Source organism: Achroia grisella, unplaced genomic scaffold, assembly GCF_030625045.1.
Source record: "Achroia grisella isolate CSIRO2021 unplaced genomic scaffold, CSIRO_AGI_Agris_v1 utg509, whole genome shotgun sequence".
In the NCBI taxonomy this organism is placed as follows: Eukaryota; Metazoa; Arthropoda; class Insecta; order Lepidoptera; family Pyralidae; genus Achroia; species Achroia grisella.
The window spans coordinates 490,231-562,319 of NW_026712902.1; the positions used below are offsets into that span (position 1 = coordinate 490,231).

Below are 72,089 nucleotides of genomic sequence, written 5' to 3' on the forward strand. Positions count from 1 at the left end.
AATAATAAATTCTTGTTCGTTCTTGCTAGTCTCTGAAATGATTGGACCGATTTTGACGAGATTTGCACTTGTAGATAGCAAATAGAATAGAATAGAATAGAAAATCATTATTCAAATAAACTTACATTGCAGCACTTTTGAATAGTCATCACATTTTTTTTTAATCTATTTTAAATATTATAAGGAGATAACTTACACTACTTTTTTTTTTTAGTTTTGTTTTTACTAATATTATTTATTCTTTAAATTATAAATATTTGCATAATGATGTCATAAGGAATTGTTTGTAAAAAACTTTATTCAAATTCTATGTGGGTATTTATAATAAAAAAAAAACCCAAAAATTCTAAAGGACAGACTCCACAGTTTTTGGGGGTTTTTCTTTATTGGGAATAGATTTTTTTAAGAAATATTTCCTCATTGTATGCTGTATAACTATTGATGATAATGATATGGTTGTGGTTTTTGTTAAATATAGTCTTAAAGAGTTCCTTTGTACTTTTTAATCCTTACCTAATATTATAAATGCAAATAGTAACTCTGTCTGTCTATCTCGCTTTTACGCAAAAACTACTGAACTGATTTAAATGAAATTTGGTACACAGATGGTCTACACTAGGGTAGGGGAACCAATGGCACGCGTGCCATTGACGGCTCGCAACACAATATTTTGGGCACGTCGTCGATCATACAACTGTTTGAAGAAGCTGGCTCATGCTATTTTAACAATATTTTCACCTACCTATGCCTGCGAGTCATTATTTTCAGAGATGAATAACATCAAAAACTCGGTTAGAAACCGTTTGACAGATGAATCCAGTTCAGCATGCACTTTGCTAAAAGTAACATCGTACAAGCCTGACATAAATTATTTGTCATCTAACCTGCAGCAACAGAAGTCACACTAATTTTACAGTAATTTAATTTATGTGTGTAATGAAACAATCCAAAATGTACCTCTTTTGTTTACTTTATTTCATAGAGAGTTTTGATAGTATTTATTATTATTATTTTCCAAATAATCAGAAAGTCAAAATTATTTGATGGCACGTCATTGACCCCATTAAACAATTTTTGGAAAAAATGGCACGTTGATGCAACTTTTGGAAAAATAGCACGTAATTTTTTGGAAAAAATGGCACGTTGATCCCTGGTCTAGACCCTGAGAAAGGAGATAGGCTACTTTTTAATGTGAAAAATGAGTTATAAGGGGTTGAAAAGGTAGATGAAAGGTTGTATGAAAGTGTCGTCATTTTTAAAGCTTTTAAAAATGAAGTAAACAAGTACATGTATTTGTTTACTTATTACTTTGATTTTTTTTCTTCTCTTTACATTGTCTTAAATTAAAGTTCTGTACAATCTCTTTTATACATTTAATTTTTTTTTAACTTGTATTCAAAAGTATTTAATTTTTTTTGTCATTCCTTTATATACACAACTGCAAATGTACTAAAAATGTTTACAGAATGTTGGAAGGAACTGGCTTTCATGGCACAGGTTCACCTATATCGAAAGCCAGGGCTAACTATATTTAATTGTACCGTACATTTATGAATAAAGTTTATTATTATTTAAAAAAAAAATGTATGATTTCATACTAGAATCTCTTTATAACACTTTTTCAGTATCTACACTCGATTCGGTTCACACTTTATTTTTTAATGTTATATAAATATTTATAAGCTTTTTATTTCTAAATTAAAATAGGCGACATCAGTAATAGCAGGTATTAAAAAAACGTTAAAAATAATTAAGTACAATCATTTCAACAATTAAGTGAAAAACCCCTAAATCACTCACTAATAGTTTGTCGATTAACTATTATAAATAAATTAAGATTAATAGTTAATTACTTTGTTTAAAATGTATACTTAAATTTATATCGGTAACGTCACGCGTCAACTGGTAGAGATAACGTCAGAATACGTACCGCGCCTTCGTTATATCTATGTATTATCTAACTCGCATATACAATATCTGTACCACAGATAACAATATTACTAATCTGTAGTAGGCAGTAGGACGCGGCGAGTAAACAAACAGTGTAGTCTCGTGCATAGTAGGTCTAATAAAGAGCTCCCAACGCTCGCCGCGCATTACCCCGCGAACTGTCGGCCGCTACGCACGCAGCCATGATAGATCACCCGCGTGGTTACGATCAAAACATGTGCAACCTCTACCTACCATCCACTACCCCGGAACACGTACGCCTCGACGAATTCGGAGTCTTCAAAAAGGGAATGCCCATTATCTACAGTAACTACTACACCAATGCCGCGATTCACGAGCCCTATCCCGACCCTGAGTATGATGCTATCGGCTCTGTGTACACTAACCTGACTGCGAGCACTCAAGATTACCATCGCGATGACTGGAAGCACAAAATCATCGGCAATTGGAACGAAGATGACTCCCTCGCCTGGTTCGTGGATACTATACAGCTGTTCGGCATTAATGAATACGATGTTCCGTCACACAACTTCAGGATCCCGGGGATAGAACTCAAAGGACTGAGAAGAGAGGATGTCGTAGCTAGAATGATGATGCCGAGCGTGGATTCCTCGTCTAGCAGAAGGATAGGAGACATGATATATGAGAAACTACAATACAGATTGAATGAGGAGTCTGCAGTGTTTAGATACGGTGATGGTGAATTATATCCCCATCCGGATTCAATGCAGACCATGCTCGACTTAGACACCCTGGACCACAAGAACAGATATCCGTCAGATTACAGACCAAACGATGGTAGTCTCCTACAACCGCACTGTGACAGCGACGACGCTGAAGAAGTGTTCCGCGGCTCAGATACAGGATCCCCCTTATACTACGGGAGCGATGGTAGCAAATCTAGTGATGAAGACGACAAACGCAAACAAAGATTTAAAAGACCACCAGGAAGACCGAAAGGCAGCGGCCGGAAGGTCTGCAAGCGTCCACGCAGCGTCTCCGTTCCGGAATTCCTGAGGAATCTCTTATTCGATCCTAAATATTGTCCGGCTATTATAAAATGGGAGGACCACTCACTCGGCAAGTTCAGGTGAGTGTTTATTTATTTTGTTGTACAATACATGTAGCCTTGACTCGGTGCAAAAAACGACATGTCGTGACTGAACCATTTGCCAACCATACATCTCATCATATAACTCTATAACTCATACATTATTTATCACGTCGCGGGCACGTGGCAGCACACGTTGATAATAAACTATTTTACAGCTCAACTATTAGATACTTCAATAGCAACAACTATTGTATGCAAGCGATTCATATGATCGCATTGGACATAAACCTGAAACGATTTACCTTCACCCGTTCAATTGTCTATATTTACAAAATGCGCTCGTTTATTTATTCTCTAATCATTGTTTTAATCAGATATTGTAGGGTCAGGTGTCATTATTATATACGCTAATTATTCGTCTCTAATTATACAGGCATCCTTGAATATAATCAAACAGGTCTCAGAGTATAGTAACGATGCATAATCAATATAATTGCAGTTAAGCCAATGCATGACAGACGGCCGCTAATTCTGTTGCAATAAAATGTGTATCGGAAATTGCGTGATTCATAGATATTGGTATCAATATAGGATAGTATAGACATAATCTTTACACAAATAAATTTAATATAAACACTTTTGAATAGTTATATTTTTATGACTCTACCACTCAATCGGAACGCAGACTCATAACAAAAAGAATGAGCAAGAAACTTGCGTGGCTCTTTTAAATAAATAAACATTAACAAGGACGAGGTATGCGACAGTTAAAATAGAAACTAATATAATCTTTAAATACTTTATTATTCCTATAATCTGTGATTCTTGTATATCAGACTGCAATAAAGTTTTTATTGTTTGAAACTCGACAGAAACACACGAGTATGTTATCGGTCGAATAAAATTATCGCTCGTGTCAAAATAAAAAAAAACTAGAGCAATTTCATATTATGATAAACACAGCTCGGTTTAATGTAAACTGAACAAATGAAGTTTTTAACCGACTCCAAAAAAAGGAAGGGAAGCTGTATTTTATACTTTTTATAATGCTTGTTACATCATAACCGTTATGAAATATAAAAAATTCTTCGTAAAACTATACTTTCAAATCGGTCCCACTTGTTTTTATCTGGAGTCGGTTTTCTTAGAATATTATAATAGAAAAAGTTTAAAAATTTGGTAAAAAATCTATACTACTGTAATAGATCGGTGGACTGTACGACTGTCCAAATGATGAAAACACGTAGCTTATAATAATATAATACATTAATATGCAGTTGCGAACTATCAAAAGGACAATGAGTGAATAATACAATAAAGTGAATTATATCAAATAACATGACATATAAAAAAGAACTCTTTAAAAATATAAATTTAAAAAGAATAAACATATCAAAGGAGTTTGTGGCGGTCGGTCGCCAACAACTACTTTACAATGGGTAATAACCCAAAATAGAGTTATGATGTGTCTCTATTTATTTTTGCTTATCTCTGAAACGTGTGGACCGATTATGACGAGACTTTCACTCGCAGATAGGTATTTTATAAATATCAACTTATACTATTTTTTTTGGAAAATTTATGTGTTTTAATACAAAAATTTTAATATACACCCAATCACGGGTATCAGCGAATAATTAAAAAAAACTTTCTTTATCATCAATTTATCGAGAAGTATAAAATAAGAGAAGCATGATGAAATTATAATACAATATTGAGTAAAGCAAACTGAATGACAGATAGCAAATAAACTGAAAATAATTTATCATTAATTATTTAGTAAATCCAATATTGCGTTCAAATTGTATGAATAGTCGACTGAAATCGACGAAGTTAACTTTCACTACTTCAAACTTTGTGCCTTGATACCGTGCCTTTCCGGGCCTCGGTGGTCTAGCGGTTAAGCACACTGTACTTCCGATAATCGCGGGTTCGATTCTTCGGTACAAACTTTTGTATTCACGAGTATGACTGTTCGTATCTGTACTATATATGTATATATTATGTGTGTATTTACAAAAAATATATATATATGTATGTGTTTATAACAGTTGTCCAGTACCCATAACACAAGCTTTAGCTAGAGATGGTGCTGTGTGAATTGTATGTATATATTTACAAAAAAATCTTATATCAGTTGTCTAGTACCTGCTATATTAATTTATTATATTAGCTATATTAATAAAACAAGCTCTGCTTAGCTTGGTTCTAGATGTCACTGTGTGTATTGTCCAGGGTTACTTGGTTGTTCTATAATGAATATAATAATATAATAATAATAACAATAATAATGTTTGCTTCTTTTTGACCAATATTTATTACATGTCCAATTATTTATAATATAAACAAATGCATCTCAGCGATGATACTCCATCTTGATGACTCAATCAGTTTATTCAACTATTTTTATTAAAATTACTTCTAATTACATTAATCTACAGTTTAAATTCAATTGCAGCCATTACAACTTTATTATAGCAATAAATTGTGATCTAATAAGTTCATTAATGATTAATATATATAATATAACTAGCAGACCCGGCCACACGTTGCTGTGGCTAACAGTTTCATTATATATTAAAAAAATGCAATAAAATAATATAGCGACTATAAATTGAGATGTAAGCTATCCTATCTTTCAAGTTGGATCAATTGCACACAATGTGTAAATCAAATTTGCAATCGGTTCAGTAGTTTAGGAGTCCATCGCGATCAAACAAAGTGACACGTAATTTTTATATGTACATGAAGATATTAAATATATATACATACTTGATAATTTATTATTTATATAAATACTTACTATCTGACCCAGCAAACGTTGTTTTGGCATATAAATAAATATTGCTATTAAAAAATAGGTAACTAGGGTAGAAAATGGCTGTAACTATTTTTAAACAACAAATAATAAAAAATAAATTGTCCAAAAAAAACCAATAAAATTTGGGTGTGACAACCCATATCAGTTAGGGATATGAAAAATTGTTTACCACCTATTCTCACTTCTAACGAAGTGATTAAAGAGAGAATAATAAAAAAATTGTCATAAAAAATTTAGGGTCATGAAAATCATTTAGGGATATAAAAATAGTTTATATCGTATTCGCAAAGGTACTGAATATACTCACAAAATTATATAACAATTGGTCGAGCCTTGTTACAAACACTGTGACACGAGAATTTTATATATTAACTTATTCTTGCAATGCAAGCTAGGAAAGTAGAAAAAAGTAGAGTATAGTATCCTTTTTTTTTAATTAAGTTGTTCTCACTCTCTTACCTTTTCTTTTCTTTAAGAAAATCTTCAAATAACAAGACCATAAAATCGCTCATTGGAAATTCCGGCTATAATATAAATGTGAAAGTTTGTCAAGTTGTTTTGAAGTTTATTACATAATAGCACTTTTAAAAAATGTTACATGGACGAATGAAATTTGGTACTATTGGAGAAAATGTTGAATTAACACATAAATAGTTTTAAGTTTCAATCCATATGGATAAAGAAATAAGATATGGTTTACAATTTTAAACTTAATTGTAAACTGGTATCATCACATAATCGAATTAATAAGAAATTTCATGAAATAATTTCACAATATGTTCAGAACCCAATTTCGTGACTCTAGAGTAAGTATTTATAGGTCTGGTACTAAACCGTCATTAACTAAGTTATTTTAACCACAACCTTTATCTGTATCAGAGTAGAAATCTTACAAAACTCAAATTATTTATACGTATATTTATAAATACATATTATAAACGCAAAAGTTTGTGAGCTTGGAAAGATGATACATGGACTTGTCTCTCATTCACGCAAAAACTACTGAACCGATTGTCATGAAACTTTACCTGCCACTTTGACAGCCTCGGTGGTCTAGAGGTTTAGCACACCGCTGTACTATCCGATGGTCGTGGGTTCGATTCCTCGCACGGTACAAACATTTGTATTCATGAGTATGATTGTTTATATCGGTCTGGGTGTTTTCTATGTATAATATGTATTTATTTACAAAAAAAATGTATCCATGTATTTATATCAGTTGTCTAGTACCCATAACACAAGCTCTGCTAGATGGCGCTGTGTTAATTGTCCTGAAATATTATTATTATTCTCTTTACCGTAATGTAGCTTATACATCAGAATAATAGACTAGGCTAAAATTTTAAAAGATATATAAAAGGGTACGTGTAATGCAGATAAGTTTAAGAGTTAGTTGAAAATATAGAACTGATTTAGACGTGGTTTGTATCCGGATAATAATCTTCGGTGCGGTCCGGATAATGATGCAAAGTAGCGGGTTTAGTTTATCTTATAATGACTTAGTGTCATGAGTGCTCTAATTATGAATGACACGCGAATCTTAAAATAATCACTCCAATTAATTACTAAGACAGAACAAGCACTCAAGAGAGAATTCTAAGAAAAATAGACAATTTAAAACTTTATTGAACATAAAAAATATAACAATTGTGGCAAAATCAGTTTGTTGTTGATATAAAAGAAAACTTAATTGATTGTGAAAAGTATATTTTCAGATTAGATAAATAATAGATATATGTACATAGATAAAAAAGTTCTGTCCGGGTTACGGTCATTATTTGCTTTTGACAAAAATACGATAGCATATGCTGGTGGTCACTCTTTCTCCATAATTTCATTTTAAAATTAATGTGTATTTTAGTAAAAATACAAGCTCATTTGAAAAGAATACGAGCTGAGTTTCTTGTCAGTTCTTCTCATCTCGAAATCATTCCGAACTGACAGTAGATTTGACATATCATAAGAGTCTATAATAGACTTGCATGAATAAAGATATTTTGAATTTTACTATCTAGCATATTCTTACATTATTTGTATGGGTTTAATTACAAGTCAAAGGGTTTAAACTGAATGTAAGAATTTACAATTCAAACTAGGTGTCTGCTCTAGTCAATTGCGTTGAAACCAAATGAAACTTGGTTCCTAGTGTAACTTCAAAGGTTCAGAATGTTAATTGTGATCCATCAACTATAATAACTTACTTTTTATCACCTTAACCTTGCTTAACTGTTTTGACTACGACCTTGCTTAATGTTTCACACTGTGATGCCACAATTTTATTATCTAATCTGTTGATAGTCTCTATGTCTCTTAATCTTAAGGTTCAAAGTGCTTTACACAGTTCTTGTTTAAGCTTGTTCGTGACAAGTTCTGTACCAGCGGTATCGTTTTGGTTGAAATTGACCTTTATTACTGGTCGCAATAAAGATATAACTTCGTTGTGTCGTAGTTTCATGACATCTCATGTTTGACTTTAGAATATTTTTTATTGTAATTTCAATGAATATTGTGCTCAGTAGATCGTGATGACAATTTAGATAGTTCAGCGTAATAAAATTATGATAAATTTCTAGTAAGGATACATGTAACTGAAAAGAATCTTATACTGCCTTGTGGTCCTCCTGTACCTTCAAACTAGATAAATAAACTATTATTAAAAAAAAACAGGTTAAATTATATGTTTATACTAGCTGAACCGCGGTACTTTGTCTGCATCACACTTATTTGACATATATATACACATATTTCGCCCAATTTACATAATATCTTTTTAAACTATAGCCTATATGTTATTCTGATGTATAAGACTCTAATCACTATGACTGATTTCCTCTTATTAATTGTTTAACCAGTTGGTTATGTATTCAATATTTTTTCTTTTTGAGTATTTAATTGAATTAGTGCTAATTGGTGGTTTGTATTCACACACTTACACTTAAAAATGTAAAGTAATAATAAAATTATTTAAAAGAGCAACACGCAAGTTTCTTGCTCGTTCTTCTTGTGATGAGACAGCTTTCCGAACGAGCGGTATATTAAAAAAAAATGTAATGACTATTCAAAAGTGCTTCAATGTAAGTTTATTTGAATAAATGATTTTCTATTCTATTCTAAGCTAAGCTATATTACTGTACAGTTTCATCAAAATCCAATCAGTAGTTTTTGCGTGAAAGAGTAACAAACATACATCCATCTATCCATACATACTCACAAACTTTCGCCGTTTCGCGTTTATGATATTGGTAAGAAGGCTTACAAAGAAGTTAATTAGGTATCAAAATAATATAAAAAAAACTAGCTGACCCCGCAAACGTTGTTTTGCTATATAAATTAAAATCGCTATTACAAAATACGGGTTGATGGTAGAATGAAAATTGAGGTTGCATGTGTTTTTTAATACCACATTATAAAAAAATAAAAAATATAAATTTTGTCAAAACATAAAGTGTTAAATATCAATTTCGTCAAAAGTGGATAACCCTTATCACGTAGGGGTATAAAAAAAAGATAGCAGCCGATTCTCAGACTAAAGTCGTATCCGTCAGGCGGGAGTTGGCCTTCAGCCGCTCCATAAGTCCTTCCGCGGGTTTGGAGTGCCATCTGCACTCGCCCCATAACGTCCGGTGAAGCTGTAAAGGCCAGCTACGGCCAAAAGCATTGGAGTAGTCTGAAAAAAAAAAAGATTCTCAGACATACTGAATCTTATATATAAAATTCTCGTGTCACAGTTTTCGTTCACATACTCCTCCGAAACGGCTTGACCGATTCTCATGAAATTTTGTGAGCGTATTGAGTAGGTCTGAGAATCGGCCAACATTTATTTTTCATACCCCTTAACGTTAGGGGTAGTCCACCCCTTAATTTTTTTTTTATTTTTAAACAAAATTTTAGTTTCTATTTTTTTATGATACAACATACAAAAATACATACAATCCTAAATTTTCACCCTTCTATCATCAACCCCTATTTTTTTATTGTGTTATTAATTTATATGGCAAAACAACGTTTGCCGGGACAGCTAGTATATATATAAAATTCCATACAAAACTTTGGAAGGAGTAAACTAACATTGTGACACGAGAATTTTATATATAAAAAGAACAGTGGGCAAGCTGCCAGTAACATTGAGTTCAGGTTCAAAAGGTTGGTTAATCATAAACATTTCGTACAGTGTGAGTTGAGTTGTTTTGAATTTTTAGACTTGTAATAACTCATCGGAATCACCCCGACCATAGTCATAACATAGTATAACACAAAGTCGCTGTCGCTGTCTGTCTGTCCCTATGTATGCTTAAATCTTTAAAACTACGCAACGGATTTTAAAGCGGTTTTTTTAATAGAGTGATTCAAGAGGAAGGTTTATACATATAATAGATGTACATTTAGGCGAAGCCGGAGCGAGTAGCTATAGCTAGTAACAGATACACGGATGATGTTCAGCGATAAATGAAGTAAGTGTAACTGTACATAATAAAAAAAAACTATATTGTGCAGATATTATTGTACTTTGTGCATATGAACTAATTAATTATATTATTGCTTTGACAAAGAATCAAAAATAAGTAAATAACCGTGGACAATTAACACAGCTTGTGTTATGGGTCTAGACAACTGATATAAATACTTTAATATTTTTTTTGTAAATATATATATATATATTATACATAGAAAACACCCAGAACGATACAAACAATCATACTCATTAATACAAACGATACTATACGAATCGAACCCGCTATCTTCACTTGGGTCAAGATGTGTAAAAAAAACAAATAAAATAATTTATAAGGCATTTAAAATAAAAAAACTAACAATACAATTAAAAAAATGTTGATGTTGGCAATTAAAAAAAAAAAAATTACTAATGTTGCAGTATTCAATATGAATATTAAATTATCATATTTATTTAATGTTAAGAGTATGTATGTATGTATGTATGTGAGAATGCACTACCTGCATTACATTTGATGTTATTTACCTTGCGAGCATATAATGACAGTCTGTTAACTAATAGATATATATTAATATAAGGAAATATTGAGAAATACAAATTGATTTGTACTTTATAATTTGTTATATTAAAAGTTACAACATACTCGTATTCCGTCCCGACTTCGTCCAAGTGCTATTTTTTTTGTTTATAAATCTAAATAAATAAATCTTTAACAACTAACTCCTTATAACATTAGCTATCTACGAGTGAGTGCCGTAAAAAATTGGTTCATTGGGTTGAGAGATTAGCAAGCTTAAACAGACAGACAGAAAAATGTATTTTACATTATTTGTTTGATGTATGCATCATATATATTTAGTGTATAGCTGTTAATTTGTTAAACAGACACTTAAATTTTATTTATCAAATGAAGTACTACTAGTTATCACCCGCAACTTTGTCCACTATTTATTTATATAAAAACAGCGTATATTGAACCTTACAGTACTTACAATATATTACGTCAAAAATTACTAAGATCCAGTCAGCAGTTTAGCAGCAAAAATGTGACAAACAGACACATTACAAATATGTATTTATATCAACGTATGATCCACATAGTAACAATATGCGTAAATACAAAGTTGTACGGCTACAGGCGAGGAATGCCGCGTGCCAACTACATGTCAATAAACCGCACGTTTTCCTGTAAATATGAAAAGGAAAAACACAGATTATTATAGTAATATAATAATAAATTCCTGAAATTCATAATTGGTATTAATTATTATGTAAAATATAAATAATTGGTAGCATACCAATGTTATCTAGTAAAGGGGACACTTGTACAAAATGAAAATGCTGCGGTGATCTGGTGGAGACGAGACTGGATAGGGTGCGAAATGAAAAAACGAGGTAGTTTCAAACGGGCCCCAGTAACGGACAAATCAAAAGCCGTCTTAGATGGTACGGCCATGTAATGCGTAGTGACGAGGACTGAATGGTAAAAAAAAACCCTTAAGACTACCCGAACGCAGAAGAGGCTAAGGATGTCCTCCAGCCACCTGGTGGACCAGTATGAGCAAGCTTGTCGCTGCGGAAAAAATGCCCGATCCGACAACCCAGGACAGATTGTCCTGGAGCCGAAAAATTAGGAGAGCCGACCCTGCATAAAGTGGGACAGAGCTAAGAGGTACAAAATACCAATGTTATTAGTAATAGTATGTTTTATTACGTTATCTGTGGTAATAGTAACAATTAGCGTTGCCTGACGTCCCGTATTTCCCGGGACGTCCCGTATAAAATGTCCCGGCGGGACTGACTCTGTCCCGTATTCGAATCGTGCTCCGTTTTTTATTATTAAATCGATCGATCTACGCTGGACAATTTGTCCCGGGTAAAAAACTGAAATGCCGTATTTTTTTGCCTATATAAACGTTTGCCCCTTATAGACTGAAAAAAAATCTGCCATCTCTAGTAAGAACGTAGGACAATTCAAACAGCGCCATCTAGTGCGAAACTAAATATATCTGGTTCAATAGAATAGAATAGAAAATCATTTAAGCAAGTTAACTTACATTGAAGCACTTTTGAATAGTGATCACATTTTTTTTAATCTACCGCTCATTCGGAAAGCTGTCTCATCACAAAAAGAACGAGCAAGAAACTTGTGTGTTGCTCTTTTAAATAATTTTATTGTTACTTTACATTTTAAGTTGAAGTGTGTGAATACAAACTACCAATCACTAGTTCAATTAAATACTCAAATAGAACAAAATATAAAATATATAACCAACTGGTTGATTAACTAAATAGTCAGTAGAGTAAATCAGTCGTAGTGATCAGAGCAGACCAATCCCGACGACGGATGAGCCAGCCATCACTACGCTCGACCATATTTTAGGGAGCCCAATGACCCGGCCCACCACGCCGCCACGTCTGGACATTTTAGTGAGCATGACTACTCAAGACACCAGACCGCGTCATATTTGAAATATGCGTTTTATTAACAAAAACTTGTGCTAACTTTTTAAAATGACTTCTGTGTATGTATGTATTTACACATTCGAATCCATACAGGGTCGTGAAACTGTATGTTAATCAGTTAATTTTGTAATTTATTTAGACGTTGCGAGATTCGAACAAACCGAATATATGTTACTGTTCAACAATAATGATAATAGGAGGCAGGAGGCTGTATGCGGGTTTTGTTCTCGCAATAGGGTTGACAAAAATGATCGATAAACTAAGAAATCTATTTCCACGATATATTTAAAACATTGAAGCAGTTAACATAATATATTATAAAAGAATACATAGGGACGGACAGACAGCGACAGTGACTTTGTTTTATATTATACATTAACATAGTATAAAACAAAGTCAGCTACAGATGTCGCTGCCTGTCCGTCCCTATGTATGCTTAAATCTTTAAAACTACGCTACGGATTTTGAAGCGGTTTTTTTAAATAGATTCAATAGGAAGATTTATATATATAATACATGTACACCCGTGCGAAGCCGGGGCGAGTAATTAGTAAATGATATATTAGAATTGTGTAGCGAGTAGCTAGTATAATGTAAAGTATAAAAAAAAATTAATACAGAATTTTTCCTAATCAGGGAGCAGGGTTGTACCTTATACTTTGAGGATGAACTGAAACCTTACTGTATTGTAAATAAATAAATAAATAAATGAAGGGTGTGTGTCATCCCTGGGCGGCAGTGTACCAACTAGGGCGCCACCGCCCCTGCACTGTACTAGTATAGATTTTTCTTTTCTTCCGACGTTGCTACGCACCCTCAAGGCCGGCCCGTTTCCGGCAACGCCACGCTTTCGTTATACACGTGCAAGTGTATTTTACCGAAACTTGTTTATTCGTAGGAAACATTTTTTCTAAGTATTTACCTCTATTGGAGTTAATTCCTATGTAGGAGTATTTTCTATCTATAGCCACGAGGGTGAGCGTGATGGCTCAGTGGTTACTGCTTCGACTTAGGCTGTAAGGTTCCGAGTTCGAATATGTAGTATATATCAAAAAAACTGTGCGTTTATACGTATAAATAAAATTGGAGTGTCTGTTTGTAATATTGGAATAACCGTTTTTTACTACACGCATATGAATATAAATATAGTACATATATCAAAATAACATTTTTTACAATTTTTGTCTGTTCAGTCTATTTGTTCCGGCTAATCTCTAAAATGGCTGAACCGATTTTGACGGGACTTTTATTGGCAGGTAGCTGATGTAATGAGTAACTTAGGCTTTCATTTTAGAAAAATAAAGTTAAATTCCACGCGGACGAAGTCGCGTGTACAGCTAGTTTAAAATATAAATACGTCATGTAGTCGAAATTTGGCTATAATAAAAAATACAAAAACATCTTTGATCCAGCAATAACAAATAAAAAAACAGTACATATCCGTGTGTGTGTCAAATATACACATGGTAGTGTGTAATGTTTTTTTTATTATCGATTCACTGTATTTATGAAATATTAAAAAAAAAATAGCATTCTGACTTCTCAATATAAATCACAAGCGTGCTAAGTTTCATAATGCTCTATCCGCACAATTTTCTGAAAAAGGGGAACAAAGTTTTTGTTTCACACATTAATATAATGATTTCTAAGTCAAAAGCTTAGATTTGCCCTCATGCTCATCTTATCATCCTCCACTGGTGCCCCGACGGCGTAAACCGTTAGCGCAGGCGGGTCCATCGTTCTATTATCATCCATAAAAAAATCGTTGTAGATACCCCATAAATTTGACGTTCATAAGCTAATATGCCCAACATTAATAAATGATTTTTGAATTTGAATTTGATTTTTGAATTTTGAATTTTGAATTTTGAATTTTGAATTTTGAATTTTGAATTTTGAATTTTGAATTTTGAATTTTGAATTTGAATTTGAACATATAAAATAACTGTTGTGACATTATCTTAATAATATTATAAATGCGATATTTTGTAAATGTGGATGTTTGTTACTCTTTCATGCAAAAACTACTGAACGGATTTTGATGAAACTTTACAGTAATATAGCTTATACATCGGAATAACTCATGGACTATAATTTAAAAAGATATTATATAAATTGAGTAAGTGTGATGCAGACGAAGTTGCGCGGGTTAGCTAGTACATTATCATCACTACATAGTATAAAACAAAGTCGCTGTCGCTGTCTGTCCGTCCCTATGTACGCTTAAATCTTTAAAACTACGCAACGGATTTTGAAGCGGTTTTTTAATATTAGATAGAGTGATTCAAGAGGAAGGTATATATATATAATACATGTACACCCGTGCGAAGCCGGGGCGAGTAGCTAGTAATATTATAAACGCGAAAGTTTGTAAGTATTGATGTTTGTTACTCTTTCACGCAAAAACTACCGAACTGATTTTTATGTAACCTTACAGTACTTACAGCTTATGCATTATAACATGTAGGATATATTTTATATTAAAATAACGCAGGCAAAATCGCGGCCACAGCTAATATTTTAGATTCTAGTACCAAGGAACACATTACATACTTGTTTGTTTGTTTTTAACGTGTGTGACTTTTGCTAAATACGTTAAGTTAGGTATGTATAGAGTAAAGTCCTCTTTATCGAGCACGTACTTACTTGTGCAAATATTGGTTCTACTAGCAAGACACATATGGACGGACATCGCGTATTTATCATTAAAACATTATACCATAATGCATTTAAATATATATATATATACATATATAAAACCTTTCAGTTTTGTCTAGAGGTATATATTTGATGTATTAAATTTCTTTGTTTACTGTATTAAAAGTTACACAAATAATCTATAAAAAACACTGATCGTTACACGTGCCTTTGTTTGAAAACTTTCATCCCTTTCAACCCTTTTAGATTATTTTTTGAGATAAAAGACAGATATCATTAGACAGCGTATAAGTAGATTAGTAACATTATCGTACAAAACATCATAATCCAATAGAGCTGCTTTAGATGTAGAACTATTTTGTTGTTTTCTTTCGACCTACTTATTTTCATAACTCGAACTAAAGTAAGAAAACGCTGAAATAAAATGAGTTTGTTATCAAAATTTTTTAAATAAAGAATTAGTGTATAGATCTGTTAATAAAAAAATATCGGTTATAAATATTAAACATTCATAATTGAAGACAAAAAAAAAACATTTTAAGCTACAAATAAGCATATTCTTTAAGCAAATATAAAGAGACAAATAAATTTGAATATTCAATATAAATACTAGAATATAAACGAAATATATTTAAACCAAATGAATAACAGAAAGAATTTACTGTTAGCAAAAAACCGTAGAGCAATTGCAACCGACGCGACGCAAGCCGCACTAGCTCGTCCCTAGCCGTTGCCATGGTAACGCTCCGGGAAGCCTCCAGTCACGTGTCGCGGGAACTTGTTTCCGCTTTTCGCGTTTTTCTTTTTCTCCCCGTTCCACGCGCATTTTTTCTCCACTCACCCCCCCGGTGGGGGGGCGGCTCGTGCAACCCCATTCCCCCTAACAGCTCGTGTACGGGACTTAATTGCGCCTGTGAGTGTGGTCCAGAGAAATTAGAACGCGATCACTTATAGATACAGAGGACACGTGTTTCTTTTTTATTATTTTATTTACATAAGTAAATATAGATTTTTATTTTTAAATATATTTGTTATGCTACCTTTTTAATACGAACTATTCTAATCGTGGATTTAGCTAAAATTTTTATTACATATATATGATGTGTATCTAATAACATTGTTAGCGAGTTTCAGGATATTATCTAATTATAGAAATTTTGTACGATATTATAATTGCTTTTTCAAAACGTTAATTTCAATAGCTACCGCTAGATGGCGTTGATATATTGCGACCTATAAAACCTTTTTAATTACAAACAATTTTTTTATATATACTGGGGGTAGTCCTACATTACGATAGTGTAATAGGGTCCTGACGTTATACGATACGCTGGGTTTTTTATTATTTTAATAAGTAAAACATAACTAAGCAGTTATCAACAGTTACTTAATTACAATAAAATTAAACTAACTTTACAATTTCAGCTTAATTATTAACTATTCAAACGTGATAACGTCTGATAATGAAACAAAGTATATATTTTTTTAAATTAAATAGTAATAGAGTTTAAAATCGATTGTAGTATTGAGGAACTTCTCTTTTTCGGGTCGGTTGAGTATTCTAAACGTGTTAAAACGATGGCTGGTGGGCTAATCTAAAAACAACCTTGGTATAATAATGTTATGTTTTATATTTGTTTACATAGGTATGTATGTGTAGGGCGAGCCAATTAGCTGATATATAATTTATTTTTAACCAACTAATTAAGGCCACATAATACTGTATTCAACAACATATTACCTATGTTGTGATATGTAGGTATATATATTAATAATATGACAATTGTAAATTGTATTATATTATATTAAAAACAATTTTAATTGCCTCTTTTAACAAAAGGTATTTCAATAATAATTGAAAATGTCATTGCTAATTATAGAATATTTTTAGTTTTATTATTGTTGTTTATGGGTTTTGTTGTAAAACTGTGTTTATCATTTATGTCGAATTTAATTTATGCGTACCTATGAAAATATATTTTAAAATACATCTCTATATACATATATATATATTACACGTTATATAGCTTTTTAAAACGTTGTAACATTCAAAGAATATGAATTTTGGAATCGTGAGAATTGCCCATATATATTATTATTCATTAATCGTGATAAACAAACAGACATTTACAATATATATATATATTAGAGTGAATACAGAAAAAAATCTATACAAATATTGTAATTGCCAGTCTGTTTATCAGCATTAAACGTCTGAAAAGATTTTCAATAAAAATTTATGTGATGACATTTCATCTTAAAAAGTAACTTCAAACAAAAATTACAGTCCCATCTAATCCATAACTAACGAGATAAATACGTTTTCTTTGTATATAATATAAATAGTGAAACACTCAGGCCAATACAAACAGACATACTCATGAATACAAATGTTTGTATTGTGATGGGATTAAGAACGTACCCGTGGAATATTTATAATAATAATTAATTGGTATTTATTACAATAATTATTTACCATATTTCTTAAAAGAATCAAGTATATAAAAATAAAATTTCAATAATGAAAATCCAAGATATTCGGTTACAACTAAAATTACGACTCAAAACGGGAATTAAATAAAAAAAAAACACAAAAGAAAAACGTCTGTGTCATATAACAAAGATCAAATCTTAAAATCAACAGCCCTCGACAGATAATGAAAATAGGAAAAAAAATATATATAAAAAAAAAATATTGGAGAGTCTCTGACAAATTCATTACTCTGTACAGAGAGCTTGCACCAAAGTCCCTGTAACATTTCTTTTTCGTGAAAATCTATTTATAACTAGGACAGCCTCGTGCTGCCGATTACACGTGCCGTTATGTAGCTTATGTACTTGGGGATAGAGTCGGTAGTGGCATGGCAACAGCGGATGGGTATATACGTATATATTTTTTCTCATAGTGGCTCTATTATATTGATTAGTAAGCCTCCCCCCTCCTCTCGGTTGCCAGAATGTCTTTTGTGCGATTTTTCTCAGCTTTTGTTTTTCGTTTGTATTTTTCAGAGTTATGCTAAGTTTATGAATGAAGACCTTGTTTTTTCTTAAGTCGTATATAGTTTCCAGTTTACAGTTATTCACGTTTTAAACTATTTAATGAATAATGGAAGGAAACCTTTAAAAAATATACTTCCTTAGAGCGTCATACATAAAAAAGTATAAATAATAATAAAAAAAAAACTGTATACAAGTAAACAACTATAAAAACTAAGTTCAATCTTCTTATATCTTCAATAGTTTAATTCTTTTAACTTTCTGTTATTGTATATATTTCTATAGTATATTAGTATATGATTCTTATCGATGACTAGCTGCACCCGCGACTTCGTCCGCGTGGAATTTATATGTATTTTTCTAAAATAAAAGTAGCCTAATTTACTCCTTATTACATCAGCTACCTGCCAATAAAAGTCCCGTCAAAATCGGTCCAGCCATTTCAGAGATTAGCCGGAACAGACAGACAGACAAAAATTAAAAAAAAAAGATGTTATTTTGGTGTACAGTATTTATATTCATATGCATGTAGTAAAAAACGGTTATTTCAATATTATAAACAGACACTCCAATTTTATTTATATGTATAGATAATGGAACTGTGCACCCGCCTGCGCTAACGGTTTACGCTGGCGGGGCACCAGTGGAGGATAAGATGAACATGAGGTCAGGTCAGTTAGCACATCATGACAAATTCCCAGGGAATTTATCACGATAGTTTCCAGGGGGAACCGCGAGAAGTTCATTATGACGACTAAGCTGTGTACATAACTAACAACCCCCTTACTTTCTAAGGAGTCAATTGGAGTCGACTAGACATACGCATGGATGTAATAGTCATATATATATAACTGAAAGGTGACTGACATAGTGACCTATCAACGCACAGCCCAAACCACTGAACGGATCTAGCTCAAATTTGGCAAGCAGGTAGATGCTATGACGTAGGCATCCGCTAAGAAAGCATTTTGATTCATTCTACCCCCAAGTGAATAAAATAGGGGATGAAAGTTTATATGAAACTTTATCAATTTTAAACCGATCGGGCTGAGACTTTGCACACATAAAGGTACTACGACGTAGGCATCCCCTAAGAAAGGATTTTGATAAATTCTACCTCTAAGGTGATAAAATAGGTGATGAAAGTACTGTAAAGCCGCAGAAACTATACCTAATAATACTTCTGAACGCGAGCGAAGCCGCGGGCAAAAGCTAGTATATATGTATAATTAGAAGCCAACAGAACATCAGTGCTGCAGATTTATCTGCAGCTTCATGCTGAGTTGGTTGCCTCTTAATCTTTGCGACACATTTTTTTTTATTGAGGGGTTTGGTAGAATTGTCAGGTGCTTGGACCTGTAGCACTGCGACCTACATAGATCTATTGTGATCACCCTCTTTCAGAGTCGCTACCTACCCGTTAGTGACAAGAATTGAAGGATATTCTTAGGAGCGATGGTTTTTATCACATGTAAACACACCTCCAATTTTTAATTTATAATATTTATATTTCTGTATCTTATATCTAATGCTACGTGTTTGTAAATGATGATGTTTCTTGTCAGTTCTTCTCATCTCGAAATCATTTCGAACTGGTAGATTTGACATATCATAGGAGTCTGTAATAGACCTACATGAATAAAGTTATTCTGAATTTGAATTTTGATGAATTAAGCATTTATCTATCTATCTATATATCTATATATCTATCTATCTATATATCGATCTATCTATATATCTATCTATCTAGCATTGCGGACAGGTCCCATACTCATAAACAGTATAATGAGATCGGTCCAGGCAATGATTCTAGATCAAGTCAATGACTTGTTACGTAACGGTCAAGGAATTCTTGATTGCGCACTAGCACTGTGATGGTTAGAATTGGAAAGTTGCCATATACCATCTCCTCACCTACGAGTGGAGTGAGATTCTTGCCTTTAAACGATTGGAACATAAAGAAATTCTTAGTTGGTAGAAACAAATGGCATAATTGCAGATCAACTGGCTTAAAAAAAGTAATTCAATTTAAGTTTCTTGCCAGTTCTTCTCAAATGGATCTATATACTGAAATGGACGGTAGGCAAAAATGTATTATATAAAAAAAATAACGTTCATAAGCGGCTCAAATGTACATGAATTTTTTTTTTTTTATTTGAATTTAATAGCGGGGCGGACCCAGACTTTTAAAATTATTTATTTCATTTATTTCTTCATCATCATATTGAATTGTCTTAAGCCAATTAATAATCTTCACCAATAGGATTACTAAATAAAATTTACTCATGATAATATTTATATAAAAATACATACGTTCATAAATTCTTGTCTATGAGTATGTATTTTCAAAGGGTTTCGCGCATCTAAGTTGAAGAAGTACTATAGACAGACATACTCGCGGAAAAATCTAAATACATACGTTCATAAATTCTTGTCTGTGAGTATATGTATTTTAAATTTTGAAGGCCGGACCTCGCGGTGTCAAAGGGTTTCGCGCACCTAAGTTGAAGAAGTACTACAGACAGACACACTCGCGGAAATATCTAAATACATACGTTCAAAGATTCTTGTCTGTCAGTATATATATTTTGAATTTTGAAGGCTAGACCTCGCGGAGTCAAAGAGGGTCGCGGATCTAAGTTGAAGAAGTGCTATAGACAGACACACTCGCGGATAAATCGAAATACATACGTTCATGAAGATATGTATTTTAAATTTTACGGAATCAAAGGGGTTCAGGACAGACATAGACAGACACACTCGCGGAAATATCTAAATACATACGTTCATAGATTCTTGTCTGTGAGTATTTGTATTTTAAATTTAGAAGGACGGACATGCAAACAAATTTGCGGACCTCAGTTTAAGTAGTAGAACTGTAGTCAGAGTAAATAAACAAAGTTTATATTAAACTATTAGTGGAGGCATTACTTCTAAAAATGTTATGACTAAGAGATTGCTACTCGTACAATTTGCACGGTGGGATTCCCCCTAGCAACATTTGCGCGCGCGCATACCTATTACACCCATTTACTTCATATACATATATAGTACAGATATGTGGCGACATGGTCTGCTACATGTGAGTTATGTTGCAGGAAAAGTATGAAATATGCATATTTTAACATGTCGAGGTATCTTTTTAAAAGATACAATATTAAAAGATAAAAAAGATATTATATTTTATTTTTAAACTTATGTGTTTAATATACATTATTTATAGTATTAATCGGGTCTTAACACGAACTAATTTTATGGCAAATAAAGGTATTCAGTCAGTATGCAGTCAGGTCGTTACGGCTAGTGCAACCTAGTCGAAACAGAGGGAAGGGGATTGTAAGTAATATGGACTCATGACCCTATTACTAGCAATGCATATCAGGTTGACCTCCACGCGGTTCCCCTCGGAAACCATCGTAATAAATTCCTGGTCAATTTGTCACAACGGGCTAACTGACCTGACCTCATGTTCACCTTATCATCCTCCATTGGTGTCCTGCCAGCGTAAACCGTTAGCGCAGGCATAGCACCATTCCATTATCATCCATAAAAAAAATTAGTCGAAACGTCGAGAGAGGTAAATACCTTTATTTGCCATAAAATTAGTTCGTGTTAAGACCCGGTTAATAATACAAATATATATATTTCGTTTTATATTAATATTAAAAAAGTTAGATCTTTTTTATAAGGATGATGTATTGTATTTTATGTATGTATGTATTGTAAACTTGTATTTTCAAATTTCGAAATTCATTCATTCACAAATCATGATTTATTCCAGTTCTGAAATTAAAAATATTACAATTCTTTTTTAATTTTAAATTAATATATAAAAAAAGGTAAATAATTATATACATACACATAATCTGTCTGATTGTATTGTCATCCTACTTTCAAGTGACGAAATACGTTAACAACGTGAAGCCTTTAAGTTAGCAAAACTCATATAAATATTACTAAACTTTAAAATCAGTAGTTTTTGGCCGGGTCTTACTAACGACGCCGGTGTTACAGCTATGTATGCCAATACCTAAATGTTATTATTCCAGTAATGTCTCACCTGACGCAAACAATTGAACTGACTAACGGTTGTCACATTTACAACACAAACCCACGGATTTGCGTGCGTAAATGATGACATAACATACGTACGTAATGAGTATGATACTTCTTCTTACTCACCTACAAATTGATGACTACGTTTGGGATAAACACATCACTGTTCCTATAAACGTTTAAAAAAAATAACTTATGACAGTGAATAAAAACTAAAGTACAGTGTACAGAAACTAAATCAGTACTGGTAAATAGGTTCTTATTCACCTACAAATTGGTGACTACTTTTGGGATAAACACATCACTGTTCCTATAAACGTTTAAAAAAAAATAACTTATGACAGTGAATAAAAACTAAAGTACAGTGTACAGAAACTAAATCAGTACTGGTAAATAGGTTCTTACTCACCTACAAATTGGTGACTACTTTTGGGATAAACACATCACTGCTCCAATAAACGTTTATAAAAAATTACTAATTACAGCGAATAGAAACAAAAGTACAGTGTATAGAAACTAAATCAGTACTGGTAAATAGTTTTTTAAAAAATATTGTACAAAGTTTTTAGACTAAAAAACCGTTTTTTGGGAACTGATATTTGTGTTATTGTGTTTTAACTCTGATATGTAATTACCTTATTAATCACATGTATAATGTCTGCAAAAAAACCAATAAATGTACTGTATAATACCACAGATAACATAATATTACATAATAATACTAAACGTGAAAGTTTATACCAGTTCTCAAACTTTTTCGTGCCATATTTTTCAGTTTTGGGTAGACCCCCCATTCTTAGCTGGTATTGAAGTTTAGTGGTAAAAACAACAAGATGACTGCTGTCGTAGACCCCTTGCAGTTTGTCATAGACATATAGACCAGTTTGGGAATCACTATTTTAAACTATTGATGTTTGTATGTTCTGGTGAAAAATACTCAGAAAATTCGCAGATCGTCAATTTTGAAATGTCCAATTCCTCCTTTAACATTTCTTTTATACCTTTTTATCCTACATAATTAGTTTAATTCGGTCCAATTGATTGATGGAATCCTAGACTTAAATTAACATTGCCTCTTGTCTTTAAAGTAAATCTAGTACTTAAAGTCTTTAAAGCTATCTTTTACATATTAAGTATAGTGCTTCAATAAATGAATAAATATCTAGTGATTATTTAAACTTGTTGCGGCGTGGTGGGCAGGGTTGATGTGCTCCCTCTAATATGGTTGAGTGCAATGATGGCTGGCTCATCCGTTATTCTCGTGAACGGGTGCTGCTTGTGGGTACTGGGTTCAGGTTGCGAACACTGATTAAATTTTTTTGCAATAACATATGCTGTTGGTCACTCTATTCTCCCAAACTTGAATATATTTGAATCTGTATTATTGTAAATATAACATTTATATATAAAAAAAATACGAGTTGAACTTCTTGTCAGTTCTTCTCGAAATCATTCCGAACTGACTGTAGATTTGACATATCATAAGAGTCTGTAATAGACCTACATGAATAAAGGTATTTTGAATTTTGAATTATTTGTATATTTATAATGTCCCATAAATATAGGCATTATATATACGCTCCAGTAGTAACTAACAACAAAAATGTATTTAATGTATCTGTACATATATATAAAACTTTTACCACGAGATTCTAACGTATCGACACTCACGGTTTTTCCGCAAATTCCTAATTTTTCTCAGTGACTACAACTATATTTATTTATCACGTTCACACACACATACAAACTGCGCGCGCGCCGTTGTTAATGAGTGTTAGGCCGTGTGCACAAGGTTCATTTTCTTTTAGCACACGCTTGATTAAATATTGCGGGTTTCTCAGAAAGGCGAGTGTATAATTCCTTTATTTATATTATATATATGTAAACAAGTGATTATTATGTAGTGTGTTATATGGAATTCATATGCTGATATATTTATCTTAATATGAGTATGTGTATATCAGAGAAAGTTATTAAATGTATTTGTGAACTAAACGGACTTGTGCTGAGTTACTATTGCTGTACTAGTTTAGTTAAACTCCCAATTTTAATATAACGTAATATAACATAGTATAAAACAAAGTCGCTGTCGCTGTCTGTCCGTCCCTATGTATGCTTAAATCTTTAAAACTAAGCAACGGATTTGAAAGCGGTTTTTTTTAATAGATAGAGTGATTCAAGAGGAATGTACACACGGTGCGAAGCCGGGGCGAGTAGCTAGTATATATATAAGTGAAAAATAAAACATATATTATACAAAGTTTCTTATAAGAATAATGTAAATATATATATGGTGGGTATATATAGCAGATAAAAATGTTTAATTTTTATTTTCTACAATAAGAAAAGGATTTGTATCTGAATAAATATTTATAGAACATATCTGAATACATGTTCTGTGTCATATTAAACAATACACAGATAAGGTAACTGTTTCTGAAACTGCATACAAATGATATATTTATGATACTTTGTTACGCTATAGTACGTTATAGAATAGAATAGAAAAATATTTATTCCTAACCGTGTGAGTACATTCAATGTGTCTGGGTGTCATAAAATTATTTTTTCGAATTTTGTAACGCAATTGCACAGACGATGTTTCTTGTTGGTTTTCTCTTAATAATTTCGAAGTTTTATATATTATACCATATATATTAAAAGTCCCTTCAAAATCGGTCCAGCCGTTTCAGAGATTAGCCAGAACAAACAGACAGAGAGATAGACGAAATTAAAAAAAAAAATCTAGGTGTATGTACCGTATGTATATTCATATGCATGTAGTAGTAAACGTTTATTTCAATATTACAAACAGACACTACAATTGTATTTGTATGTATAGATATTGTTACCATAAACCTGCAATCAAAATTTACAGTTATTTTTAAAGTCAATTTTAAAGTAACATTCATATATATCATCGCAATACATATGACAGTCTCGTATAATGTTTGAGTTCTTACTATTTATCAATATTGATAGTGCCCAGTGCATTGATAACGACTTGCAGTGAAACAAGTCTTTGTTATATATTGTAAACATACGTCATAATATTATATATTATTATTATCTACTGGCTGTTCCCGCGACTTCGTTCGCGTGGAATTTAACTTTATTCTTCTAAAATAAAAGGAGCCTAAGTTGCTTCTTATTACATCAGCTACCTGCAAGAAAAGTTCCGTCAAAATCGGTCCAGCCATAAAAAACACGAACGAACGACGAAAAAACAGATAGACAGACAGACAGACTAAAATTGTAAAATATGTTATTTTGATGTATGTACCGTATTTATATTCATATGCATGTAGTAAAAAACGGTTATTTCAATATAACAAACAGACACTCCAATTTTATTTATATGTGTAGATGGGATATATCCGGTACACACAATATTTAATTGAATAATAATATTTTAAAGTGCTTTCGTTGGAGCTTACAATAAATTCCACACGAAGTTTATAAATATAAGCTTATGTGGAATTTAATATATGGAAAATGGTTTCATAAGCTAAGCTGAAGCGTTAGGTTACTGTGTCAGTAAAAACTAAAGTTTGATTAAAGCTAGAGCTTTGTTTTACAAATTAAGAGTATTTTTATAAGCTTATTTTAAACTTTGTTTTAAAATAAAGAGTTTATTTAGTCATAAAATGGTTATTAAGCATCTAATAAAGATATTGTAGTTAATAAAGTTACATATTTAAAATACTATATCAAAAATGATAAGGTTTCTAATAAATTTCGTAACTGTAATTGATAATATAAGATTTATATCATAGGACCATTTCTAAGTTCAAATTTAGTTAAACTAGTTTTGAGATAAGGTTTACGGAACTATTTTCAAATTTATTATTTGTTTTTCACAAAGGTGTGTCGGCATGTATAAATAGTGAAATTATAATGTTAAATCTTTTATTTTCCTAAGTTAATTACGACTGAAATTTAGGATGAGATGCGATGGGGTACGTGGGAGGTGTAAGGCGGGTCCCCCATCCCACTTCCTCTTTATTTACTACCGTACACGTGCCACGCTTTTCTCTGAAATTCAGAAAAACCTTCAGACGCCACGAGTAAGCGTTGCTTACGTAAAAATAGTATTTAGTTTTTTTTTCCGATATTTATTTTCCCATTCAAAAACAACGTGGTAACATTTAAAGTATTGAAAATAATAAAGTTTTTACCTTTATACCTACATATAGCAGATGTTTAATAAATTAAGTTTTGAGTTTGTTTAAAAAATATTTAGATAATTAGAATTAAAAAAAAAGATTCTCTATGTTATGGGAATTAATTTAAAAAAATGTACATAAGAAGACACGTGAGTTTGTAAAGCTTAAAAAAAACATAATATAATTCTTTTTTATTCCAATTTGAAATCGTTTTAGGTTTACACGTGTGTTTTATTTTTAACGTACACTTCAGAAACCGTATTACACAGTCTGTAAACTCCATTATATTCGTGAATATTTCGTGTATTGAATTTTCCACATGAAAGCCTAATGCGATGATTTACTCCATTAAAAATATTTTGATTCTGTATTCTCTACAGTTTCTATAATTACACGTGTTATAAGGAGATTACGATGCTATTACTTGATATACTGTCCAGAATATCATATTAACCAATTAAGAAAAAAAGTACAACAACACCGATATCAGAATAATATAGAAAATAATAGAAATTAATTATAGAATTGTTGAATAGTCACATATATTTTTATTCTATCGTTGAACGGTAGAATAAAAATATATGTGAATATGGAATACAGTACGGAGAAAAATAAGTAAGAAATAGAAATTTGCCTGTTGCTCTTTTAAAAGACACAACTTGACATTTTTAAATATTAATTTATAAACTACATAATATATAAACTACAAATGAAAAAAAATACGATATAAAATCCTACATCATTCATCATTTGCATTTCATCAGATCATTTGCAAACTGATGAAAAGTCAATCGCACTCGTTTTTCGCTATATGTCAACCTAGTTCTTTGGATTTGCCAATTTTATAACTATTTCGTTATAATTTAGTATTGATATATGTACCCTGAATAATATAACCTATACAGCGCCATCTAGTCCAAGGTAAGCATAGCATAAGATATATTTTTTTTTATACATAATATGCATAGAAAACACCTAGACTATTGCAAACAATCATGAATACAAATGTTTACAGCGTGCAAAGAATCCGTGACTGTCGGAAGTGAAGTGTGGTGCTAATCCACTAGACATCCAAGGCCGTAAAAAGGTTAATAAATAAATAAAAACCACGCTGCCCATATGGCATTGCCTTTATAATTCTAGTGGCCAAGTAGAATACCGTTTATCACAGCAATTAATGGCATACATCTTTTTCGCGTAACACCGCGGGTTAGAGCGAGATGGACTGAGGATAACGTGGAATTAAATTGTAAACACACAATGATTTATCGGAGTCGTCACCAGCCGATCGAGATCTCGTGTGGGTGACTTGTGACGCGGTATCGAGTTATCATCAGGAGTTTATTGAATTAATTTTATTGTTTCACCTGCCATTTTGATTGGCCAACCGATCTAACTGGTTATAACCGCTTCACGAGGAAGTTACAGCGGTCATTGGCGAAGTCTTGCAACGTTCTCATTATCTGTCAGTTGTCGAAAACAAATTTTAATTTTTATATTGCGACCAGCCCCGGCCATGCGTTCTGCCTAAGGTTCTTGAATAATATTGTACTGTGTTAAACTGAGGGCAAACTATATAGAAAAATAAATATAAATACTAGAATAGAATAGAAAATCATTTATTCAAATAAACTTACATTGAAGCACTTTTGAATAGTCATTACATTTTTTTAATCTACCATTCATTCGGAAAGCTGTCTCATCTCAAGAAGAATACTACTAATAAAATTTAATTTAATTAAATTGAAGATAAATAGTTTTAAATACGAGAATCATTTTATTAATTGCTAGCTACTCGTCCCGGCTTTATCCGGGTGTACATGTATTACATATATAAACCTTCCTGTAGAATCACTCTATCTATTAAGAAAAACCGCTTCAAAATCAGTTGCGTAGTTTTAAAGATTTAAGCATACATAGAGACGGATAGACAGCAACAGGGACTTCATTTTGTACTATTTATATATATAAACGTTCCTCTAGAATCACTCTGTCTATTAAATAAAACCGATTCAAAATCAGTTGCGTAGTTTTAAAGATTTAAGCATACATAGAGACGGACAGACAGCGACAGCGACTTCATTTTGTACTATTTATATATATAAACCTTGCTCTTGAATCACTATACCTACTACAAAACCACTTCAAAATCTGTTGCCTAGTTTTAAAGATTTAAGCATACATAGGGACGGACAGACAGCGACAGCGACTTTGTTTTATACTGTTGTGGAAATACGTAGCAAAATTATTTATGACTGGAAAAATGTATACAATGCTAAGATGGTAGACAGTGAAGTGACATAATATATAATTTAGTTTTTATAGTTTTGATTATAGTATACAAGAAAACTTTAAATATATTAATCACAAAAGTTGTAATGTCTTATGGAAAGTGTATAATATGAATGTGGATGGATGTAAAGGGAGGGGACGCCCTAAGAAAAGATGGATGGATTGTGTGAAAGATGATATGAATAAAAGAAGAGTATGTTTAGATATGACGACTGATAGAGATCAGTGGAAGAGAATGACATACTGCGCCGACCCCAAATAATGGGATAAAGGCAAGGCAATGATGAATCACAAAAGAGTTCCTCAACATATACTATGTAATGATTCAACAGAAAATTACACTGGTTTCCATAATAATATAATAACAAAATAAATTAAAGATCAAGTTTCAAAATGCCATTGTATACCAATAAACATGTTTATATTTGTCGTTTTATAGACAAACAGATAATTAGAGTAACAAAATTATACTTTAAAGGACATTATGTGACCTTGACCGGGTTACACGTGTGTTGATTGTTAAATTCAAATTGATATTATTGTTTCTAGCAACAGAATAGAATAGAATAGATACATTCTTTATTCACAATTACAGACACATATGTAACATAGGTACGTGAGATACAGAAAGAACACGAATTAATAAAAGAAATGTAGGTGACTTTATGTCAAAATTCAAAATTTAAAAATCATTCATTCTTGTAGGACATTTTAGCCGCTTATGAACGTAAAATTTTTACATTCTAATTTTATTTTTTTTCCCTACCGTCCAGTTCGGTATACAGATCTAATTGAGAAGAACTGGCAAGAAACTCAATTGAATTACTCTTTTTTTAAAGTCAGTTTATTTACAATGTATATTTATATAGGTGTTTATGTCTAACATTAAATGAAAATTAAGTGCATGAACAACTATTGCCATGCACACTCGTCATTCAAGTAATCGTTTAGTGAGTAGGCTTTGCTCAGTAAATATGATTTAACAGATGTTTTGAATTTATTTAATGGTAATTCAACATATCCTTTGGTATCTTATTGTAAATTTTTATATCAATTCCCATAAAAGACCTATTAACTTTTTCTAAACGATACTTGGGGACAGCAAGTTTGTCTTTAAATCTAGTATTAATATTATGAATATTGCTGTTTTTTGTGCCGCAAAAGTGAAAAGGCAGCCAAGAGAAAACTCAGCATAATGCTACAGATAACTCTGCAGCGCTGATATTCTGGCTTCTTACTTATAGATGGCGCTGTATGAATTGTCCTGAGATTATTATTATTATTTGTAATTAAGTCTACTATGATACAAATCAAATTTCTTCTATCTAATGCAGACCAGTGACTATTTCTAACTGTACATCTTCGTAGGTTGACCTCATAGCGGTGCTATCTCGAAATCATTGTTGTTAATTTGTCATGAAGAAACCACGATACAACAGACTTGATTTTACCATCATCTCATCATTCTTTGCTGATATCCCACTAGCGTATATTTATGCCGAAGGTAATTCGGGTAAAAATAGAATCCGATGAGATATTTTTATACGAACACAAATTAGAATATTTGATTTTGCAAAAGCATATGCTGGTGGTCACTCTATTCACCTAAATTTGAATTAAAAAATCTGTATTATTGTAAACATGTACAACATTTATTTGAAAAGAATACGAGCTGAGTATCATCTCGAAATCATTCCGAACTGACGGTAGATTTGACATATCATAAGTCTGTAATAGACTTACTTGAATAGAGATATTTTGAATTTGAATTTTAGGTTGTGATCTGTCTCTGTATCAGTTTTCATTCGAATCGGTCGAGTTATTACGGGTTTTAACAAGAATAATTTTATGGTATTTTTCACGCATCGTTTCGACTACGTTTTAATTAAGATATTTTTATTTACCACAAAATTATTCGTATTAAAACCCTTTTAACTGTATTAATAACTGTGTACTAAACGCCAAAGTTTAATATTCAATAACGTACGATAATTACAGTTATTTTGAAAATTATTGATGTCAATTTGTACTTGTTGTCATTTATAGGATTTTTTTATTAAATATTTTATTATACCCTTCTTCAGCAATATGAATAATTATAATAATATTTCTGTATTTCTGTAATAAAAATAATATTTCTGGCATAGATGATATAATTATATCATCTATGCCAGAAGGAATATAGACAGTTTCAAAAGAGTTAGTGATTGCACTAATAAAAGCTTACGCAACAATAGCAAACTGATTTTACCTAAATGTCGTTTGACTAAAGTTAGTAATTCGTTTTATGGTAACTGCGTAAGGTTTTACAATAAAATACCAGAGTCTGTTATAAATCTGCCAGAAAAAAGATTTAAATGTCAAATAAAACATTTCCTTTGCAAACAAGCTTACTATAAAATTGAAGAATTCGTTAACGACAATAATGTTTTTATAGAAAAACTTAAAATCCATAGAACTGAAAATATTATTTGATTACACCAATAATGAGAGCGTAGCGTTTCCTATGTTATTTATCGCATGCCTCTTCCTTATTATACTGTAATTATTTATATAAAAAAACATCTATTAAAAAGAGCAACACACAATCTTGCTCATTCTTCTTGTGATGAATTTTTTTGATTAAATATTTTATTCAAAAGTGCTTGTAATGAGTTTATTTGAATAAAGATTATTTCTATTTCTACAAAAGTCATATAAATTATATATTCTGAAATATAGAATCGATTTTCGCAATATTTTATTATCCAGACGTCGTAACTGCAAAGCTCGTCTATTCACGGTCGCCAAGTCGAAGAACCTGCTCATCATTTGTTGCGACTTCGAAGAAATATTCATAATTTTAATCTCATGTAGTTACTTAGAAACCATTCTTTTTATGCAGTAAATTGTGTGATTATGTTAATGTATGTAGTAAATTATACGTTTGACTGATCGCTTAGTTGTTTCTGTTATCTGTAATGATACAGAGTAGGTGTATTAATTATTCTTCCCACTCGTTCTGAATGATATTGCAGTGGAGAAGAATGGGTAAGCAACTCAATGGAAATAGAAATAATATTCATTAAATTAACTTAATATAAACACTTTTGTATAGACATATATCTTTGATTCTACCAATCATTCGGAACGCAGTCTCATCACAGGAAGAATGGGCTATTTGCTTGCGTATTGCCTATACTACACTGATATACTAACATACTAATAGACTTAGTATAAACTAAACCGAATATATACATCTAGACATATAAAAATTGGAGTGTCTGTTTGTAATATTGAAATAGCATTTTTTTACTACATTCATATAAATATAAATACGGTACATACACCAAAATAACATTATTTACAATTTTTGTTTGTCTATCTGTCTGTCTGTATGTAATAAGGAGTAACTAAAATAAAGTTAAATTTCACGCGGATGAAGTTATGAGTACAGCTAGTTGAAATAAAACCTGAATAAACTTAAGTTTAAGTTGACAATTAAAATGACGAAGTATTGAGGATTCAGGTCGATATATAAGTGGGCGACTGTACTTGTTTTGTTTATTTGCGTATTTCTGAGAATACCTGGAACGCATTATTCGTACATGTTGTGAATTTTAAAAACAAATCGCGTTTTATTTTCGTATACCAATCTAAATCCAATCTTAACGTGATGAGTTAAGATTGAAATTCACTGGGTAACATGCTCGTATATGTAGAGACATGCAGTCGGGTGCCAATTTCTGAGAGCCGTATTATATTAGTATGGTGGATATAAAATATGTCGTTACGTGAGATTATTTACATAATAATAGTAATAATAATCTAAGGAATAGAATAGAATAGAATAGAAAATCATTTATTCAAATAAACTTAAAATAGTCATAACAATTTTTTTTTATCTACCGCTCATTCGGAAGGCTGTCTCATCACAAGAAGAATAAGCAAGAAACTTGTGTGTTGCTCTTTTAAACAATCCTTCTTTGAAGGTCCCTTTTTTCAAGTCGAAACGTGTGAATACAAACTACCAACCAGCACTAATGTATTTAGGGTCAAATATAAAAACACAATAAGATTAAATCAGTCGTAGTGATAAGAGAAGACCAGTCCCTACAAGCAGCACTCGTTCACGAGTATGACGGATGACAACAGGACAACAATATAACCTCACACAGCGCCATCTATACCTGAGTTAAGCTAACTAAAGCTTGTGTTATGGGTACTAGATAACTGATACATATACATAGATATATATATTTTCGTAAATACATACATATTATACCATTGTTATAAACTCTTGATGAATTTATCACGATGTGCTAAATGACCTGGCCTCATGATCATCTTATCATCCTCCACTGGTGCCCCGCCAGCGTAAGCCGTTAGCGCAGGCGGGTGCACCGTTCCATTATCATCCATAAAAAAAAATAGTTTACTCGGCCTCGGTGGTCTAGCGGTTTAGCACACCGACTGCCGATAGTCGCGGGTTCGATTCCTCACACTCACAAACGTTTGTATTTGTATGTTTTGTATCACCCATGAGTATGATTGTTTGTATCGGTCTGGGTGTTTTCTATGTATAATATGTATGTTTTTACGAAAAAAATATGTATTTATGTATTTGTATCAGTTATCTAGTATCGATATCACAAGCTTTAGCTATCTTAACTTGGGTCTAGATGGCGCTGTGTGATTTGTCCTGAGATTATTATTACTAGTATTGATGCGTAGAACGCCGCGTTCTACAACTAGTATAAAAATAATAACCAACTATGTTAAGTTAATAAAAATTAACCCATAAATATGTCGATAACGCTACAACAATGACCAATTAAGAGGTATAATTAACGAAATACCATGTTCCATGAAACTCGACTGATAAATTTAACTAGGTAGTAAGTTGCATAATCGTTGTTGGCAGTAGTTAAAAATATTCAATACTAGCTGTACCCGCGACTTCGTACGCGTGGAAATTAACTTTATTTTTCTAAAATAAAAGTAGCTTAAGTTACTCCTTATTACATCAGCTTTTTGCCAAAAAAAGTCCCGTCAAAATCGGCCCAGCCATGTCAGAGATTAGTTTGTTCCGGCTAGGAACAAACAGACAGACAGATAGACATAAATTGTAAAAAATGTTATTTTGGTGTATGTACCGTATTTATATTCATATGCATGTAGTAAAAAACGGTTATTTCAATATTACAAACCGAGACTCCAATTTTATTTATATGTATACATTCAATAAATTAATCATTTATCTATTAAATAACCAGTATGTAAGTATTTACAAAAAAAAAAAAATCTAAGTTTTTATATTAGTTGTCTAGTACCCAAAACACAAACTCTGGTTAACTTGGGACTAGATGGTGTAGTGGGAATTGTCCAGGTATTATTATTTTTTTTAAATTTAATTTAATTTAATAATTAAATTTGGAACGTAACAATAATAATAATAATGAGATTATATTATTTAGACTATAATATTTTTCTATTTGAGTATTTAATTGAATTAGTGCTAACCGGTAGTTTGTATTCACACACTTCAACTTAAAATATAAAGTAACAATAACATTATTTAAAAGAGAAACACGCAAGTTTCTTGCTCGTTCTTCTTGTGATGAGACAGCTTTCCGAATGAGCGGTAGATTGAAAAAAATGTGATGACTATTCAAAAGTGCTTCAATGTAAGTTTATTTGAATAAATGATTATCTATTCTATTCTATTACTTAAATAAGTGAATAAAATAATTTGGGTATTCGTTACGTGTAGAGAACTAGAGATCCCAATAATAATTGCACCCAAACAAACAGATCGTTATTTGAATAACTTATTAGTTAATCAAATATTTGGTTGTTATCTTTTATCAACAAAGACGTCGTTCTGTCTGTTCTTTCGATCCAGGCACGGATATGCAGAGCTTTAAAAAAAATTGATTTACCATGATGAATATTTCTTAGCTATTGAATCTATTCTCCTAAATTTGAATTTAAATGAATCTGTATTATTGTAAACATGTACAACATTTATTTGAAAAGAATACGAGCTGAGTTTCCTGTCAGTTCTTCTCATCTCGAAATCATTCAGAACTGACGGTGGATTTGACATATCATAAGAGTCTGTAATAGACCTACATTAATAAAGATTTTTATTTTGAATATTTACGAATTCATCAAAATCCTTTATAACATCTACTTTCATGCTATTTTATGCTTAGGGGTAAAATCAAATTTCAGCGGATGCCTACGTCCGATTCGTCCAGTGGTTTGGGCTGTGCGTTGATAGATCACTATGTCAGTCACCTTTGAGTTATATATATTTAGATTTGCAAGCAATAGCATCGCCTATCCTTAGCGGCTAAATGTATATAAAAGACAATTATTATTATTAAAACATGATATTATAAAAAAAAAACAGTTTTATTATTCTTCGAAATGTTTGCAAACTCGTTATAATCAATGCTAATAAAAAATACCGGTTGTAATATTAAATAGGAACCATTTAACCGCATATTTTTATTACCCAGTGATTTATTACGTTTAACAAAATATAAATTGTTATATAGATAAGCTTGGAGCTCTTAACTGTCAAGATCTTGGCAGAATCCGCGTGGGACTTGCCCGCACTTATGCACTTAGATGCAACGAAGTTATGCATGTGTGACCAGAATGCATAATGTTCATAGTGATAGATGAAAATACTTGTGTTGTAGTTTTATTTTTATATGTATATAGGTAAACTAGCTTTTGCCGGCTGCTTCGCTCGCGTTAATTTATCCTCTTAGGGGTGGAATTCATCGAAATCCTTTCTTAGGGGATGTCTACGTCATAGTAGCTTTATGCATGCAAAGTCTCAGCCCGATCGGTTTGAAATTGACAAAGTTTCATATAAACTTTCATCCCCTACTTTATCCCTTTGGGGGTAGAAGTAATAAAAATCCTTTCTTAGCGAATGCCTCCGTCATAACATCTACCTGTCTGCCAAATTTCAGCCGGATCCGTCCAGGGGTTTGGGCTGTGCGTTGATAGATCACTACGTCAGTCACCTTTGAGTTATATATATTTAGATAGAAAATAGACAAGTGAACAAATCTCACTATTATTTTTTAATAAGTCAAACTTTGTTAATGTAATATATTAAACTAGATCTATTTTTAGGGATGATAATGTAATGGTAGACACCATACAAAAAAAACATTTATTTAGTTCAAATAACTTAAAACAATCTTTATATGATATAGCAGTATAAAAATATCTCATTGCCTAGTGTTATTATGTTATCTGTGCTAGTGTATAGTAAAGAAGAAAATCAAAAAAGAAAATAAATCAGTTCGGCTGAGATTCGAAAGTTAAATTCAATAATAAAACATAAATATACAAGTCAAATAATAAAAGTGAAAACTTTTAAAATTTTTTATAAAAGAAATGAGTTACTTAATAAAAGAAAACGTTTTATAATAGAAAAAAAAACAAGAATTGGTGAATGTAAACAAGTGTATCAATAAGTAGGTTAATATCCTCTTAGTATGGGTAGAAACATTAGAGACGTTTTGAGTAGTTATGGTTATATGTAGGTTTTGAGCTGGTACGGTATTCTATTCTATTCTATTCTATGGCTATGTTATGTGGATGAACGAGGATCATGTCTTATGGAAACTGTATAATATGAATGTGGATGGATGTAAAGGTAGAGGACGTCCTAATAAAAGATGGATGGATTGTGTGAAAGATGATATGAATAAAAGAACAGTATGCTCAGATATGACGACCGACGAGAGATAGTGGAAGAGAATGACATAATGCGCCGACCACAAATAATGGGATAAAGGCAAGGCAATGATGATGTTGTGGTGGTTTTGTACCACTTACCACCGTGTGGGTTACCACATCCAATCGTTACCCATTTTGTTTGATGATAATTAAAAAAAAATGTGCTAATCTTAAATTTAGATTCTAAACACAATGAATAGCAATGTAATAAATTACCCTAAAGATTTCAAAAAGCGAGTTTTTTTTATTTTTATTACCATATGTATTTATGTGTAAGTTTATAAAATTTTATCATTTATTTTCAATTGAGTTTCTTGCCAGTTCTTCTCAATTGGATCTATATACCGAACTGGACGGTAGGGAAAAAAATAAAATTATAATGTAAAAATTTGACGTTCATAAGCGGCTAAAATGTCCTACATGAATAAATGATTTTTGAATTTGAATTGAATTTGAATTTGAATTTATCACGCCTACAAAGTCTTACATCGTTTGTTACTCTGATGGTTCTACAGATTTGTAAAAATAAAGATTAATTTTGAGCATTTAGCTACTTATATTTTAAAGTTGAATTCCATGCGGACGAAGTCGCGGGTGCAGCTAGTCATCCATAAAAAAAAATAGTCCAATACTTAGTAGAATAACTAATGGAATGACAAATTTGTGAAATAGTTCGTATTAGTCATTTTGTTTTTATGCAGGAAAAAAACAGAGTCGAGGCCGCGGGCATTCCCTTCTACTAGTTACATATATTATGTACTAGCTATACACGTGACTTCGTCCGCGTGGAATTTAACTTTATTATTCTGAAATAAAAGTTACTCCTTATTATATCAGCTACCTCCCAAAAAAGTCCTATCAAAATCGGTCCAGCCATTTCAGAGTTTAGCCGGAACAAACAAACAGACAGACAGATAGACAAAAACTGTAAAAAATGTTATTTTGGCGTATGTACCGAATTTATATTCATATGCATGTAGTAAAAAACGGTTATTTCAAGAATACAAACAGACACTCCAATTTTATTTATACGTATAGATGGTTAAAATAGCGAATTCTTTTCAACGATTACATCCACACACCTCGTTGAGATTCACAAACTGTCTTAATTTTATTAACATTGTATTAATTATAAATTACATATATACATAAACAAAATCGGATGCTAATCTTGTATCAATACTAATTTGTGTCAAATAATAATTACGTTACAAACCACAAATGACCTTCGCTTCTCACAAAATCGACTAAAACATTGTCTGTACGTATAGGTCATTGATATAACAAACAACTAAATAAATGTATATATAAACAGTAATACATACATCCAGACAGTTCTAATGATGTGTTTTCGCGTTGCTGTTAATAGAGATGTAAAATAAAATGTTTAACATACATAACTTTAAACAATGCTAATTTTAAGACAATAATATATATATAACCACTTTATGTATCCACTCATATTACGCTACAAGCTGTTCCGGCGACTTCGTCCGCGTGGAATTTAACTGAATTTTTCTTGAAAATACGGTACATATACCAAAATAACATATTTTACAATTTTTGTCTGTCTATCTGTCTGTTTGTTCCGGTTAATCTCTGAAATGGCTGGACCGATTTTGACAGGACTTTTTTTGACAGGCAGCTGATGTAATAAGGAGTAACTTAGGCTTATTTTAGACAAATAAAGTTAAACTCCACGCGGACCAAGTCGCGGGAACAGCTAGTCATCCATAAAAAAACATTGGTTAACCCCATTGATCAAATAACAAATGCAACTGAAATGCAAATACTTCATTACTTATGCGCAGATATACTCATAATAAGTAAGATGGTGTTACTTTATGCATATTAAAATCGTTTTACGAGATTCACGGATCAGCGGTGCAGTCCCGCAAAACAGGTATGAACGCAAAAAAGAGGTCACAGAAACGAAACTTGTTTACGAAACAGCATCAGGTTTTGCGAATTTCGGAGGTGGAGTAACAGGTTTACACATATGTACGTACAACAAAATTATTTGATATACAATATTAAGCTGGTACACACGGTAGATGTAGAATATGACAAATAATTTGTTGTCAATAACTCGAATTGTTTAGGCTTCCATCAAATTTGAGTGATTTATAAAAATTGTTTATAATTTTGGTCAATTATTACTTAATACATTTAAATTATTTTGTTTAATTCCACTACCATTAGCATGTGTGAGACCAGAAATATTCAGTGCGGAAATCTAACCATCACTACTAAAAGCATTACTTTCTCTATTGGTGATCAAATTCCGACCGTTATTGATTCTACATCCATATTGCGACAGGAGTTTCGCCTCTGAACAAGACATCATCAGCTATTGACTAGAGTTCAGATATAGCTTGGAAGCCTAGTTGACCAAACTGCGACATAAAAGTAACAACTTCGATAAAGAATCTAGTAAATTAGTTATATGTATATTAATCGAATGATACTAAGTTGATTACAATTAATCGGTCATTACAAATCAATGACACAAGATGATATGGTATAATAATCATTAATATTATCATAACGAGACCTAAACGACATTTATACGCAGTTACTATATTACATTGTAATGTATATCGAACAAAAAACTATATTATCTAAACAATATAATCAGCAGCTGGCAATATTTTGGCCTTGTTAGTTTACATGATGATTTTTTCTCTCAAAGCTTCTGACAGATTTTTTTGTATATTCGTAGATGGTATATGATGAGAAGTTTGACCGTCCTTGGATTATTGAGTATTCAATTTGTAAGATAGAGATTGAAACAGTCACATTGCTTTGTTACTTTGCTTATATCTGCTCCATTTTCTTGTCTTCCTTCATTTATTACTTCTATTTTATGAAATAGTTTAATGTTTGCTCCTTCATTGTAATTTATATGCACAGAATACAAATTGTATTTTAATGTAGTACTTATTCCTTTAATTTTATTATATTTTATAAAGTTGAAAGGAGTATGATTGTGTGAATCGAGGCTAAGTATGCAAAATGCGTCAACCAAGGTTCAAGCAACTTGCGGATCGGAATACAAACAAGTTTTGGGACAGTGTTTTGACATTATACCTAAGTCATATGAATATGTGTTTGGGTATGTCAAAGATAAACAAAGACGAGTTATCAATGCTCAAAATGAATGCGTCCGTAATGTGCACTTTAATATCAATAGTAATGAAACATAATATTACACACTTAAATGAGAAATGTATATAAATATTCAGAGCCGCAAATAAATGTCTTACAACTGTATAGTTGTAGTATTAATATGTGTCTACTGTTTGTAAATGTATTGTAATTAAAAAATTTTTTATGAATTCCTATTAGACAATTGAAAATCAATAGGTTTCTGTTTTCATTTATTTCATAGTACCACTACATATAAAAAAAATTGTTACGAAGCGGAATGTTAATAAAAACATTGAGTTTAATCTGGTGGAAGTAAATTTACATATAACAATTTTTATGTGATGAACTTTATAGTTCAAACATTCATATTAGTATCTTTTATTACCTGTTATTATAGACGACCTCCGTGGCCTAGCGGTCTTGCACACCGCTTTACGTCCGATGATCGCGGGTTCGATTTCTCGCACGGCACAAACATTTCTATTCATGAGTATGATTGTTTGTATCGGTCTGGGTGTTTTCTATGTACAATTAATATTTACGAAAAAAAATTATCTATGTACTTGTATCAGTTATCTAGTACCCGTAACACAAGCTTTAGTTAGCTTAACTTGGGACTAGATGGCGCTGTGTGAATTGTCCTGAGATTATTATTATTATTCTTCTCTCTATCGTCTCATTCTCTCATCCTTTGCTGGTTTTTTTTTTATTATTATTATTGTTATAATTGTCCAGATGACAAAAGATTAAAATTTCATGATAAATCATTACAGACGTTCGTTTCTTGTATCGCTTAAGGATACGTGGTTTAAAAATGCGAGAGTTCAAGGGCGATTCGATTCCGATTGATTGAAATCGAAATTAAGTTTATGTTCTTTTTTTCGCATTCCAAATTAAAAGTACTGGTTTGCGAAATTGCATTGCAATTATTATTATATTCAAACCTTTTCCTGGATACTCTGTTGATTTTGCAAAATTGATGTTTGGGCTTGATTCTAAGTTGTTATCGTAAATATTAAGATTGGTTTCGTTGGACGATAAATAATTTTATTTAATAATTGAATTAATTGATAATTTATTATAATGCGATTTCATTTTGTTCTAATTATTTGCTTCGGTCATTAAACTTGGTTGGTCATTTGTATTCATGAGTATGATTGTTTGTATCGGTCTGGGTGTTTTCTAAGTATAATATGTATGTATTTACAAAAAAACAATATCTATGTACATGTATCAGTTATCTAGTACCCATAACACAAACGTAAGCTAGCATAACTTTAGCTACATTGTGTGAATTGTCCTAAGATTATTATTATTATTACTATCGTTATTTTTTCGTTTTAAATTCAGTTGGTTCAATATTAGAAGTTATAATTGTATATTAATTGTAGCTACTAACATTAAATCATACACGTTGTATGAGATTCATTTGTATACATTTTTTAAATTAGTATTTTCCTAATATTCAATTGTTTCATTGCATATAGATAGATTATAGATAGATAGATAGAGAGATATATCGTTTATTTGTTTGTTACTAATCACACACAACATGTTCATAAGAATAGACAGTACATAATACAACATAAGATTTATAAAATTGTGTTATTATGTGTGATCTGTAGCAATACAAAAAGGTCGAAGCTCGGCGTTGAACATTGTTCAGGGAACAAAACACTGATTTTCAGCTTTAACCCATTTGAGGGTACGTGAAAATAATAATTAAAATAAAAAGAGCAATATTACTGGTGACTGTGTGTGCGGTGTGTGTATAATTTATTACTAACTATTTAACTACGGAATTTGACTTTATTTTTCTGAAATAAAAGTAGCCTAAGTTACTCCTTATTACATCAGCTACCTTCCAAAAAGAGTCCCATCAAAATCGGTCCAACCATTTAAGAGATTAGCCGGAACAAACAGACAGACAGGAAAAATTGTAAAAAATCTTATTTTGATGTACCGTATTTATATTCATATGCATGTAGTAGAAAACGGTTATTTCAATATTACAAACAGACACTCCAATTTTATTTATATGTATAGATTTAGTAAGTCATGATCTGAACAAAATATTTTCATACCTTGTTTTCATTACATTTTTACAGTGCCTAAGATAATGGTTCGTATTTAAATCAGTGGTTCTCCGTGGCCTTTGTAAACCTGCCGGTCTTGGTCGCTTCGGCCTCTTGGTCATCATCGCTAATTGCTATGGTTGACCGAGACCCGTCTCAGACTAGCAGATTTACATTGATTTAATTGAATCCACATGCTGCACCAACCATAAGACACGTTTAATTTTTTTCTGATACAGTTATTATATTATAATTATCTATTACTGTAATAATTACAGTAATTATACAAGATTTAACAAGGAAGACGCCGCGTATGAGTTCTACTTTACCAAGGTTTAAGTTATACCTATAGGTAGTAAACGTTATAGCAAAGCCCTTGAAATATCCGATCAATAGAAATATAAGTAATCGTCATTCAAATAAACTTAATATGACCACTTTTGAATAGTCATATTTTTTCGGAATCACTCAATCCGAACGCAGACTCATCACAAGAAGAATGAAAAAGAAACTTGCGTGGTGCTCTTTTAAATATATGTTGTCAAGAATTACATTTTTAAGATTTGTGTGAATACAAACAGCTCAATTGAATTCGGTCGATAAATGCAAATAATTAAGTATAATTTTTCTTATGATGAAGTTACGTTCTGAATCAGCGGTAGAATCAAAAGTGCTTATAATAAGTTTATTTGAATCAAGATTATTTATATTTCTCTCACCATTTCTTGACACATACAACTATATCTGGATAAATATAATTGTATGTTGCATTATTTCGTAATTATTCTTAATGCACATTATTTAATTAGCGCTAAGTGAAAATGCGTTTAAAGTTATAAATATAGATCGTTGGCGATTGACGTCATTGTTCACTAATTGATCTTTTGTTCAGTTCAATTTATTACAACCGTTTAAACTATACAATTATACGATACTGTGGATAGTTGTAAATAAAGCTAGGAATATCATTTGCCGGGTATGAAATGAAAATTACTAGTATCTAGGTTTATTGACAGTGTCTAACGTTACAACCATTTTTTACTTGAAAATTCAGTTAGTGGAAACCTAACACCGAAATACAATTAGCAAATACGTAAAGTTAAAAAGATTGATGTCAATAATGAACCATTAACATTAAGCCATGTATGTACATGTATGTTAATTTTTAGACCTAACAAAGGGAGATTTTGTATAAAGTAATTTTGTTGAAGCATCTATCTCCTCTGATTCTTCTGCAAACAACTGCCTTTGTATGCTGTATTCTGATTCGATGGATCAGATACGACAGTGAAATTACAGAGTATAGGACCGAGGGATAACAATACAGTTTTAGGAAATGGTAAAACAAAAATTGAGGCGTTACTTGACGACGAGATGGTCGTGGTTGATGGTAATAGCGAGTTACCAAACAAGCAGATTTGTTGCCAATTTGTTTTGCATCGTAGTTGCATAAATAAACATTTGTTGGACGTTCTTAACGCTGTTCATATATGTAGATGATGTGAAATGAACCATCAGTTTATGTCATTCCTCTTACATGGAACAAGACTTTCCACTACACACCTGACCTGCCGATTCCTGTCACGTAGGGTCGTCACAGATCCTTGGCCCAACTGATGCAGCGATACGCGGCAAGGCCACGCACCGGCCTCATACGCGCAGAGCATCCAAATTCATGAATCATTTTGTAGTTCATTTGCAAGGTTAATGTTATTACATTGTCAACTGAATGACGTTGGCAGTTCAAAGGTTAATTTGCGCTACGGTGCTTTGAATCGATTTTTTTCATTTATGTAGAGTTTTGTTATTTTTATATAATTTCTAACATCGCTTCTGATTGAATTCATCATCGCGGCATCGCTCAGACTATTTCCTTAATTGGGGTCAGCTCTTCTGATACTTTTACGTCACTCTTAGCGTCATCTCTGGTGTTAAGCCCATCGTCAAAAGATTAGCTGCTAGATGGTTTGTTCCTAGGTATTGGGCGCCCTTCTTCCTGCTTGCCTTCGACACTGGCCATCACTTGTCTGGACACGGTCTTTATTCAGCAGCATCACGTGTCCATACCAACAGAAACAACTTTCTCGTATTTTATGCTGTAGGTTCTGAGAGACATATAAAAGATTTTGATTTTATGACTTATTTATATGGTTACAGTAAAAGTAAAAAGGAACTTTCAATATAAAACTTAAGCTACCATATTATTAGCCAAAAGAGTGTACAAAAGTTATCGGAAGCATAAAAAATAATTTCTACTAACGATGCACTGAACGATCCATTGAAAACTGTGTGGCAATCTGTCAGGATGTCCAATGACGAGCCATTGCTGGAAAAACTATAATTATAGACACCGAAGAAAAAACAACAGCAGACACGCCAACTATTGCCAATGCCAATGTCGGAGCGAGACTTTTTATGGCGATAAGTAAACGCAAACACGTTATTTGTCTATATCATCTAAGTAGCCTAGCATCTCAATGCCGGCCGCTCATTATATGAATGTAAATGAAACCTAGAAAATAATGACTAGAAAATTAATAGTCCATAAAGCAATATTATGGGAAGACTAAAATAAGAAAGAAAAATTTTTAAATATTAGACTTATAATTGAAATGTTTCTATTAACATATATAACAAAAATCTATTAACGGAAACGATCGTCAGCTACTTTGCGTCACTGAATATATCTAATACAAAAATATGAAATTTTAGTTACAATAAAAAAGTAAAAAACACTTTTTTTACTTTCACACATTTGGAATACCAACCATATAATTTAATTTAAAACAACTACAACAATAACTGTAAATCATAACTATTTATTACATTGCAACGTAAACACTGAGTGAAAACCAGTGAATATATTTTTGACAATTGTATAAAATTAACTTGTGTAAAATATTGAAGGTGTAAACAAAACAGAATTCAAATTCGTTACAATAATACATTTATGTGACAAACAAAGAGAATCTACAGCTTGTGAAAGAGATCATCATAATAGGTTTAGTAAAGTAAACAAAGATTTATTTGGTGTAATTGTTCTTTAAAATAACTAATATTATAAACGCGTAGGTTTGTGATAATGAATGGATAGATGAGATAGAGATGGATGGATGTTTCTTACTTTTTCACGCAAAAACTACTATTACGGATTTTGATGAAACTATACAGTTAGCTTATACAACAGAATTACATGAAGGTTATAAACTTCACGCGGATAAAACCGCCGACACAGCTAGTACACCATAATCAATCTACAATTATAATAAAATTTCTTTATCTATTGCATTGATTTCAGACCGCATTTTTTCTAAATGAGTAACATTACATGCCGCATTTGTAGATATGAAATGTTTATCCATAAAAACAATTCCACGACATGTATAGCAATCTGCAAACAAATATATTTTATTATTATAGTCGTAATATCTATTGGTAGATATTGAATTGCACATATTTATGACCACTGATTGCTATAACCATTTCTCGGTCACATGTAGGCGTGAATGGTGGTGGTGAACACAATGTGTTTGTCACTAAGGCAGGATTTCACCAATCATAGTATAAACACGTTCAAGGAAACGGAGTTCAGCGTAAACTCGAAGAAAACAACGACGTTGATCTCGTTTTACTGTAAATGGAATTCAGCATTGTTATAGAGATCGCGTTTACCAAAATGAAGTTTAGATTTTCATTCGTTCAGTGTTACACGCTCATAAAATAATATTTGGTGTAATGGGTAATTTAACTAAAATAATTGTAATTCAATTATGTGATAATTAGGTTAAGTTTTTTAGCTTTTAATTTAATAAGTACCGTCGATTACAAAATATATAACAACAACCTTTACCTATAAACAAGGTAAAACATTATTTTACTGAGGATATTTTATACACTACTGGCAATTTTTTTTTATTCCCAATATTGTCAAAATTTGATTGATGACTGTTTGACAACTGACTGCTTTAAATACATTTAAAGAGTCAACCGTAGGAAATCGGGCGTTCAGAATTCATAAACGTGTTTATCGAAATTTGTACTGGTGAAATGCAAAACGCGTTTAAACTTTTTAATGGCGTTCAGTTCGAACTAAACGCGATCAGTGTCGTTGGTAAAATCCGACCTAAGTATATTGCTGTCTGTTGTCCGTGCATGCATCTTTAGATCTCGTCTCACGTTTGCTGCACCGATAATGACACCAACAAGAAATCCTTGACTCCGATCACAATTATCTGGACATTTTGCATCAGAACTTGACACCGTTGCGCCGCACACTAGCGTATGTTTGTCTGTACATGTTGTTGCTTCCATAAACGCTGAGAATTCATTTAATGAGCAGTAAATTACATGTGTATCTATATTATTATTAATTCCAGTTGAACTTGACTTGATTAACATGTATTCATCGATAAAAGTTATGTAACACGCGGTGTCCTTTACGATACATTCTTTATGTACGGAAGCAACGGTTCTAGTTGTTTTGCATATATAAATTGTATGTTATTTCATTTAATCTATTAATCCAGCCATGGATATAGCAGTCCTATCATTACATAGTATAAAACAAAGTCGCTGTCGCTGTCTGTCCGTCTCTATGTATGCTTAAATCTTTAAAACAAGCAACGGATTTTGAAGTGGCTTTTTTTAATAGATAGATTGATTCAAGAGGAAGTTTATATGTATACATGTACACCCGTGCGTAGCCGGGGCGAGTAGCCAGTTTACCATATGATTGGTTTAATATGTAGGTTGGTTATTCTGTTTGTGTGATAGATACAATATTTGATTATAATCATGAGCCTACTGTTTATCTATACATCTATACATATAAATAAAATTGGAGTGTCTGTTTGTAATATTAAAATAACTGTTTTTACCACATGCATACGAATATAAATACGATAGATACACCAAAATAATTTTTTTTACAATTTTTGTCTGTCTGTTTCTTTGTTTGTTCCGTCTAATCTCTGAACTCAGAACTCAGGACAGATTTTGACGGGACTTTTATTAGCAGGTAGCTAATGTAATAAGGAGTAACTTAGGGTACTTTATTTTAGAAAAATAAAGGTTAACTCCACGCGGACGAAGTCTGAAAATGTATTGAAATAAACTTTGGTATTTAGTGTAAATTATCATATTAATAATGATAGTATTATAAATAACTAATAATTAATAACACTATGACTAAATATTTACTAATTTCTTATCATCAAGATATTTAATAAAAACAATGAAATTTATATAGGTACCTTCTATTTACACTGTGTCCTCAGTAGTCTAGCGGATTATCACACTGCTTCACTTCCGATAGTCGCGGGTTCGATTCTGTCTGTCTTTCGCGCTTTCACACCAAAACTACAGAACCGATTTGAATGAAATTCGGTACACAGATAGTCTAGACCCTGAGAAAGGACATAGGCTATGTTTTTATTGCGAAATATGGGTTGTAAGGTGGTTGAAAGGGGACATGAAAGAATGTATGGAAGTATCGTTATTTTTAAAGCTAGAAGCTTGAAACCTATTTTGTAGGCTGTTGATTAAATATAATTAAATATGACAGTCAAAGTTTGTAAAGATCTTACCGTTAAGGGAGTAAAATAAAATAAAGGATGAAAGTATATATGGAAATTCGTCATTTTTTGAAGCTTTTTTCTTTTGCATTTTATAATTAGCCTAAATAATTAAAAATGTTATCCAAATAGTAGAAATTAATGAAAATAGAGAGAGCTTGTAGAGACGTTTATTATAGCACAGCGCATTGACAGAAGTGTTATAAAAATAATAAAATGTATAAAAATAAATAAATAAACTGGCAGTTTTTATATTCGTTTATCCATATTTTAAATATGGATAAATGAATATAAAAACTGCCAGTGACTCTCATTGTAGGTCCAACACAAACTCACTACATTACACTCAGCTAGTTATTACACATTTTAAAATAATTTGAACATTACGAAAATATGACGCCGTATATTTTACATTCAAACAATTCCGCTGAATTAAACTCGCTTTTGATATTAACAATAAGTATATATTCAATACCTAGAGCTATATACACTATAATCAAACTGTACTACTTTATGTCCATTTTTCATAATAAAGCTTTTAACTACAAAGGATTATTGACTCATTTTATTGTACTGTTGTTCATGATAAAAAACTGGAATAAATTGGTAATCTTAGACTTACTCATGATTGAGTCAGAATGAAAGCTAACCACAGAAACACATAGTCTGTTTACATATTATTAGGCACTAGCTGTATACGCGACTTCATACGCGTGGAATTTATTTTTTTTTTAAATAAATCTAGCCTAAGTTACTCCTTATTACATCAGCTACCAGCCAAAAAAAGTCCCGTCAAAATCGGTCCAGCCATTTCAGAGATTACCCGGAACAAACAGAAATGCAGACAAAAATTGGAAAAAATGTTATTTTGGTGTATGTACCATATTTATATTCATATGCATGTAGTTACAAACGTTTATTTCGATGTTACAAACAGACACTCTAATTTTATTTATATGCATAGATTGGGAACCAAATTAGTCTCGGGCAGACCTGTTTCAAAAATGCTTCATCCGTCGTACACTTAGATTGTGGAATGAACTGTCGAGGTTTTCTCTAGAGACTACAGGATGCGGTTTTTCAGGAAAGGTATATTAAGGTTTCTTAAATGGGCAACGCGTTTGTGACATCCTTAGTGCTTTTTTTATGGATAATGGAATGCCCTTGCCAGCGCTTATGGTTTAGGCTGACGGAACACCAGTGGAATACGATGAAATGAGCACGAAGTCAGGTCGGTTAGCCCATCTTTGCAAATGGCAATTTACTGGGGGAACCGCGTGGAGATCAAACTGACATGATAAATCATCATCAAGTGTCCAATAGCTATGGCAACTGTTCACCATTAGGCCATATCCTTAATTGCCACCAATGTAGCATAAAAACGGGAAAAAATTCTAATTTTGAACATTTTCTATTTCAGGTTCGTGAAACCCGACGAGGTGGCGAAGCTGTGGGGACAGATGAAGCAGAACGACAATATGACGTTCGAGAAGTTCAGCAGAGCCATGAGGTACCACTATAGGCAGTCGGTGCTGGTGTCAGTGCCGACCGCCCGCCTGGTCTACCAATTCGGCCACAAAGGACCCGACATAAACACCCCAAATCCTAATTTCGTCAAAGTGAAAACAGAATCAGACGCCTCCGAAGTAACGTACTCCTAGTTTAAATTTAAGTCCTTAGGTTAGAGATAAATTGTTATAAACCGATGCTCAGTGGATTTGTAAACGAGATGTCAAATTATGGGTAATGTAAGATGCCCTTTATTACGGGCTGGAGAGCTCTTCAATTCATCAAAATCTCAAATTTGCCAATGGTGATGTCGTTACAAAATCAGAGCCAGAGGAAATGGTTGTTAAGTTACTCAGATCCAAATGTAAGTGTTAGGTAAAGAACAAAATTGAAGAGTTCCTTGTGAAAAATGCTCTTAGATACGCTAGATTTTTTCGAAATTTTAAAAATATTACGGGCTTCCCTCCTTTAGAGTACAATTTAGCCCTTTTCAATTTACAGAATTAACAGTGGCTAGCTTTTGAATAAGAAACAGAAAATATTATAAGTACATTATTCCATATTTAATGGTACAATATTAACATTGGCCTTTGAACAAGTTATCAACACACATCTGATTTTCAATAATCAGCGTCATCTAAGAGTGTGTAATGATGATGAGATGATTAAACTAGTTGTTTAAGCTATATTTGAAACGGTTATTGATTAGATAGGTGTTTCCAGAAATGTTATGGATGTGATTAGTTCATATAGGCTCAATGTGACTTGACATAGTCCCCACGGTTACGATATAAGTGTACGTTGGTATAAATTGTTGAGTGGTGGATTCTCCGTCAATTAATGGTTGTAAACCCTTGTTGAAGTGTCCATATTATTTTTTTAAGTGATTTTTATGTATTTTTACGACTGCTTTAGTGTCGGCGTCATTCGCGCGGTCGCACAAAATGTCGTTCGTGACTACAAATTTTTGATAAAGTATTTTAATGTTTTGACAATTGTTACCATTATTGAGAGTGAATAGTTGAATAGATATTTTAAACATTCCGTTTTAATTTATAATAGTTCTCGTAAGTTAATCATTAGTTTCCAGTTTCACAATATTAGACTAGTTAATGTTGCCATATGTATTAATATTCGTTAAATGTACTTAAAAGTCGAATTTCTTCACTGTTACATCATCATTTCTCATATAATTCTCGAGGTTAGCTGTAAGAGTGCGAGTCCGATGTATTTTATTGAATTTTACAAACATCTCAGTGTTAGAAATAATATGAAGTGTATAATAATTGGCGCAACGGTGCAATAAAATGAACGGGACGAAGGAAAGATCTGCAGGCCAAAGATTAGTTGTGACGAAAATGTTGTTTTTAATTAAGTTTTATAATATCTACAATAAAGACATAATAATTTTGACAATTTTAATATAAATTTAGGAATAAGTTCGCGACTCTCAGGCAATTGCTGTGATGTAAGATAAAGATGAATCATTTCATTTCTGTATATAGAAACTGTATTCTGTTAGTTGACACAATAATTATTTTGTTAATGATATTCGATTTTCTATAACTAATATACATCGTTAATTTAATTATATCTAATGACATCGCATCAGTGTACATAAATTATAACAAATTATTAACGAAGTTTACAATTTTGCAAATATTTTAAGTTTGTTTTTATATAATATAACAATTTTGCTCAATACATCAAAGCTTGACGTCAATAGATAGGTTATAATAATTGAATGTTGAAAAATAAATTAGTAACTTAATTTATTTAGATGGTCTCGGTGGTCTACTGGTTTAGCACACCGCCTTCAATTACTGCGGGTTCGATACCTCGCACAGTACAACATTTGTATCCATGATTGTTTGATTGTTTGTATCGGGTATTTTATATATATCGATGTATATTATATATGTATTAACAAAAACTATAGTATTTCTATCAGTTGTCTAGTACCCATAACTCAAGCTTTGCTTAACTTGGGACTAGATGGCGCTGTGTGAACTTGGGTTACTATTGTTATAGTAACATCAAATAGAACCTTATCTTTCTTAATATCATAAATAAATGTTTTATTAAGTAATTTATAATGTATAAAATCACAATTATTTCCTTTTATATATTGGTAAATGTTATCTTTTTGAATTGAACAATATACTTAAATGATTTTAATAGATAGATACATTCGAAAACAAAATTTTATTTGATCAGATACTATCGTTATATTTCATTGACAAGAAACTTTTAGTACAAAACTGTGTCTTATTATACAACGATAATAAATCATTATACGTAAGTACTTATAAATACGTAAAACCTCTTTTAACGTAACATATACTGATCTAGATGTTTCCCAATTAGTGGTACGCGTACCCCCAGGGGTACCTGTTGCATCAAGGGGTACCTGCGGATATCAGTAAAACAAACATACACACTCACAAACATCACATTTATAATATTAGCGTGATTGCTACAATAAGAGGTACACAAGGTTTGAGGTCTTTTTTGAAGTGGTACGCAGTAATAACTATTTGGGAACCACTGATCTAGATAAAAGTCGAATTTTTAAATGAACTGTATTGTAATATGAACAAACTCGTTATATGTGTCATTAAATTAGTTAATATAAATTATAATCATTAAATTATTATATTTCAATGACAATATATGTAGGTTTTGTAAATTGGACGGTCCGAATTGTGTAAGACATTTGTTCGTTATATTTTCATGGTTGATTAACAATATAATTATGTACTTAAGATTATGATTTGTTTATATAAAGTCTATGTGGTACATAGACATTGAATGCAGGGATGTTATGGATATGAAATATCGGATACGGATAGGTTTCGGATATAGGAATGATTATTATACCGGATACGGGTACGGACGCGGATATAAAATTACTTCGGATTATCCGTTAGTTTCAGATTAATTTTGTAAGGAATTTTAAAAGTAAAATACAAATAGCTAATAAAATGGTTACATAACGTGTCTCAATTAGACTCCGCCCCTATCCGATATCCGAAACTTTTATTTCGGATTCGGTTACGGTTACGGAGCTCCGTAACATCCTTGATTCAAATATATGCAATTTTCATAAGAGTCATGTGACATACACACACAACTGAATATGTTTTTTTTAATAACTACTATAATTACGTACTGATAGAAAAACCGTAAAACCAATATAAAGAATATATGAAATCTGTACATATAATTGATTAGTTAAAAAAATATATAAAAAACATGTAAAAGGTCACATTTTAATTCATACTTTGGAAATGGTTTGATTTTATATTACAGTTTTTTTTAATTGTAATAATATAAAATTGATTTTTGTATATTTTTTTGTAACAGAAGTGCATTCTTAAGTTACGGTTGTATAGTTTATTTTGATTTACAAGTTATCATATTGACTGAAAATTATTCTTGGCGATAAGGTCGATGTTTTTTTATATTTTCGTAAAGATAATCAACAATCATTATTTTTTTATAAAGTTTTCTATAAAAATATATTATGTTAACGAATTCTTCAATTTTTATGGAGACGTAAATCTCTCGAATCGAATAAGGTCGATTTTCGTAAAGCCCAATCATTATTTTTTTATACAGTTTTCAATATATTATGAGCTTTATGGAGACGTAAAATTTGGAAAAATTTCAGGATCTTACCACGTGTTAATTATTTTGAGTTACCGATATTTGCATTTTTGATTGTGCTAATTTTTTATTGTGAATATTATGAAAATTGTATAATTATGACCATAAAGTTTATTTTAGTACAATTCGCTGTAACTTCTGTGACAAGAGTGTATGTTTAATGGGTGTATTTTTTTTTAATTCGTACTTTTTTGAGTAATTATTTAAGAATGTATAAGACCCTGCATGGAATTGAATGTATGAACTTATTGGGTCTATCAATATGTTGAGATTACTATGAGAGATTAGTCACTATTTGTGAAACTTGATTTCGACCGTTCAATTAACTACTCCTGTAAGGTGGATTTAGACTGTAAGATAATCTTCTTTTATTGCTCTTACACAATTTTTCTATTACATAGAAGGAGATATAGAAAAGGAAAAGATATAAAAGAAAACTTATACACATATGCTAGCAGACTCGGCCACGTGTTGCTGTGACCAACAGTTTCTTTATATATAAAAATATTTTGTAATAAAATAATATTGCGACTATAAATTGAGATGTAAGCTATCCTATCTTTCAAGTTGGATCAAATTGCACACAATGTGCAAATCAAATTTGCAATCGGTTCAGTAGTTTAGGAGTCGTGCACAAACAACGTGACACGTAATTTTTATATATAAAGATAAAATATAGTGGAGATTGTTGAATTAAAACAAAATTTTACAAAGTAAAAAAAAATTAACAAGTTAAAAATAAACAAAATTTAACAAAATAAATCAATTTATAAAAGTAAAAAAAAATGTTTACTTTCTATGAGCAACAGAAGGCTCTTAAATTTTTCTCAGCATGTTTACACACAGACCAATAAAAAAGTCAAGATGGATCAAAAAGTAACTACAACAAAAGCGAACAAATCATTGTCTAAATATGTACAATTGTGCACACATCACATTTTTTTTATTAATAATTAACTTATATCGAATACAAATGATGATGATGATGATGAATACAGTAGTTTTTTTATACATATGTGAAAAACGTCACTGAGAATAAAATATTAATTAATGATGTTAACATATTTATTATCATCGTTTTAAGAATTTTTAACTTTTTCTTACCCCCGATCATGAAAATTTAGAAAAAAAAATTGGCAGAAAATTTTTAATATTTCTTAACTTTGCTCATTATATATTCCCAAAAAAAAACTGGCAACAATATAAAATTATTTCTTACCATCCCAAGGTGGTTTTAAATAGATCGCTCTCAGCGATACGGCCGCCTCTTATTTTGTTTATATGTTCTGTCACTTCTAATTTTTATTGTTACATAAAATATAATCCATTTTCTAGATAAATAAACAATATATATATACATATATAGAATGATTAATTACTTGCAAGTTTATGAAATGCGACAGTCATTCTTTTTATTTTTTTTTAAAGTAACTATATGCTTATATTTCCATATATATATTAATTTAATGAAGTTACTATGTTATTGTATTTCGTAGCATTTGTTTCAAGTACATCCAAAAGTCTTCTTCAGGGTGAATACGGTGCATTCAAAAGTCAAAACAAAATGTTATAAACATTTTTATGCTCCATCTATACGTTTCTGTTGGTCTGTGATTTACACTAAACTATACTAAGTTGATGAATTACAATTATGCCTTAGTTCGGTCTAAATCTACCTTTAGAACAAATTGGTGTTTTATATTATAAACAGTTAATTATTAGGGAGTTTCTCGTAACTGTTTCTTTGTATATATTTGGTCATTGGAAACAAATATTGTATATTAAAATAAGTTGAATAGGAGTTTCTAGTTTCTTTTTAAGAATTTTCATTCGGTTAAGCGTGATCTGTCGTTATCCGCCGTGCAATTGAGAGTTGATTTAATTATTTCTAAATAATTATGTGACATAAGCAGAGAATATACGATTTATGAATGTGATTGGATTTTTTTCTTTTCTACTTAAACTAGTGACCCACAACCCAAGACCGAAGAATTTCAAATGAAGGAACACCCTTGTATTTTTAGGGTTGTTCTATACTATAACACGCATGTATTACATACTAGCTGTGCCCGTGATTTCACGCGCGTGAAATTTATAGCCTATGTGTTATTCTGATGTTTAAGCAACATTACTATAAAGTTTCATCTAAATCCGTTCAGTACTTTACGTGTGAAAGAGTAACAAAAGGCCATCCATACAGATGAAATGGAGATATAGAAAAGGAAAAGATATAAAAGAAAATTTATCGTATGCTAGCAGACTCGGCCACGCGTTGCTGTGACTAACAGTTTCTTTATATATAAAAATATTTTGTAATAAAACAATATTGTGACTATAAATTGAGATGTAAGCTATCCTATCTTTCAAGTTGGATCAAATTGCACACAATGTGCAAATCAAATTTGCAATCAGTTCAGTAGTTTAGGAGTCGCGGACAAACAACGTGACACGTAATTTTTATATATAAAGATAAAATATAGTGGAGATTGTTGAATTAAAACAAAATTTAACAAAGTAAAAAAAAAAAAAAAATTAACAAAATAAAACAATATACTCACAAACTTTCTCCTTTCTAATAATAGTAGAACACCTTTTTCAATCACTCTATCTATTGCTGAAAACCTTATTAAAATCCCTCGAGCAATTTAAAAGACATAAGCAAACAGTCATCGGGAAAGACTTTGTTTTATACTGTTTTTTTGAGTAATTGGAATGGCAAGCAAGCTGATGGCAAATGGCAACCGTTACATAAATATGAGGAGTATCACGTACATCACGCCATCATGTGGAGCCTGTGGTAGATCACTGGCCAGAAGGAATGTTTTACCGCCGCTACTGTGACAGATTGCCATAGTGAGTGTGGTGACCACAAAGACAGTACTGTTACTTTATTTTCTATATATGTAAGTGCTTAACAACTTTTTGCATACCCACTCATGCATAAACGAAATATCTCCTTTGGAAAGTATACATTATATCCTGAGGAGATAAAAACCATCGCTCCTAAGAATACCCTTCAATTCTTGTCCCTGACGGGTCTAGGTAGTGAACTCTGAAAAAGAGGGAGCACAGTAGATCAATGTAGGTCGCAGTGCTACAGGTCTTAGCAGCAGACAATAGCCCAAAATTCAATTAAATATTCAAATAGAGAAAATATTAAATATACTACAGAACTAAATAAGATTAAATCAGTCGTAGTGATTAGAGCAGACCGTCCATACTAGCACTCGTTCACGAGTATGACGTATGAGCCAGCCATCACTGCTCTCGACCATATTTTAAGGAACCCAATGATCCGGCCCACCACGCCGCCTCATGTCAGGACATAGTGGGTAGTGAGTGGCAAGAGCTCCACCGACAAGAACGTGGCTTTTAGTGCCCAATTTACACTCAGCCAGAGTGGGCAGGGAAGTGAGCAGCGCGAGAGTGTAAACACGAGTGGAAACACTTCCCATGCCATTGGCGCTGCCACTCGCGCGGCCCGGCGCTCCCTCGATTGTCGGTTTTTCGTGCGCGAGTCAAAGGACTGGCAGCGCGAGTGGCAGCGTGTTTTTACATTCAGCCCTCTCGCTCAGTTGTCGCCCGGCAATATTTCCGGCAGCGCGAGTGGCAGGGGAAGCGGCTGAATGTAAACGTAGCATAAAGTGTGTAATGTGTGAATGAATATTCCTGCATTTTTTATTTTATGTAATAAATAATCATAAATCATGGAAGATTAACATTTTCAAGTTAAATATTCATTGCTTGTCTCGCATACATCCAATGATTAACTTTTATTGTGTACACCATATTATTTATTGTATCTCGCCAAACTAGACTGACTGGTCTTACAAGGTCAACTAGGATCTTACCATATGGTCTAAATTGCTATAGGCGTGACCATAAACAAAAAAAAAACCGAAGGTACAGTTTGTATAAAGCCGTTTGCGTAGTGTCTCTGTCACTCTCTTTCTTCTTCTCTTCTTTACAGTGAGCTTGCTTTTGTTGACAATGGAACGGTGCACCCGTCTGTGCTAATGATTTACGCTGGCGGGGCACCAGTGGAGAATGATAAGATGAGCATGAGGTCAGGTCAGTTGTGTCATCGTGACAAATTCACCAAGAACTCACGCTGGTTGAGATCCCGGAGATCAACCTGACATGGTACATTGTCAGATATGGAACCAATAGTCCACAGTACTCCACAACAACAACCCCTCCAGAATAGCAACATACAAGGAGTGCCATTGGAATCTCTGATGTCCAGCTCACAGTAAAATTTCCGAACTTATACGAAACTTCAAGAAAGATAATATTCTTCCCTGAAAGCACAGCTTACTATATATAAGTATCAGATAAGTAAAAATAAGTTTTTTTTAATCTATAATTTATCTAATTATCTATATTTACATCTATTTTCCTTCTCTATTGAATTATTATTTCAGTTTTCCTGTTATTATTTGTACATCTACATATATAAATAAAATTGGAGTGTCCGTTTGTAATATTGAAATAACCGTTTTTACTACATGCATATGAATATAAATACGGTACATACACCAAAACATCATTTTATCAAGTGTGTAATGTGTGAATCTCTGAATATGGCTGGACCGATTTTTTATTTTATTGGTAATAAATAATGTAATATGGAAGATTAACACTTTTATTTAAGAAAAAAATAAAATTTCACGCGGACGTAGTCTCGCATACTATTATATATGATTACATCTTATATATAAAATTCTCGTATCACAATGTTAGGTATCTCGTCAAACTAGACTTTTTATGAAATTTTATATTCTTATTCAAGGTCTGAGAAACTAGGATTTTACCATATGGTCTAACATAGTTTTTTACTTTTTGGTCATTTTTTTATGTTGTTAAAAATACATACATAAAACATTAAATTTTTACCTTTCTAACAGAAACCTATTTTTTAATAGCGATTTTAATGTATTTGGCAAAACAACGTTTGCGAAGTGTGTCTCTGTCACTCTCTATATCTATATACTTAGATTATACATAGTAGACCGGTGCAATTTTGTTGACAATGGCCACACAACGTAAGCAAATCTTCGAAAAAGTTCGTTCCGTGAAGCCTGTGAAGATACCATGAGGCTTCTGGGCTTCTGGCGGGAGCTTGGGTGGCTACTTTAGGAGTCTCGGCTCTACATGCACAAAAGCCTAGATGAGAGGTTAAATGTGGATAATGGATAATGGAGTCCAATTTATATTTATATGTATAATATTTTGAGGATGATAATGGAATGGTACACCTACCTGCGCCAACGGTTTTCGCTGGCACCAGTGAAGGATAAGATGAACATGACGCCAAACCCTCCAACCAACCCATAGCCATTCCAACCTTACGGTTATACTGGCCGAAACGCGGGAGGTGCGCTTTCGCGCATATGATCTCTCTTGATTCCCTACAAGTTATTTAATCTACATTCCTTGTCCCTGAACATGAGGTCAGGTCAGTTAGTCCACTTTATTATTCGGTAGCTGTTATCCGCGACTTTGACCGCGTGGTTTTTTTACTTTTTAGTTTAAAATGTTCGAAAGATAATATTAGATATATAGATATCATCATTTCCCTTAGATACTGCTGAAGATATTCTTCCCAAAAAACGACGATCAGTTCTGCGCTGCTATATATAAGTAGATCGATAAGTAAAAATAAGTTTTTTTTAATCTATAATTTATCTAATTATCTATATTTTATCTATTGTCCTTCTCTATTGAATTATTATTTCAATTCTTCCTGTTATTATTTGTACATCTAGATCAGATTTAAATAAAAGGAAGTGATTACATATATAAAATAATATTGAAATAAACGTTTTTTTTTATAACACTACATGCATGATTAATATAAATACGGTACAGTACGTTGTCACCTTTTAAAAACCATTTTATCAAGTTTTGTCTGTCTGGCTGTTTGTTCCGGCTAATCTCTGAAATGGCTGGACCGATTTTAATGGAATGGTATTTATTGGCAGGTAGCTGATGTAATAAGGAGCAACTTATGCTCAGAACACTTTTATTTAGAAAATGAAGATGCAATATCGCGCAAAGCCTATGTACAGTCTTATTTACGTTGATTACCAATGATCTGGCTGCTCGGTTCTGAATGCGGTCAAATGGAAGTAGCTGGTATTGTGGTGCTCCCGTCTAGAGATGTGAACAGTATTCCATTTGCGGTCGGATCTGCGCCTTGTGTAATTGCAAGCGATGGGCCGCCGTGAAATACCGTCTCACTCTACTGAGTACACCAAGCTTTTTTGAGGCTATTTTTTTTTTCCTCCAAATGACAGCAAAACTGAACGTCACTGGATATATCAACGCCAAGGACCTCGAGATTTGGCTTCACATCAAGGAGAGCGTCTTGAAACTGAGGAGATACGATAAATGGATTCTTTTTAGAGGTACTTAACACTATGAGATTAAAAGACAAAAATATCTACGTAATTTTGAAAATTGTCTCTACAATTTGTAGATACATCTCAGTAGATAATGTAATAGGCCTATTATTATAGTACCAAACCGGTACGTACATTTACTGCGCAAAAAATGTAATGAGTGTTTTACAAATGTACCAGTATACTTACTTAAAAATATAGTAGGTACCTGATGTTTGTCCGAAACTAGACAGCAATGAAAATCAAACTTCAATGTTATTATATATACATATAAATAAAATTAAAATGTCTATTTTGTAATATTAAAACAACAGTTTTTTTACATGCATATGAATATGTAAAAAAACTGTTAACATACACCAAAATAACATTTTTTACAATTTCTGTCTGGCTGTCTGTCTGTTTGTTCCGGCTAATCTCTGAAATGGCTGGACCGATTTTGTACAGACTTTTTTGGCAGGTAGCTGATGTAATAAGGAGTAACTTTGGCTGCTTTTATTTTAGAAAAATAAAGTTAATTTCCACGCGGACAAAGTTGCGGGAACAGTTAGTCTCTTATAAATTTACTGAAGGGATATCTCTAAATTCAAATTTAAAAATAATTTAGCCGCTTATTAACGTCAAAGTTTTTACATTTTAATGTTTTCCTTACCATTCAGTTCAGTATATAGTTCCAATTAAGAAGAACTGGCAAGAAATTTAATTGAATTACTTTTTTTTTAAAAGCTCCATCCGATCAAAGCTCCATGTCCATTATTCCGCCAGGCAAGGCGGCACAAAGACAATATTATTTATATTTTATTATTTTCTGTACATGTTAGTCTTTTTGCCAAGCAGAAGAGGTAACGGCACTACACATCCTATGCGGTTGTAGTGCATTCATTTATAAAACAAAATAACTTGTGCCCTCGGCGTCGCTCGCGTTAAGTTATCCCCTTGGCGGAATTTTTCAAAATCCTTTCATAGGGGATTCCTACGTCATTGTAGCTTTATGTATGCAAAGTCTCAGCCTGATCGGTTTAAAATTGACAAAGTTTCATACAAACTTTCATCCCCTATTTTATCCCTTTGGGGGTAGAATTAATCAAAATACTTCCTTAGTGGATGCCTACGTCATAACATCTACCTGCATTCCAAATTTCAGCCCGATCCGTTCAGTGGTTTGGGCTGTGCGTTGATAGATCACTATGTCAGTCACCTTCGAGTTATATATATTTAGATATCCAAATAAGACGAAAAAAGGAATACTGAAAAAAACTTTACGTTCTAAACACTGTATATCACTTGCCCAGTTTTTTTCTGTCTGATTGTTCTTCCTAATCTCTAAAACGGTTTATTACCGAGTCTGTCAAATAATAATTTCATATTTGAATAGAATAGAAAATCATTTATTCAAATAAACTTAAATTAAGCACTTTTGAATAGTCATAACAATTTTTTTTTATCTACCGCTCGTTCTCAAAACTATCTCATCACAAGAAGAACGAGCAAGAAACTTGTGTGTTGCTCTTTTAAATAATCCTTGTAAGTTTACATTTACAAGTCGAAACGTGTGAATACAAACTACCAACCAGCACTCATTTTTGGGTCAAATATAAATATACAATAAGATTGAATCAGTCGTAGTGATAAGAGCAGACCAGTCCCTACAAGCAGCACCCGTTCACGAGTATGACGAATGAGCCAGCCATCACTGCGCTCGACCATATTTTAGGGAGCCCAATGACCCGGCCCACCACGATGCCACAAGTCTGGACATTTTAGTGAGCATGACTACTCATTCCACTCGACCACGTCACAGCTACTTAAAATTACTATATTTGATATTTATTTATTCAGTAACAATTTATATTGTGTTTGAAATTATAAAATTTTTACTGCTAAGAAATTCATCAACACTGTAAAAAGATTGCTCCAACAAAATAACTAGTAATAATATTAATATGCGATTGTAATAAAATATTTTAGATGTAATATCCCAATTTGGTTTTACAAACTGGTGCACGTAAAAACCCAGTATGGATGCAGAATAACCCATAATAATACAACTATACCTACATATTTGTTTGTCTTTGGGAAATTTTCAAACCACAACTTTTGACGTGCGTGAAATTGTGACTCGCGAGTGATGTATTTACATCTAGGTTGTAATAGACAATGTTAAATACAAACTAGTTGAGCGTACCGGGTTCACACGGGTTTACAGTTGAAGAAAATCTTCAACTGTAAACCCGTGTGATCATATCTTCACTTGACTACTTTGACCTTGTTCGGACTACTCTAATGCTGTTGGCCGCAGCTGGCCTTTACAGCGGAAGGACTTATGGAGCGGCTGAAGGCCAACTCCCACCTGACTGATACGACATTAGTCTGAAGGGTTCGAACTATAGCTCAGGCCGTCATAATTTCGATCTCCGTTTGAATTGGACGGGGAATCAATCGGAAGAGATTTTTGAACAGACATTTTTAAATTCTTTCCATTTTCCGTTCAATTTCTGAAGTGTTCTGAAGCGATGCTTCATAATTATATGTAAACAGATTTTTATTTTCGCGTATAAAAGTAATGAGAAATAGAGTTTATGTTGCTAATAATATAATCTGTCTATTCGGTACATGGTGCTCTCTGGGAACCAGACCAAATGAATTTACGGTAAGTTTACTAAAGGATATGATAACTAGAATAAGAAAAAACATATTTCGGAATTAGAGTGTTGCTAGCGCCATCTAGGAGCACATCCTAGAAATACTAAGTAACTCACTTACTACTAGCAGATTGTCCTGTACAACATTAGAATTACATCTGCTAAGTAATACTGACGCTATTCAATAGAGGGCGCTGAAATGATAAATATAAAGTTTGTTTACAATTATTAGAAGTTGAATTCAGTAAATGATTTTGAGGTTATTAAGTAACATCGAATTATGCTTCGAGTGCTTATAAATAATATTTTTATAGTAAATATCCCGTAATTTTATAATGTGTACTATTAGTGGGACTTGGAATTGAGAGCTGTTAATTTTACTGTTATTTTTTTATTGTAACGAGTGAATAGTCAAGGTGAAGGTCAAACAAATTATTAATTCACGTAGGACATTTTTTTGTCATTTATTAGGTATATATCATTATCGCTATCGACCGTAATTGTGGCTTAGTTGGTCAGGAAGAAACGTAAGGTCAACTGATAGGTAAGTGCCTTAATCTTATATATAAAATTCTCGTGTTACAGTTTTCGTTCCCATACTCTTCCGAAACGGCTTGAGCCATTCTCATGGAGTTTTGTGAGCGTATTGAGTAGGTCTGAGAATTGGCCAACATCTATTTTTCATCCTCCTAAATGTTAGGGGTAGTCCACCCCTAAATTTATATTTTTTATTTTTAGGCAAAACAACGTTTGTCGGTTCAGCTAGTTTTCTTATATTAACATAAAAAAGTGAACAATTCAAAAAGGGCAACATCCAAGTTTCTTCTATCTTGTACTTGTGATGACTGCCTTCCGAATGAGTAGTAGAATAAAAAAATATGACTTCAAAATCAATGATAATGAAACGTGCACCCGCCTGCGCTAACAGGGCACCAGTGGAGGATGATAAGATGAGTATGAGGTCAGGTCAGTTAGCCCATCGTGACAAATTCATCACGAATTTCATTAGAATATATCGACAGCCGCGATGACCTAGTGGTTTAGCACACCACATACTTTCGATGGTCGCGGGTTCGATTCCTTGCACGGTACAAATATTTATATTCATGAGTATGATTGTTTGTATTGGGGTAATTTCTATGTGTATTATTTATGTAGATATGTATATATAATAAACGTATGTAAGTATTTCACTGTATTCCATTTGAACAACAACAACAACAACACTTGAACTCAACAAATTTCAATGTATGACAAAATTGTTACCTTTATGCTACGTTTACATTCAGCCGCTTCCCCTGCCACTCGCGCTGCCGGAAATATTGCCGGGCGACAACTGAGCGAGAGGGCTGAATGTAAACACACGCTGCCAGTCCTTTGACTCGCGCACGAAAAACCGATAAGCGAGGGAGCGCCGGGCAGCGCGAGGGGCAGCGCCAATGGCATGGGAAGTGTTTCCACTCGTGTTTACACTCTCGCGCTGCTCACTTCCCTGCCCACTCGGGCTGAGTGTAAATTGGGCATTAGATTATTAAATATTTTTCTATAGTTAGTAGGTCACTATAAACGCGGACGAAGTCGCAGGCACAGCTAATGGTTTATATTTTAAAAACAGGTGTGATAATGCTATCTAATCGCATTGTAATATGCGGCCAGTCTTTGTTACAGTCATTGTTTTGTAATAGTGGTGTAATATATCGACCGGTGAGTGTTAAAGATTAGAATAGAATAGAATAGAATAAAAAATCATTTATTCAAATAACACACTGACAATATCATTGAATTAGTTTTTAAATATTATATTATATGTATGTTAGTCTCTAAGGTATTTATAATATGGGCCTAGTTGCCTGAAATAAATGAATAAATAAATAAATAAAATAAACTTAATTTAAGCACTTTTAAATAGTCATAAATTTTTTTTTATCTACTGAATTAATATAGAATATATAAAAATTACGTGTCACGTTGTTTGTCCGCGATGGACTCCTAAACTACTGAACCGTACAAAATGAAAAACTTAAAATATCGCGTTATTTACGAGTACGAGTTCCGCTGTGTTACACCAGTGCTACACGGTGCTAAACGGCTCGAAGTATTAATGATGTGTATGGCAGTGGTCTCGCAAAAGAAAACACGTGCATTTTTGGTTCTAACGTTTTCGTTCTGGAAATTTCGACCTGCAAAGCAATCTCCGTGGGCGGCCGAAATCCAAGGTTGATAATGAAGAATTGAAGGCTATTGTGGAAGCGGATCCATCGCAAACCCGTCCGAGTTAGCTGCAGGCTGCGGTGTTAGTGACAAAACTGTTTTAATCCTTTAGCAAATTGGGAAGGTGAAAAGGCTTGAAAAGTGGGTCCCTCATGAATTCAATGGAGTTAATCGACAAACGCGCGTAGCCTGCTGCGTTACATTAATCAACGGGCATAATAATGAAGGGATTTTAAATCAAATAATTTAAAATCCCTTCATTATGCCTATATAAGTTTATATTGTATTTTTTACATTGCACTGAATAAAATATTTTTCTTTCTTTTCTTTCTTTCTTTCTTTAATAAAGTTTGTAGCGTTAATTAATTTCGCACAATTCTCTTTATGTTACAGACGATGTTATTTCTAATCTGGGTGGGGTTGATCCTGGCTGCCCTCTGGTTGTACTACCACCAGGTGTACTCCAGGTTCAGTAAACATGGCATCAAGCATTTCAAACCGCTCCCTATACTGGGTAATATGGCCAGGCTTATGTTCCGTATTGATCTGTTCACTGAAAGTATAGAAAGAAATTACTATGCGTTTCCAGGGGAAAGGTAAGTGTTAGTAACAATTCCATTACGTATAAATAATATTATATATTTTGTATTCACACATAATCTTAACCTAAATATATATAACTCAAAGGTGACTGACATTGTGATCTATCAACGCACAGCCAAAACCACTGGACGGATCGGGCTGAAATTTGGCATGCAGGTAGATGTTATGACGTAGACATCCGCTAAGAAATGATTTTGATTAATTCTACCCCCAAAGGGATAAAATGGGGGATGAAAGTAATAAATTAACGCGAGCGAAGCCGCGGGTAAAAGCTAGTTTTAAACATATACGGTCTTATTACAAAATTTCTATTAAAACTCGGACGAAATGTGGTCTATATGGTCGAGGTTTAAACCATTCCTAATGTTAATACTTGGAATAAACCTAACATTATTATGAATCCAGATCTAACAGAGGACTACTTGGTACTTAGTACATGTACTACAGTTAAATCGTTCATTATATATTCCCCACAGATAATACACAGAAATCAGTCACTCAATTCTGTCAGTCTACAATTGCGTTCCGTTTTACAAGAATACTGAAATGATAACAAATAATATTACTTCAAAGAAGAATGTAGAAAGTAAAAAAAAATATTTATCTATGTCTTCATTATAACTATTTCATTAATATATAATATTTATTTATGTACATTAGGCAGAAAATCAGTATTAAATTACAAGTACACGGAGAAAAGGAACGGCGAGATATTTTTATTGGATCGATTCGAATGGTGACCATTTCAAAGTCAAAAAAGTGAATAAAATAACAAATGACGGCTTTTATATATTTTTAGTTAATATATTTTTAATTTAGTTAAGCTATTTTTCAAAAAACAACAACTTACAATACTTAATTATGGAGTTTGACTTTTTGCATTTAGACCACTGTGAAAGTAGGGGCATCGCAGGTCTAACTTTAGACCAGAGACGAATTACGGTTTAGAGATAAACTTTATTTTGTAATAAGGAATACATTGGTGAATGGTTTATTACTAGTGCTAAACCAGGTTTATCTTTTTGTAATAAGACAGATACTGACAGAGAGACATACAGACATATATTGTTTTGATTTTGAAATAGTCACCATTCGAATCGATCCAATAAAAATTAGCAGCTAGTATTATGATAATAATGTTATTTCTACAACTTAGCAACAATAAAACGATTTTGTTATTTAGGTTTATCGGCAAATACGATTTTGTGCACCCAACCGTCATGATAAGGGATATCGAACTGGCCAAGAAGATAGGGATCAAGGATTTCGAACACTTTCTAGACCACAGAATATTCTTGAACGAGAAAACTGATGCGTTTTTCGGACGTAGTTTGATCTCGTTGAAAGGTGATACATATTTTATTTATAGTAAAAATACAAATCCTTACGATTGCTATTATAAAGTCTGAAAGTAGGTATGTTTGTTACGCTTTTACGCAGAAACTACTGAACCGATCATCGTGAACTTTTTATTTAGAAATACAAATGTTGTTTTTATAAAAAACAAAAACGTAACACTTTGCCTTACGATTGTTGCAGGCTCGATTTCCCGCACAATATAAACATTTGTATTCATAAGTATGATTGTTTATCAGTCTGAGTGTGTTGTTTAAGAAAACAAAAAGATTTTTGTTTAAAAAACTAATAGTATAATATCACTCAGAACACCGTCTTGCCGTACGATTGTTGCAGGTTCGGTTCCTCGCCCAATACAAACATTTGCCAAGCGCTGGCACCCGCGCTGCCCGGCGCTCCCTAGAGTGTCGGTTTTTCGTGCGCGAGTCAAAGGACTGGAGCAGCGCGAGTGGCAGCGTGTGTTTACATTCAGCCCTCTCGCTCAGTTAGGAAGTGTCGCCCGGTAAATAAGTATGAGGGCTGAGTGTAAACGACACTCACTCGCGTCGACTCCCGTCGACGCTACCGCGGCAATATTTCCAGCCGCTCGAGTGGCAGGGGAAGCGGCTGAATGTAAAGTAACATAAGAGAGGGTTATTATCATTATTAAGGAAAATATTTTTTATAGGTAATGATTGGAAAGACATGCGCTCAACATTGAGTCCAGCGTTCACCAGCTCCAAGATGCGTTTTATGGTACCTTTCATGGTAGATGTGGGCAATCAAATGATTGAGACGTTGAATAAAAAAATCGCTGAGTCGGGAGGTAAGAATTTATGTATTTAATGTATTTATATATATATATATATATTATTTATTATACTTTAATGCACAGATACACAAATAAAGGTGCAGATGGCAGACTTAACACCTAGAGGCATTTTCTCCCAGTCAACCATAGAGCAAACAGAGATTCATGTGGGCGGTACATTATGATTAACATATAATACACAATATTTACATAACTTAATAATATATACACATACATACCAATACATATAGAAATCAACAATTAAAGTCAGGTTCCTGAAGGAGAGGTAGAGGAAAATTAATGCCGAAAAAGAGATGGATGGACTGTGTAAAAGATGATATGGTAAGAAAGGGAGTAAATAACGAGACGACTGGAAGGATGAATGGAAGAGAAAAACATATTACGCCGACCAGAAATAAATGGGATAATAAAGAAACAGAAGCAGTACAAGTTCCTCGTAATTTAATAATAGATGGGCCTGCGTTGCCAGTATTTTGAGTGTTTTTTATTATTTTTCCTTTATCAGTAGGTTACCTGGACGTCGATAGTAAAGATCTTGCCACAAGATACGCCAACGATGTCATCGCGAGCTGTGCTTTTGGTTTAAAAGTAGACTCTCATACAGATCAAAACAACGAATTTTACTTGAAAGGCAAAGGGTTGACAAAGATAACGTTTAAACAATTAATAAAAATGTTTGGATTCATGTTTGTCCCTAAAATTATGGAAGTAAGTGCATGTTTTAGTTGAATTTTTCTTTTTTTGTTCAACCCATGTTCCCCAGTGGGTTCGTGTTTCTCTAAACTCTGGAAACGATAAGAATTAGAAATAGAAATGGATCAAGAATCGACCTTTTAGGAACAATTTTGCACGATGATTAGAAAATTAATATGACAAACAATGTTTTTGATATCAGACTAAATTTTGATGTTTATAACCTGTTACCTCAGGTTATAGACAGCAAAGAAACGTTAAGAGTAAGAAATAGAAATGGGCCAAGCATCGACCCTGGAGAACAATTTGCATTGTCATTAGAAAATTAATATGACAAACAAGGTTTTTGATATCTGATAGAATGTTGCTGTCTTTAAGCCGAGGTCTGAAATAATAAGAGTCAGAAATAGAAATGGGCCAAGAATTGACCCTTGAAGAACACTTTGCACGGTGACTAGAAGATTTATATGACAAACATATTTTTTTATATCTGACTGAATTTTCAGCTAACCTAAACCTAAGCTGAGGTCAGAAACAATATTAATAAGAAATAGAAATGGGCCAAGAATAGACCCTTGCGGAACAATTTGCACATGAACATGTAACGATATGTAAGGCCGTTTTCTTTCGCCTATTGTACTCTATTTTTATTATTTTCTTAATGCAAATGGTAGAACAAACATGATAAAAGAACAATTCTTATAGCAATCTTTTATAGACAATCTGGAATTTAATGATTATTAATGTTTTTTGTAGAAATTGAAAATTGGTTTATTCTCAAAGAGCCACGCTAACTATTTCAAAAACGTCGTACAATATGCAATGAATGATCGTGAGGAAAACAGGGTGGTGAGGCCTGACCTCATCCATCTGCTAATGGAGGCCAAAAAAGGTGAGTAATCATTTCAGATGCTGTAACATTATATATATCAGGTCATCATTTGCCGTCCTCGGTGATCTAGCGGTTTAGCACACCTTACTTCCGATGATCACGGGTTCAATTCCTCGCACTGCACAAACATTTGTTCATGAGTATGATTGTTTGTATCGGTCTGGGTGTTTTCTGTATTTACGAAAACAATATCTATGTATTTGTATCAGTTATCTAGTACCCATAATACAAGCTTTAGCTTTTTTTTTACTTGGAGAATATCCCTCATGATGACCCGCCAGTCCCGGGGGAGGTAAAACGGGTACTGTGAGACTCCTACTCACTAAAAACTCCAAGGTATCCCGACGAAGCGCCTATTGCCGGAGTCGCGGGATCGAATGTTAGTCCATCGCAACTCCGGCGGCTACACAAGCTTCAGCTAGCTTAACTTCTGTGTAGATGGCACTGTTTTAGTGTCCTGAGACTATTATAATGTACCTAATGAAATCACTTATCAATATATGTATACAGATATAATATATGTTATTATTATATGTATAATTATAATATATAAATGTTATTATGTTCACAGGAAAATTGTCCCACGATAAAGAAATGGCAACGGCAGATGCTGGCTTCTCCACAGCAGAAGAATCAGCGGTCGGGAAGAGAGAAGTAAACAAAGGTATGTAACTTTTTACAAATAAAAAAATATTGTTTGATTTTATTATGATGACGACTTATCTAAATAATCTGACGGCTACGTGGATTGACACGATACACTGTTAGCGGTGATTGAGAACTGTTTGTGAGGATGGAACACAAAGAAAGACAGTTTTAGTAATGCATTAACACTCACCTTCACAACTTGCAGGTTGCAGTGCGGCGGCTATCGGTGTCTAAACCCGTCTCTACAACAATTCACAAACACAATATCCAAAACACACCGGACGCTCTGCGGTCGATTAAAATGTTTAGTAATTAACACGAATTACAAAAACCTCCGTATTTATAGACCGAAGTCAGTGTAGTAGGTCGATCTATAAATACTAGATGGCGCTATTTACAATATTTGTAATAATCTTTACATTGGGTACCTTCTTTTAATATCTTTTTAAAATATCGGATTTTTTTTCTACGATATTGATGTGAACTCTAACACATGCGAGAATCGGATTATTGAACAAACTATTATCGGATAATAATTATACGGGATTTTAAACAAAAACTATATGTATTGATTACTTAATTTTTTTCAGTCTGGTCAGACAACGATTTGATTGCTCAAGCCATTTTGTTCTTCGTCGCTGGTTTTGAGACCGTATCATCAGCTATGGCGTTTACTCTGCACGAACTGACTATAAACCCTGAGGTTCAGGAGAAACTGGCGGAGGAGATCAGGGAGAATGACAGGAAAACTGGTGGCAAATTTGATTTCGACTCTATTCAGAATATGGCATATATGGACATGGTTGTTTCAGGTATATAATAATAATAATAATAATAATCTCAGGACAATTCACACAGCGCCATCTAGACCCAAGTTAAGCTAGCTAAAGCTTGTGTTATGGATCCTAGACAACTGATACAAATACATAGATATTTTTTTTTTCCTAAATACATACATCTTTTATATCTTTTTAAAATATCGGATTTTTTTACAAACAATCATTGATGTGAATACAAATGTTGAGAGAATGCGAATATTGAACTCGCGACCATCGGTCGTAAAGCGGGGATTTAGACCGCTAGACTATATGATTGATTCGTAATTTTTTCACGTCTGGTATATAAAACACATTTCAATTTGTTCTTCGTCGCTGGTTCGTATCATCAGCTATGGCGTTTACTCTGCACGAACTGACTATCGTCCCGTGGGTTTTGGAGAAACTTGAGGAGATTTATTTTGACAGGAAAATAAAAGTAGCCAAATTTGATTTACTTATTATTACATATATGGACATGCCAAAAAACATTTCAATCAAAATCGGTCCAACCTTTCCAGAGGTTAGCCGGAACAAACAGACAAACAGACGGACAGAAAGACAAAAGTTGTAGAAAATGTTATTTTGGTGTATGTACCGTATTTATAGTCATATGCATGTAGTAAAAAACAGTTATTTCAATATAACAAACAGACACTCCAATTTTATTTATATGTATAGATTAAAATGGTTTTTTTATAGTTTTTTTTTAAGGTCGATAATGGAATGGTGCACCCGCCTGCGCTAACGGTATACGCTGGCGGGGCACCAGTGGAGGATGATAAGATGAACATGAGGTCAGGTCAGTTAGCCCATCGTGACAAATTCACGAGGAATTTGACATGATGGTTTCCATGGGGAACCAAGCTGATGGTACATTGCTAGTGATGAGGGATGGATTGATAAATCCACAGTACTAACAATCCCCTTTCGGTTTTTTGTTAGTTCATTCATTAATGATTTAAGAGCGAGGTTATTGTCGGTGGAGCTCTTGCCACTGTCCACAATCTTCCATCATGCTCTTTAAACGTTGATACGACACGACTCCAATTCTGTCTTTAATTTGCTTGATAAGACCACTCCAAACGATCATATTCATGAATACAAATGTTTGTATCGTTCGAGGAATCGAACCCGCAACCATAGAATCTAAAGCGTTATTTTCGGACTACTCTAATGCTGTTGGCTGCAGCTGGCCTTTATAGCGCTACCGGACGATAGGGGGCGAGTGCAGATGGCACTCCAAACCAAAGGAAGGACTTATAGAGCGGCTGAAGGCCAACTCCCGCCTGACGGATACGACTGTAGTTTTAGGGCACTGCTAGGGGTTTGAACCTCGGCTCAGGCCGTCGTAATTTCGAACCCCGTTTGAATTGGACGGGGATCGATCGGAGGGGAGTAATGCAATGTGATAAACTGCTAGACTGATAAGGTCTGTCGTATACTAATTGGTTAATCTTATTGTGGATATATTTGACCCTAATAAATTAGTGCTGGTTGGTAGTTTATATTAACACGTTTCGACTTGTAAATGTAAACTTACAAGGATTATTTAAAAGAGCAACACACAAGTTTCTTGCTCGTTCTTCTTGTGATGAGACAGCTTTCCGAATGAGCGGTAGATTAAAAAGAATGTTATGACTATTCAAAAGTGCTTAAATTAAATAAAGGATTTTGTATTCTATTACAGAGGCCCTCAGGCTGTGGCCTCCAGCGGTGGGTTTGGACAGAAAGTGTATCAAAGACTACAACCTGGGCAAACCCAACAGCGAATCTAAAGAAGATTTTATAGTAAGTATCATCTGTACACACATAAATAAAATTGAAGTTTGTAATGCTACGTTTACATTCAGCCGCTTCCCCTGCCACTCGCGCTGCTGGAAATATTGCCGGGCGACAACTGAGCGTGGGCTGAATGTAAAAACACGCTGCCACTCGCGCTGCCAGTCCTTTGACTCGCGCACGAAAAACCGACAATCGAGGGAGCGCCGGGCAGCGCGAGTGGCAGCGACAATGGCATGGGAAGTGTTTACACTCGTGTTTACACTCTTGCACTGCTCACTTCCCTGCCCACTCGGGCTGAGTGTAAATTGGTCATAATTTCAAATGAACAGCTATTCATTAAATGCACATATTAGACTTTACATCAATATTGTAGAAAAAATCCGATATTTTAAATAGATATTAAAAAAAAGGTAGTTTGTGGTTAGTACTAATGAGTTTTTTTTTGTGGATGATAATGGAATGGTGCACCCGCCTGCGCTAACGGTTTACGCTGGCGGGGCACCAGTGGAGGATGATAAGATGAGCATGAGGTCAGGTCAGTTAGCACATCGTGACAAATTTATCAGGAATTTAACACGACGGTTTCCAGGG

At 32.8% G+C, this 72,089-nt stretch overlaps 2 protein-coding genes across 5 annotated transcripts in view; both read left to right on the plus strand.

The window, feature by feature from the left end:
* Window positions 1-2,093: 2,093 nt before the first annotated feature.
* Window positions 2,094-49,357, plus strand: LOC131846306 (ETS-related transcription factor Elf-4-like). The gene is made up of 2 exons (XM_059195574.1): window positions 2,094-3,040; window positions 48,881-49,357. The coding sequence occupies exons 1-2, from the start codon at window positions 2,133-2,135 to the stop codon at window positions 49,119-49,121; spliced, it is 1,149 nt and encodes a 382-aa protein (XP_059051557.1). The 5' UTR covers window positions 2,094-2,132; the 3' UTR covers window positions 49,122-49,357.
* Window positions 49,358-62,148: 12,791 nt separating this feature from the next.
* The window catches only part of LOC131846324 (cytochrome P450 9e2-like), a 13,861-nt gene continuing 3,920 nt past the window's right edge, over window positions 62,149-72,089 (plus strand). The window contains exons 1-9 of one of the 4 annotated variants that reach the window (XM_059195600.1): window positions 62,149-62,228; window positions 64,289-64,491; window positions 65,682-65,845; window positions 66,522-66,659; window positions 67,171-67,373; window positions 68,115-68,250; window positions 68,822-68,914; window positions 69,489-69,710; window positions 71,404-71,504. In XM_059195600.1, coding sequence (XP_059051583.1) covers window positions 64,292-64,491; window positions 65,682-65,845; window positions 66,522-66,659; window positions 67,171-67,373; window positions 68,115-68,250; window positions 68,822-68,914; window positions 69,489-69,710; window positions 71,404-71,504 — 1,257 coding nt within the window. In that variant the 5' untranslated portion in view covers window positions 62,149-62,228; window positions 64,289-64,291. Of the gene's footprint in view, window positions 62,229-63,347; window positions 63,389-64,279; window positions 64,492-65,681; window positions 65,846-66,521; window positions 66,660-67,170; window positions 67,374-68,114; window positions 68,251-68,821; window positions 68,915-69,488; window positions 69,711-71,403; window positions 71,505-72,089 lie in introns of those variants that run through there. The other 3 variants (XM_059195602.1, XM_059195601.1, XM_059195599.1) reach the window with 3 other exon arrangements.

What these genes read in the sequence shown, in the direction of transcription:
- LOC131846306 (XM_059195574.1), top strand. Translation starts at nt 2,133, where the DNA reads ATGATAGATCACCCGCGTGGTTACGATCAAAACATGTGCAACCTCTAC. An exon ending in CACTCACTCGGCAAGTTCAG is followed by an intron (nt 3,041 to 48,880) that starts GTGAGTGTTTAT and finishes TTTCTATTTCAG; the next exon opens with GTTCGTGAAACCCGACGAGG.